At 33.0% G+C, this 63,459-nt stretch overlaps 6 protein-coding genes and 1 long non-coding RNA gene across 21 annotated transcripts; 4 read left to right on the top strand and 3 right to left on the bottom strand.

Moving 5' to 3' along the window:
* The first annotated feature begins 6,138 nt into the window (after positions 1-6,138).
* Positions 6,139-7,947, top strand: LOC140821313 (heat shock factor protein HSF24-like). 2 transcript variants are annotated; one of them, XM_073181780.1, is made up of 3 exons: positions 6,139-6,671; positions 7,174-7,854; positions 7,891-7,947. In XM_073181780.1, the coding sequence occupies exons 1-2, from the start codon at positions 6,468-6,470 to the stop codon at positions 7,807-7,809; spliced, it is 840 nt and encodes a 279-aa protein (XP_073037881.1). In that variant the 5' UTR covers positions 6,139-6,467; the 3' UTR covers positions 7,810-7,854; positions 7,891-7,947. The 2 variants fall into 2 exon arrangements, with proteins under 2 accessions (XP_073037881.1, XP_073037880.1); XM_073181779.1 differs by having other exon boundaries at positions 6,140-6,671; positions 7,174-7,947.
* A 1,520-nt stretch (positions 7,948-9,467) lies between these two features.
* Positions 9,468-12,870, top strand: LOC140821310 (pentatricopeptide repeat-containing protein At5g39350-like). The gene is made up of 2 exons (XM_073181775.1): positions 9,468-12,515; positions 12,591-12,870. Exon 1 carries the CDS (start codon positions 9,498-9,500, stop codon positions 12,423-12,425), a length of 2,928 nt encoding a protein of 975 aa, XP_073037876.1. The 5' UTR covers positions 9,468-9,497; the 3' UTR covers positions 12,426-12,515; positions 12,591-12,870.
* A 5,811-nt stretch (positions 12,871-18,681) lies between these two features.
* On the top strand, positions 18,682-19,729 carry LOC140821299 (uncharacterized). Its single transcript, XM_073181755.1, has 2 exons — positions 18,682-19,292; positions 19,517-19,729. Exons 1-2 carry the CDS (start codon positions 18,789-18,791, stop codon positions 19,529-19,531), a joined length of 519 nt encoding a protein of 172 aa, XP_073037856.1. The 5' UTR covers positions 18,682-18,788; the 3' UTR covers positions 19,532-19,729.
* Positions 19,730-20,727: 998 nt separating this feature from the next.
* Positions 20,728-24,327, bottom strand: LOC140821295 (B3 domain-containing protein Os01g0234100-like). 2 transcript variants are annotated; one of them, XM_073181748.1, is made up of 6 exons: positions 23,853-24,327; positions 23,659-23,763; positions 22,281-22,439; positions 21,977-22,183; positions 21,769-21,859; positions 20,728-21,634 (listed from the first exon to the last, which is right to left on the bottom strand). In XM_073181748.1, exons 1-6 carry the CDS (start codon positions 24,048-24,050, stop codon positions 20,892-20,894), a joined length of 1,503 nt encoding a protein of 500 aa, XP_073037849.1. In that variant the 5' UTR covers positions 24,051-24,327; the 3' UTR covers positions 20,728-20,891. The 2 variants fall into 2 exon arrangements, with proteins under 2 accessions (XP_073037849.1, XP_073037850.1); XM_073181749.1 differs by having other exon boundaries at positions 22,281-22,436; positions 23,853-24,326.
* A 4,380-nt stretch (positions 24,328-28,707) lies between these two features.
* On the bottom strand, positions 28,708-30,171 carry LOC140821296 (cyclin-dependent kinase inhibitor 7-like). 2 transcript variants are annotated; one of them, XM_073181751.1, is made up of 4 exons: positions 29,575-30,171; positions 29,402-29,475; positions 29,107-29,280; positions 28,708-28,987 (listed from the first exon to the last, which is right to left on the bottom strand). In XM_073181751.1, the coding sequence occupies exons 1-4, from the start codon at positions 29,797-29,799 to the stop codon at positions 28,909-28,911; spliced, it is 552 nt and encodes a 183-aa protein (XP_073037852.1). In that variant the 5' UTR covers positions 29,800-30,171; the 3' UTR covers positions 28,708-28,908. The 2 variants fall into 2 exon arrangements, with proteins under 2 accessions (XP_073037852.1, XP_073037851.1); XM_073181750.1 differs by having other exon boundaries at positions 29,402-29,481; positions 29,575-30,169.
* Positions 30,172-36,200: 6,029 nt separating this feature from the next.
* On the top strand, positions 36,201-44,829 carry LOC140821285 (uncharacterized). Of its 11 annotated transcripts, none has more exons than XM_073181733.1 (11): positions 36,201-36,340; positions 37,021-37,173; positions 37,364-37,689; positions 37,778-37,957; positions 38,056-38,253; positions 41,672-41,958; positions 42,694-42,929; positions 43,022-43,280; positions 43,663-43,842; positions 43,925-44,080; positions 44,354-44,829. In XM_073181733.1, the coding sequence occupies exons 6-11, from the start codon at positions 41,929-41,931 to the stop codon at positions 44,525-44,527; spliced, it is 1,035 nt and encodes a 344-aa protein (XP_073037834.1). In that variant the 5' UTR covers positions 36,201-36,340; positions 37,021-37,173; positions 37,364-37,689; positions 37,778-37,957; positions 38,056-38,253; positions 41,672-41,928; the 3' UTR covers positions 44,528-44,829. The 11 variants fall into 11 exon arrangements, with proteins under 11 accessions (XP_073037834.1, XP_073037833.1, XP_073037839.1 ...); XM_073181732.1 differs by having other exon boundaries at positions 37,351-37,689; XM_073181738.1 differs by having other exon boundaries at positions 37,277-37,673; positions 37,778-37,882.
* LOC140821286 (uncharacterized) lies at positions 41,990-53,172 on the bottom strand. Of its 2 annotated transcripts, none has more exons than XR_012115692.1 (3): positions 53,049-53,172; positions 46,669-46,746; positions 41,990-42,500 (listed from the first exon to the last, which is right to left on the bottom strand). It is a non-coding gene; the product is annotated as an uncharacterized lncRNA (long non-coding RNA). The 2 variants fall into 2 exon arrangements; XR_012115693.1 differs by lacking the exon at positions 41,990-42,500 and adding an exon at positions 45,805-46,435.
* Between the last annotated feature and the right edge of the window lie 10,287 nt (positions 53,173-63,459).

The following is a 63,459-nucleotide window of genomic DNA, read 5'->3' as shown; positions in this document are numbered from 1 at the left end:
ACAAAATGTTCCATTCGAATTTTAAAACAATATAAAATAATTTATATAAGAATATTAATTTCCTGTTTCAAAAAATATATATTTCCTTTACAATTTTTTATAAAATGTTTTAAATATAAATGTGGTGTGTACGTATATATTAGTTGAATGGACTATTCAAATCTATATCTGGCCTCATTATCTGCCATTAACGACTCGTAATTGCTTACATACGGAAAACTATATTTTCAACCATAAATTCATTATCGACAAAGAAAAAACTACATGAAAATTGTTAAGATTAAGACTTGTATTTAATTCAAACTCAAAAACTGGCTCAAGAGGAAAGATTGTCCAAGTCTATATATGCAACTCTTGTGTATTTTATCCAACTGATGTGGGACAACTAACACCACTCTCACGACCATGAAAGAATATTTAGAGCGCGAAATTTATAAATGACCCAATTATGGGCAGAATCGGTGTGGCCCAACTATGGGCATTGCAACACAAAGCGATGAAACCTGAGCTCTGATATCATGTTATAATTGAAACTTAAACCTAACTCAACCCTAAAACCTAGCTCAAATGAGATTTGTCCAAGTCAATATATATAAGTCTAATGTATTTTATCCAACCGATATGGAACAAGTAACAAAAATTATATTTTCAACACTTAATTTAAAATTAGCCTAGAAAAATTAAACCCGATGAACAATAGATATGCGGGGTTATGCAAGCAGATCACAACATTAAATCCAATAGATAATTATTTTTTTTAATTATGGTGATAATATTATAATCAACAAATTGATTAAAATTTAAAATATCATATGTATACAGGATAGATTGAATATAATGCCACCGTTGATATACATTTCAAGGAATACAAGGGTGATTATAAGCGTAAATTAGGTAATTTTATATGTAGTATATTGACCTCCCCTAGCTAGGTTAGTTGGGAACAATATCAGCTAGGTAGTCAAGCCCATTCAATGAGTGGCAATTAAATTTTTTTATAACTTTCTTTAACAAATTTAAAGTTTTAAAGGAAAAAAATTTAATGAGAATCTATTTGAAATTCAACTAACCTTGTATTGGAAAAACATGATGATGACTATGAGCTTATAATTTGAAGATATATTCATTGGTACAAGATATTTTGAATAATGTCCAAAAACAAATTTATGAGAGTTTATGCTCAAAGTGAACAATATCATATCGTTGTGGATATATATGATTTTCTATTGTATAACAAGTGATATCAAAGCTATGGTCGAGATCGAGTCATGTGTGTGGAATCATCGAATACTTAAACAAACGATGTAAGAACTCCCAGTAAATCCGTGATGTGATTGAAGTAGGCGATGCTCAAATTATTTTGCGTTAGGCATGTGCTCCCAACGCGGTGGAGAGAAGTGACCTCGATGATTGACATATTGGATTGAGAATAGGAGGATTGTTGGTAATTTAACCAAAGACTCACATTGAAAATATGTGAGAAAGATTATAAGTTGATATGATGAAACGAAATCCACATTGATATGATGTATTTTTTGGTAAAGTCAAAAAAAAAAAAAAAATCAATAAGATTTTAAGGCCAAAGGGCAAAGTGGACGTGACATACTATTGTGGAGTTATATGCATGACTTCCATGGTACAATAGGACCAACGAAAGACTCCTATGTCTATATAAGTATTTATAAATATTTTTACATTTCCTCATTAAAATTTCAAGAATTTAGCAAATTTTTTGAAATGTTTAAATTATATGGATCCGATAGTCGATGACTTATATCAATATTTTTATTATAAGTCATCTGACATCACGATTTCAAGTTTATAATAAAATTTTGAGTTTGAAATTTTATTGTAAGAAATATTTTTCCCTAACTAAAAATTACATCGGCTCGATAAAGCTTGAAAAGATGAGAATGAATTGGGATTCATTGCTCGCTTCATTTTATCCAAGATGGACTAAAGATCACAAAACTAATTAATTTAAGATAATGAAGAAGAGGCAAATGATGGGTTGAATTATTTTAATAAAAGGCGTGACAGATATAGAACCCGACTTTAGATTGGTAGGGTACACAAGTACATGGGGTTTTTTTTTAAAAATAATATATTTTTAAAACTTATTTATTAAAATATAACATAATCTAAAACATTATGAAAATATGACAATCCGGAGTTTGAAGTTCCGGATTTACTGTCCCGGTCAAAATCCGGGACAGACTGACACGGATTCTAAGAATCCGATTTAATCTTCTTTTTTTAAAAAAAACATCGGCGACGGTTTAACCAACCAAACCGTCGCTAATTGCGACGATTTAACCAACAACCGTCGTTAATTCCCAAAATTTTAAAAAAAATTTAAGAAATGTTCTTTCCTAAACAATAATAAAATAAATTTATTTCTCGAACAATATTTCATACTATTGAACCAAAAAATTTATTCTTGTTTGGGAATCTTAATTGTTTTGGAATTTAGAAGTTGCGGTAATTTTTTTTAAATTTAAAAAAATATTAAGAAATATTCTTTCCTAAACAATAATAAAATAACGTTATTTCCGAAACAATATTTCATACTATTGAATCAAAGAATTTATTATTGTTTGGGAATCTTAATTGTTTTGGGATTTAGAAGTTGCGGTAATTTTTTTTAACATTGTTGAAATTAAACAAATTAAGATTTTCACGTTCCTCTTAAAATATGAAAACAATTATTTATAGCAAGAAAAGAATTTACAATTTTTTAACATTTTTTAAACATTTCATTGTTAAGTTACGGTAATTTAAATAATTACATTATTTATACTAATGTCAGCAATTTAAAAATATTTATTTATAGTAATTAAATTTAGATAATAATAGTATTAATTGTGTACTAATTTTTGCATCCACGTTTAAACAAATTTTTAATTCAACATAGAATATAAATATATTATGATATTAATTATTTAACTAATCTTTTATATTGAGATTAATATTTGGAGTATTAGTATAATCAAAATATTTGTAGTTATTCATATTAGAAACATTATCAGAAATAATATACAAAAAAACAATTCAGTATAGAAAGAAAAAACAGTGATTCGAATTAGACTCGGCGTAATTCTCCCAAATTCTGATACTCAATACAATTCTCAAAAATCAAATTCCGAATTACTGAGACTCGACGCAATTCCCTCAAATTCTGTTATGCGACAGAAAACTATCAAATCAAATTAAGAATTCCGTTAAGCACACGATCGACGTAATTTATAAGGGAAAGAGAATCACTGAATTTTTGTAACAAAAAAAAAGACACGGACCGAAGAAAAAAAAACTGCTGAAGAAGAATACCGAAACCGAAAAGTTGAGCTGAAGGATGTGAGGAATTCGCCAAATACTCGGTAGCGACGGGTTTTTTTAAAACCGTCGCAAATAGCGACGGTTTATTAAACCGTCGCCGATTACCTTTTAAAAAAAAAATTATAATCGTATTCTTAGAATCCGTGTCAGTCTGTCTCGGATTCTGACCGAGACAGTGAATCAGCAACTTCAAACTCCGGATTGTCATATTTTCATAATATTTTAGAATATGTTATATTTTAATAAATAAGTTTTAAAAATATATTATTTTTAAAAAAAAACCCAAGTACAGGGGCGACTTTATCTACTGAGCACCAAACATGTAGTGTTAAACACGCTTTTATGGGATAATATAAACCGCGCGATGGAAGAAGCGTTTTCCAACCACGTTATGCTAAAAACACCAACTGGTCATTATATACAGGTCCTCTTTACACACAATATGTGCCTGTATATATATATATATATATATATATATACATATATGTATATATATATATATATATGTATGTATACTGTTTAAGTTGAATGGCCTCCCTATCAAGAAATCCAACTTTCAATTGGAAAGATTACGCACGGCAAGTAGGGGTTCCACTTCCACTACCGCTAGTAAATAAAGCAACCCTCGTGCGATAATATATTTTTTTAGTGAGAGGATGCACGCGTGTGATATGTGCAGATAGAATAAAGTTAAAAGTGGCAGGTGCTGTAAGATTTTGTTTCCAGACAATAATATTTCTTTAGGGCAACAAAGCCTTTTGTTACTGCAATGGCACTCGTAAGAGCTTTCGATTAAAAGGAACAGGCCAAGATTATTTATTCATAGCCCACATGAGAATGTGGGCTTCATATTTATAGCCCGCATAAGAAAAGTTCGGGTTTGCATTTGAAATCTCTGCCATTAAATGTCATATATAGCCAGTTAAACTACACAGGTAAACTCTTTGTGATAATTAAGCTCGTCTGAAAAAGTATTTTCATATATATGTAAATTTGAAATAGTCATATATATGTATAATTAAAAATAAAATTTAAAAAATCTATCAAGATATTATGTTGGGATGAATTCAAAATAGAGTAAATTTGATATAGAGTGGATTTTAAAAATATCAGAAATCCAAATAATCATATATGTACAACTATTAAGGTTATAACATTTTAATTTAATATACAATAAATTTGAAATTTACTTAATTTTTTTTCATCCAAGGGTTTCAAATATATAAAGATATTATATTGGGATATAAATTCATATCTGTGGCTAGAGTAAAAAGTCAACATAGGTGGATCAATATATCCATAATCAATCAGTCCACAAAGGAAAAGATCCATAATCAAATTTCAATGAAATTGTGTACAAATTTTATTTAATCGGTCAAAACGAATTAGGTTAATACATATGCGATGATGATTCGGCTTCTTGTAAGATGTCGGTGATGTCTAAAATCATGCAGAGAATTACTTCGATTAACTGGCATTAGGACAGTGCCTCTATTCCAGATCCGACGCCTGCAATACATCTAAGACCTAAATGTTCAGACATGCATGCATGCACCCCCAATAACCCCAAATGCATCGGGCCGTTAACAATACCCTCAAACAACCAACCGCAAATGTCCCTTGAGTGTCTTGTTTAGACATCTAAATTCTAGTTCGTGTCGATGATTTAAATCATTTAGCAAATGGAATGAATAGCTCGCGATCGGAGATCGGAAGGGTTGTAAGTTGCTCGGGAGTATCTAGCAGCGCCAGAAACAGGCTGCTTGTCTCAGGGTGTGACTTTCTTGTATACGTTTAATGTTTTCATACCAGTTTAGACAGTGGGACCGTAAAAATTGAATTTAAATTGCATTATTATTCTAGAATGTAAGGTCTGGTTCATATTTAGATGAAATATGATGTATTAGGTATGAAAATAGTAGTATTTATGTGTCGATTCACGTAAAAAATGAGTTTCATAAAATAATAAGAGTTTTTTTTTATACATATAGGTGTGTTTGGTTGGGTGGATTAAGTAAGGATAGATTAATAGTCAAATATTTATCGTTAAAATTTTAAGATGTTTTAATAATCATTTTGACCTGGTTTAAGATCTAATTTTATTAATCAAATAGTTATCCATAAAATTGGATCTTAAACCGGGTCAAAATGATTATTAAAATATCTTAAAATTTTAACGATAAATATTTAACTATTAATCTATCTTTATTAATCAATTCAACCAAACACATCCCTATTTGTGATGCCGACCAACTTGTTAAAAACATGTGTATCTTTCTTGACCGAGGGAATGGCGGCAATTCCCACACATGAAATGGAAAGGAAATCGAAATCGTTAGGTGCAAAAATCAAAATTCAACAACTTATATGTCACGTCGTACTTTACAAGCCCACCTTTTTTATTTTTATTTTTATTTTTATTTTTAAGTCTTCCTCATTCATTAATTACACCATCACTACTAAGATAAGGTTCTTCGAGAACAAGATTACCATATCACACGGTATTCTTATAGTATAATATTTATTATCTTTGTTTTTCTAGAATAAAATTGAGATTAGCGAAACAAAGTTTTCTTGGGTCAGTTTCATCACGCACCTTGAATGATAATATTTAATTCTTTAATAAAAATTATTTAACAAAAGGTTTTAATATTTCAATTTTCATAAAGGAAAATTAATTTTTCCAAAGAAAGTTCAGAAAAAATACGAAAATAGGATTTACGAATTAATTGTTAGATTGGTTGTCTGTTTGAAACGTTCGAAAAGGCGTACCAAAAATGGGTTTTGTTTCCATATGAATTAATTCTTAGATAGGTAGACTGTCCCATTGCCGGTGCCCATTTTTTCCTTTGTCTTCCATTATTTAAATTCCCCGCGACCAGGAATTCCCAGGCCCCAGATTTCTCCCAAGAAGTTATGGTTGATCTTCCCCTCTGTCGGGTCATCAGACCATCGCCTAAACAAGAAAAATTATTCGATGGGAACTGCTAAAATCTCGAAACACGATCTCGTTCGTTCTGGGTTTGGATTCTATTGCTGGGGCTGGGAATTCCTCACCGCCCTCTTGCTCTTTAGTTGCTGATTGATTCTTTCTTTTGTCTAGTGAGAGATTTTGGTCTTTTGAGTGATCGATGGCGCTGAGGTCGGTTCCGGCGCCGTTCTTGACGAAGACTTACGATTTGGTGGATGATCCGGAGACCAACGACGTGATATCGTGGAACGAGAGCGGGACGACGTTTGTTGTCTGGAAAACAGCGGAGTTTGCCAAGGATTTGCTGCCCAATTACTTCAAGCACAACAATTTCTCCAGCTTCGTTCGCCAGCTGAATACCTATGTAAGTTTCTTGATCATCAGATGTTTGCTGAATTAGCCTCTAACTTTTGCTCCTTTTCTTGCTGATTTCCGTCTTGGTTATATGAAAACTTATCGAAAAACTGTAATTTTGGTCAGTCTGTCAAATTTGGTAAACTAAGGTATCAAAGTTGAGTAATTGGTTTGATATCAAGTTGTCAACTATCAAATAAAGAATGGTTTATTTTTTTCCCTTGCTTTTTTCTCTAAAATAATTGGAGTTTTGACGTGCAAGTTTATGAGCTAAATAGTATTGTGCTTATAAATTTTTAATGTTTAATTTTATGTATGCTTCTTGCAATATAAAGATTTATTAACAGAGGGATTTTCAAGATTCTAGTTTTAACATTAAAAAAAATGATCCAGCTTATTGATTTTTATTTAAAAATATGTCGCCAATTAATTTGCCCAAAAATTGGTATCCATGGATTATTTTCTTTGATTTTGTGCCATCATATAGGCGTGATCGGAATTATTTCTTGCAGGGTTTTCGAAAAACTATTCCAGACAAATGGGAGTTCGCCAACGACAACTTCAAGCGAGGAAAAAGAGATCTCTTGACCGGAATCCACCGCCGTAAAATAGCTTCTTCACAAAACCCAGCCGGCGGGAAGGCCACAGCCGCCGAAAACCAAAATTCACCGGCGATCTCCGGCGAAGATTTAGGATCAACCTCTACTTCATCTCCGAACCCCAAGAATCCCAGCTCACTGGGGATACAGGCTTCGGCTCAGCTCGCGTCTGATTTATCGGACGAGAATGACAAGCTGAAAAAAGATAATCAGACGCTGAGTTCGGAGCTGACGCAGACCAAGAAACAGTGCGATGAATTGATTGCTTACTTGAATCAGCGGCTGAATGTCTCTCCGGATCAAATCCAACGCATTATGAAGCTCGGATGCGGGGCTGACGGTGGTGTCGTGGGTGATCCAGGTTTAGATAGTGTCGATTTTGACGAATATGAGAATAGTATGAAACTGTTTGGGGTAGTTTTGAAAAAGAAGAGGGGTCGTGACGATAATATTAATTTTTCAGGGCCCCAAATGAAAGAAATGAAAAGTAGGGCTCCTTGGTTTAGGATTTCGGCGTCACCTGAAAACAGCGGGAAAGTCTATAACTGACCACTCAATTAGTGCCACGTGGTATTTGGTAAATAGTTCTAGGTTGTGAGTTGTGACATTGGGTTGGGTAATAAAGTAAAGTTTACATGAGCAAAATGGGAGATGAAAACCAATGAATCTTCCATCTCTGTTGCTTAATATTTTGTTTTCTTTGTTTTTTCAATTTGGATTTTATTTTTTTATGATATTGTTAACATGTCTGATCGAACTTTTTTAGGCGATACAAACAAAAAAGTGAAATTGGAGATTTTAAAAATATTTTATTTTAAAATAGTTAAAAGTTTTATTTTTAATTATCACACAATAATTCAAGAGTTGTCTATCTGAAATTGAATTGATTATGTAGAATAATGTACAAGAGTAAATGATCAGTCAATATTACGCTGTAAAACATTAAAGTTGTACACTTTATTTTAATTATCTTCCAATCAAAATATTAAATTTTTTATTTTAGTTTATCAAATAAATAAAATAATTTGTAATTGATATAACATTTTGCCAAAATTTAAAATAAATAGTTGTCTAAAAAATATGCTTTAAAATGTATATTATTATGGTGAAACTAAAAAAGAACAGTAAAGTTAATTTTGTCTATTTTAATGCAAAAAGTCAAAACGAAATATATTTAACAATTTGTGGAGTGTATATATATATATATACTCAACGAAAATCCTCTTGTGGTCAAATTAATCGTAGTACCTAAAACCAGATAAAATAAATAACTCTTGTAAAAACTTGTGTGAAATGGTCTAACGAATCGTATTTTATGAGACATATTTCTTATTTGGGTCATCCATGAAATGTATTACTTATTATATGTTAAGAGTATTACTTTTTATTATGAATATAGATAGAGTTGACCTGTGTCATAGATAAAAATCTATTGTGAGACGGTCTCACGAATATTTATCTGTGAGACTTGTCAACCCTACCTATATTCACAATAAAAATTAATACCCTAGCATAAAAAGTAATATTTTTTCATGGATGACCCAAATAAGATATCAGTCTCACAAAATACGACCCGTGAGACCGTCTCACACAAGTTTAGCCGATAAATAATAAATTATGAAAATTTATGATATAAATATATAATAAATATTTTTTCAGACATACAATATATAAAAATATAGACAATATTTTTTTTAATTTGGGTCAGCTATCGGGTCCAACACGAACTAAACCGAACCCAAAAACTTCAAACACAAACCTGATTTGTTTCGAGATAAACTGTATCAAATTGATAAATCGTGTCAAATTTTGACACCCTTGCTTGAAATAAGAGATCTATTTATTGAGCTTTTGTTGAAGTTTAAGCATGCGAGCCCTTCTTTGTGCTTAAGGATTTTAATTGGGCATGAATGTTAATAGGCTAAACTTAATTTTGGTTTATTACCCATCACAATATTTTCAAAAAAAAAAAAAATTAAAATTACAGCAGAGGATTGACAATAATATTATTAGTGTATTTGATATTATTTAATGCTATTCACTCATTTTGACATCATCATCATCATCATCATCATCATCATCATCATCATTATTCTTAAATAATTTCTTATTAATAATAGTATTTTCTTAAAATTAAATCTTTTATATTTTGTTAATAATAATTAGCAAAAATATAATCTAAGCCATTCCCAAAAAAAGGTATTTCACTAAATGATGGAGATGGAGTTTCAGCTTTCATGGCGAACTTAACTGGTTCCTCACTGAGAAGCCATTTTCTCTACAACAGTTCAAATTTTGCCACCATTGTCCTTTCATTGTTTCCATGCTGCCAGAAGCGCCAAGATTTTAGGGCCTTGAACGCTTTATTAATTGTAAATGGATTGATTGAGCACCAATCTTTAATCAAACAATTTATTACCAAGTGTTGTCATCTGGGATTTCCGGATTTAGCTCTCTCAGCTTTCAAAACAATCGAAAAGCCGAGTCTTTCGCTGCAGAATCTGTTTCTTAGGAGTTTATGTGACAATGGTCTGTTCGGGAATGTGCTGAGTGTTTACGAAATGGGTCGAATTTCGGGAAGTCTTTCGGACAACTACACGTACCCTTTTGTGATCAAGGCATGCTCTGCGTTGAGTGACACTGGGCGTGGTGAATCGATGCATTGTCTCGTTACAAGGGATGGATTTGGGGAAAATCTTGTTGTGCAAACGAGCCTGGTTGATTTTTACTCCAAAGGTGGTGAAATGGATAACGCACGTAAGTTGGTCGATGAAATTTCTCAACCAGATGTGGTTACTTGGAACGCGTTGATTTCTGGATTTTCTTTTAATTCGTTTGACGATGAGGTTTTTCGGGTTTTTCATGAAATGAGATACATGGCAATGAGGCCTAACACTAGCACATTTGCTAGTTTGTTTCGGGTATGCTCGAAATTAGTAGCTTTCGATTTTGGAAAATCTCTTCATGGACTTGCTTATAAACTTGGATATGCAATGAGGGAGTCTTTAGTGCCTGCGCTGATTTCTACTTATGCTAATTGTCAGGACATGTTGGCTGCTAGAAATATTTTTGATACTTCGACATTCAAGAATGTTGTTGTTTGGAATGCTATAATATCTGCTTATACACGGAATAATAAACCAGAGGATGCTATTGCTTTGTTTCAGAGAATGTTACTCGATGATATTAAGCCTGATGTAGTGACTTTCGTGTCTCTTATTCCTTCTAGTGAGAATCTCGGGTGCGTTTGTTATGTCGAGTCGCTTCATGCTTATGCAATGAAATTTGGGTTCACTAAACAACTCTCTGTGGTCACGGCCCTTCTGTCAGTTTATGGAAAATTAGGAAATATTTATTCGGCTGAGTTACTTTTTTGTAACGTCAACCAAAGGAACCTCTTGTCGTGGAATTCCATGGTTTCAGCATATGCCAGCAACGGCCTTTGGAAGCATAGTTTGACTGCATTTCACGACATGCAGATGGATGGTTGTAAGCCAGACGCAATCTCGATTATTAGTATCCTCACTGTATGCTCTAAATTGGAGGCTATTTTGCTGGGAAAATCCGCACACGCTTTTAGCGTTAGAATGGGGATTGATTCGAATCTTAATGTGTGCAATTCATTGATGGGGTTTTATATTGAATGCCGTGAGTTGGCAGTTTCTTTTAGTATATTCGATAGAATGGCTCTCAAAAGTGTTGTTTCATGGAACACCATGATTTCTGGGTGTGTGGATAAAGGAGAACCAGAGAGATCACTGCTCCTATTGCATCATATGAGGTTACAAGGTGTTGAGTTTGATTTGGTTTCCTTAATAAGCATTCTTTCATATTGCAACGAGTTTCAAAATCTAATCTTGGGGTCGGCCATTCATAACTATGCTATCAGAACTGGATTTGCTGATGATATTTCCTTAGCTAATTCTCTTGTCACCATGTATATAAACTGTGGACAGCTTGGAGCAGGAAGGTTACTCTTCAATGACATGCCTAATAAAAGCGTGGTTTCTTGGAATGCTATTTTGACTGGCTATAGATATCATAACTCACCGAAGGAGACCTTGGAATCGTTTATTCATATGATAAAGAAAGGTCACAGACCAAATTATGTAACCTTGTTGAACGTGTTACCTGCTTGTTGTACAAATCTTGAAGGTAAATCTATCCATGCTTACATTTTAAGACTTCAAATCCCTCTAGAAACTAATCTTCTCACGTCTCTCATAATCATGTACGGTAAATTTGGAATTTTCGCTTCATGCTTGGCGCTGTTTCACGAGGGAGAGAAAGGGAGCATTTCCTCGTGGAATACTGTTCTATCTGCATACTTACTTTCAAAGAATGCCAGAGGGGCAGTTGCCTTCTTTCGTGATTTACTTCGGAACAACATTGAGCCTGATAATGTAACTATTCTGAACCTCATTTCAGCTTGTCGCCACCTGCAGAACTTACATATTTCAAACTCTATATTGGCTTTTGTGGTACAAAAGGGATTTGATAAAGATGTTGCTATTAGTAACGCGTTGATTGATCTATTCGGGAAATGTGGAAGCATCCCTTCTGCAAAAAAACTCTTTGATCTCTTGCCACAAAAGGACACAAAATCTTGGAATATAATGATTAATGTGTATGGTTTAAATGGGGATGGTGAATCTGCTTTGTCTCTTTACTCACAGATGAGGCTTCTAGGTTTGAAGCTGGATAAAGTGACCTACATGGGGATTTTATCAGCTTGCAGCCATTCTGGTTTAGTCCAACAAGGAAGGATGGTATTTAACTGTATGATTCAAGATGGTGTATTGCCATGTATGGAGCATTATGCGTGCATATTAGACCTCCTTGGTAGAAAGGGCTATTTGAAGGAGGCTCGGGATATTGTCCAAAATTTGCTTTGTAAGCCTTCGGAAAGTGTTTTTAAGTCCTTGTTAGGTGCTTGCTTGAGTCATGGAAATTATGAACTCGGAGAGGAATTTGGTAGGCTACTGCTAGAAACGAACTTGAAAGATCCTGGTGCATACGTGATTCTACACAATATCTACGCAGCATCAGGAAAATGGCTGGATGCTGACAATGTGAGGTTGACCATGGAACAGAATCAATTCCATAAACCACTCGGCTTCAGTCTCATTGATGTTAATGCTGGAATACTCGATGTGCAATCATAACATCCAAAAGGGTGGCAAACGAGCAGAGAGGACAAGAATTGATTGTCGCCTTTCTAAATGTTCCCACACAATTCAACGTCATAAGCATGGGTAGACTTGTTTGTTTTAGCCATTTTTCTTGTGTATCACCTTCTCAGTTCTCATCGACAAAATTTGAATCCATAGGTGTCTGCTGGCTAAATAATTAGTAAAAAAAAAGGCATTGAGTTCAGCTGCAACGGCACACGTGGGAAATGAACTGGGAACGAACCAACCTAGCAAAGTTAAAGCTCCATCCTGGCACAGCTTTAAGAGCACCATTCTGGCAAGTTTGATTGCCATGTCATTCATGATAATGTTTCTTGGTAGGGGTTGAGTTACCCTCCACGTATAATGACCACAATTGTAATAAAAATTCTTTTATTTGAGGTCAAGTATGGACTACATATATTTGAATTAATGATAAGCTTCAGATTGACACATGTTCTGTCATATAATATACTTCTTTTTTTCAAAAAGAAAAAGCAATATATTACTCTCGAGAATCGTTGAGTACAACTTCTTGAGTAATATATTACTCTGGATAATCGTTAAATACAACTTCTTGTAGCCTAGAAGGAAATCAGAATTCATCTTACACTATAAGCAATCGAAGCAGCGAATTTTGCCAATTTGTGAGCTGCCCGGTTAGCTTATTTCCACATATTTGAATTCCCACAAAATCGTGGTCCGAAAGAAGCTTTTTGATTTGAATAATCACCAAAACCTCAGGGCCAAAGAACTCAATGGTAGCATTCCCTACTATTGCTTCCAATGAATCTGAATACACTCGTACTAAGTTGTTTACAAAGATTCATTCCAGCTAGAATGATAATTAATTCACCCGTGAAAACCGAGCCAGGATTGCAAATAGACGAGCCGGCCATAGCCGCTACAGTCTGTCCCCGGCATCTCGAATGATACCACCTATCGATAAACAACCCTTGATAATATTGATTCCCCCGTCTACATCCAATTGAAAATTCCCCACCGGAGGTTTATTCCATTTTTAATACTGCCAAGATAAATCTTCCTTCTCCACATATTAAAAACAAGTACGTATTATTTTCTTTCCAAAATATCTCATTTCTGAATTCTTACTGAACTTAAACTAAACCCGAATCAAGCCGAGTCAAATCAACTAAAGCTCTCCCAGGTACTATCCGTTTATCAACAAGATTTAAACACGAGATCCTACTAAAATCAATTTTTTTACTACTCGATCGAATCAGTAAAGTGATAAATATTCGTGTATGTAGTGTTGAACATAATTATTGACGAGGGCAATTGAGTTTATATATTCGAGTACATTAAAAAAAAAATGAAGAACAACATCATACGACTTAAAATAATGGATTAATTCATGATCACCAGTTATCAGAATCTTATGAACGACGCACACCAAATTAGAAAATTCAAAAGCAAAAGATGCCGATCAAAAGCACACGTGAAGCTGCATTTTCCGAAAGTTGCTACCAGATTCTTCTACCACCTCTACAAATCCCTCACCAATTTCTCCAATTATCAGTCATCACTCGCCAAATTTTATAGACCATACAGAACAAAAACCGAAAATCGATGGCGTTGATGTGCTTCATCGAAGTGTTGAATACGAACCGTGAGATGTCCGCGGAGGAATTCAAGGCGTGGCTCCGAAGCTTTGATTTCGACGGAGACGGCCGTATCAGCCGCGAGGAGCTGAAGGAAGCCCTCCGCAGCCTGCACATGTGGTTCGGCTGGTGGAAGGCGCGTCAGGGAGTGATAGCCGTCGATTCCAATCGCAACGGCCAGATCGATGGCGCGAAGGAGATCGAGAGTCTGGTGATTTACGCGCAGAAGCAGTTGCACATGAAAATTTATGATGAGAACGACTATTACCGGTGATTCATGCACGCTTGTAACTGTAAAAACAAATGGCTTGTGCTGGATTTGAATGGTATTGTGTGTTATTTAATCGGCAGCATCATTTGAAATGGAAATGGATTTCAGGTTTTGTGTAAGACTCGAGTAAGATTGGAAATATGGATTTCATAGTTTGGACTTTTTTAAGCAAAAACTTGCGTGAGACGATTTCACGGGTCGTATTTTGTGAGATATATATCTTATTTGGGTCATCCATGAAAAAATACTACTTTTTATGCTAAGAACATTATTTTTTATTTTGAATATCGGTAGGGTTGATCTGTCTAACAGATAACTATTGATGAGACCGTCTCACAAAAAACTTATTCTATGATTTAAAATATTAGGAGTGATATACTTATCGTCAATTGATAATTGTGATAAAGCAACAAAATATAGTGACATTAAAACAAAAAGTAAGAGAAGAATATAAAAAAATAGAAAAATCATTAATTTTAGTCACGTATAGATCGATCTTTTCGTGATTAAAGATGTCAAAACGGTTTAATGTGATAGACTGATCTGAAATTATATCGTGTTACGAAATTATCAGCCTAACCCACTTAATTAATTTATGTGATGAGTCGGGTCTGACAGACTTTGCAGATTTTGTTATGTTGTGTTAGATTTGATATTGTGACAGATCTATTTGTGATATTTGTTTTTTATATTGTAAACTTTTTGTTTAGTCTGTTAATTTTTTTTTTAGTTATGGTGTTTCCGATGAAGGATTGACTTAACGTCAAAATGACTCTTACACATGTAATATCACGTCAATGCATAAGCTAAAATTTTCAAACATTTTAAAAAATATCAGATAAAGGTTTATTATTTTATTTTTTAGTAGATAAAACATTTATTTAACTTATTAATTACTAAAAGGTAAAATAGAAAACCTACCTTTACCGACCATGGGCACTGCACGACATATTCTTTATATATTTATATATCCACAAAGATGAAGATAAGAAGGAACCCAAGAAAGAAAATTCGTTGGCACGTTAAAATTAGGGTTTTTCGAAATATTCGAGTTGGTGAATGTTTGATTAACGGTCAAAAGAGTAATTTCTCATATCAATATTTATTCGAGTGAATGGGTCGCATTATATTTTTTCAATATGATTTACCTAACTAACATAGTTTACAGAATATTGTGTTATTAACGCAACAATTTATATATATATGTGTGTGTAATCAAGATATATTTATTTATGTATAAAAAAAAACTAATTGAATTACGATACTTTGATGGGGCCGTTGGATATATCAGCGGCACACATTCAAAAAAGAAAAGAATTTAACTGGAAAAAAAAATCTAAGAAAATAAATTAATTAATAAAAATGTAAGTAAATAAGTCTTCTGAGTAAAATAATTAATTAATATTTATATTAATGATGATTTATAACAAAATTAAGAATATGTGGGGGTTATGCATGTTTTATTATTTTAGAGATTATTAAAATATCAACAACAAAATATCTTACAAATTTGTGTACATTTTATGAGTCTCTACTGACAAACAGCTTGCAGCGTTTGCTTTTAATATCTATTGTCGTAGTTGGGACCATTTAGAAATTTCAACATTATTAAATGATCAGTTAAAATATTATTTTTGTAGTTCATAACATATAATTGATAAATGATAAATTAGTGAGTGTATGATCGAATGTGTGAAACTGATAACTTAAGAATGATATATTTGTTTCTGGATCAAAGTTTTCAGGTAAAGTCATTTAACGTCTCTTTTTCTTTTATGAATGAAAAGATTTCACTAGAAAATTTTAATTATATAATCACTTGTACATATAACATCATTTTAACTGACGTCTCACTCTCAGTTACAGAAACACGATTTGTTAATATTATAAACCAGAACATACATAAACGGAAAATATTTAACTAAAATTTTAAATTAAATCGAGTTCAATACAATATGTACTACTTTGATATATCTTTAGCATACTGGCATTTATTTCATAAATGATTGATTATGTATAAGCGTATCAGCCTATTTTCGACGAGAAGTTATGTTTACAAACATTGGCAATGAATCTTTATCAAACCATACTCGTGGTACTTGACTTGATCAATGTGTATTGTCACATGGAAGCTACCAAATATCGAACATATATAATATAATCGTTTGGTTCGTAAAATAAGAAAAAAAATTACAAAATATTCAACATATATAATATAATCGTTAATATTCAACATATATAATATAATCGTTTGGTTCGTAAAATAATATTTCACAGAATGATCAGGTGTTGAGAGTTGAATGAAAATAATCCATAAAAAATAATGTCCGAATCTCGTTTTTTTCTTTTTTCTTTTTTAAAAAATAGGAATCTCGTATATTTTTAATGTTTGTTAATTTTTTTTTCAAAAATAATAATGTATAGATGCACATTAATAACGTGGACGATGGATAAGCTGTTACGGACAGCTAAGTGAGTGGTAACAGGTAAATACAAAAAGTCAAATGTTGCGGTCAACTGAGGCAATAATCCAGCTTTTAAAAGTTCTGTTTTACCAGTCACACGCACTCTCTAATTTTTACTTAAAAAGTACACACAACAATGACATCTCAACTCTCAAAAGACACCACAATTCAATGTCTTTTTAAATTAATTTTTCAGAATAATGGGGATATTTTTAACTTTAGATGCATGTCTGATAAAAGAAAACATTGTCGTTTGGTTTGTGACATGAAATAACAAATATTTATATCATAGAGACACAAAAACGTATATGAGATGATGTCATGAGTCAATTTTGTAGGATGAATCTCCGATCCAACTTGAATGTCAGGAAATATATTATTTTTTTATGTCCAAAGTAACATTTTCGTTAGCTATGTTATAGAAAAATATTAAATAATATATGTTGATCATTTAAATGAAAATTATTATTTTTTATTTCAAAAGTATTACACTTCATTACAAATGTGGATCAAGTTCATTCATCTCACATAGATATAGATAATATAATGATTTGTGGATCTAATCGATTATACAAATTGAGTCAAATGTTGAATGTGGTGAATTATATGTAATCAATAAACATCTCATCCTTCACATCAAACCGTGTATATTTATTAAATGTTAAGAGGTGCTTTTAAATTATCATACGAAAATCAAGCTACGATTTTCATCATAATTTTCCAGCAATCTCTTCTATGTCATTAAAACATATAAATTATATTTTTATTCCTTAACTTTCACGTATTTCATTTTTGTAATGTTATCTATCAATTTATAATCTCAGTCCATCTAATATGTACTTATATTTCAATTCATGTCATTTTTCACTTGAATACTGACATGACATCGACACGTCATAAATTTTTGGTGACATATAATCATTTTCAAATACAACATAAGCACCGTAATCGATATCGCCTGAAAGATTCGCTTACATCACTCCTGAATCACAGAAATAACTAAAATAGGATACAATTTAGTTGATTAATATCATAAGCTAACCGATAATAACATCATTTTTAAAAAAAAATTAAAAGAACATAGACAAAAAAAAAAAAAAAAACTTTTCCCGATGTAAATAGCACAAAGAAAGCCAATAACATTTAATTGCACATAAATTGATGTTAAAATAATTGAAACAAACTTTGCCAAAAACACTGGTCAAAGTATGTCACCATCCACCTATTCAGAAAGCCAATGAACCATAAATAAAAATTCAAAAAGAAACAACTGTAGTTGGTTGCATTTGCCAGCAAAGGGAAACTGTGACTCCCCTCCAAATCTGGTACTTGGCATCTTTTTATTTCGATCATACGTCAATTCATTCATCATTTAATCATCTGTCCTTATAATTTAATGATGTCATCACTTCTACTGCACACAAATATTATATATATATCATCTGATGCACCCGTGATCTCCTTATTTCTTCCATTCTTATCAATATTATCAACAAAAATGTGAATCTTCCTCCACTTTGTCACAATATATATATATATATATATATATATATATACAAAGTCCGAAGCAAGCTAGGGGAATTAATTCTATCCAAGCTTTGGTGATAAGATTCTTCAATGAATGCCAAATGACCATGTTTTGACAAAACCAATCACATCTCCAATCTAGACAACGTACATGTCCGCTTATTCCATTAAACCTTGGATTTCCTCATTCTTTTGACCATAATCACATCATTTGGATTCAACCCAACAAAACTAATCAAAACACGTTTTCTTGTGGCCAAGATTTTGACACATATATAGAATAATAAACGACAAAGATTGTACCAGAAAGAAAAGGTCCCCCTCATCTGAGATAAACACAAAACATCTACTGGTACACTGCAACAGTGGTAAAGGGACCCCCTGAGAAAAATTTATTAGAGAGAGAGTGGAGATTTCAATTCTTTTGCTATTTGAATTCCAACCTCGTGCTTTTGTTTGGGAGCTCCATGGCATGTTGGAGATGTACAACCAAAACTCAGAGCACCACAAAGGGATTAATAATCCTCCTCCAACGAGCCCAAGAATCTCCTTCTCCAATGATTTTCTTGAATCATCATCCCATTCTCAATCCCATTCTCGCTCCCAATCCCACATGATCAGGCCTGCTGCCGCTGCTGCATACAGGGATGCGCCTGTTTCCTCGGATTTCGAGTTCTCTGTGAGTAATCACTCGATGATGAGTGCTGATGAGCTCTTCTTCAAGGGGAGGCTGCTTCCGTTCAAGGAGAACTGCGGCGGCGGCAACAAGACGACCACGCTCAGGGATGAGCTTCAGAACGAAGAAAACGATGAAGATTTCTCGCTGAGGCCGCCGAAGAATCCGACGAGGTGGAAGGGTTTTCTTGGGCTTAAGAAATCTCACGTTGGTTTCAAGAAAACTTCTGATAAGGCTGAAGGGTCCGTTGAAAAGAGGCTTGGTTTGCATGAAGATGAACACTGCAGCAATAATTCACAGGTTGTATTTAGAAACAAGTTTCAGAAAACGTAACTGTATTTTTAGTCTTATTTTCCAAAGAAAACATTTTTGTTACTGCAAATATCGAGTTACAAGTAATTATATGAGAACAAAATTGGGATTTTGGGTGAATTTATGAAGAAATGTGAGAAATTGTTTCTTTCTTTCTTTTTCTTTTTAATTCTGATCCAGATTCTGTTTCTTTTTTTTTTTGTTGGTTTCAGGATTCAGATGAATGAGTGAATAAATTAGCAAAGTGACATGCATTGGAGCAACGGAGGATTAAAGTTTTTTCTAACTTTGGAAATGTAGATGGAAATTTTTTTGGTGGTTGAATTAATTTAGTATGTGGTCTCTCTTTTTATAATGTAATTTGCTTCACTTTCCATCTGCTTAATCTTGTCGAGGTGAATCGCATACAAAAATCTCTTTAACATTTCGTATATATATATTGATCCCTTTTTGTCAAATTAATTTGTTATTTAATAATATTTTCATATAATTTATAGTTTTGGAAAAACAATCAATGGAATTAAGCAATACCAAACTTTGATTTCTCATAATTGAATGAATCTGCAATTTTGAAATAATGGATAAGTCAACAGTCAACACGGCAATATCACAGAGAACTAATGCGTGTGCAGAGCCAAATAATTAATAAAATAAAATAAAATAATACTAAAATAAAAGGGAAAAAATTATGATCTGCAGAAAGTGCAAATGGGTTATGAAATTTTTTTACACAAAAATTAGGAGTAAGGACATTTTTTTAAAAAAAATTAAATAAATGAGGAGTAGGGACATTTTAAAAGTACCGTCTTTTTTTCCTTAAAAAAAAGTACCGTCTGTTTCACTCGTCATTCTTTGTACTCCTTTGATCCAACTATCTCTATTCTCTATTATTCTAACGGTAATTTTGTTAGTACGATGCTTAAAATAAATGTTAATCCATCTTCATGTATCTAATACAACCTTAAATTATTATTATTTTATTATTAAATATGAAACTCGTGGAAAATAAAATAAATTATAGGTTGTATTTGAATGAAAATTTTTGATTGAGAGAGAAACTTTCATTGTAATCATCTTTGAAAATTCTTAATTTAGAGTAGATAAGCAATTCATCAAATTTAGTCACCATTCAAAAATATCATGATAAAGTCAAAACTCAATGTCAATGGCATTGGTTTGTCAATGTAGGATTGTATAAACACATAATCCCACATTATATATCAAAATCAAATGAATGTTGAATAATCCTATTATTTTTCTCTTTTATTATTTTTCTCTTTTTGGTTTCTCAAAAATAATATTTTCTCTCAAAATAAAACAGGTATTTTATTTATTTTAAATTTCCTTTTTAAAGATATATTTCCGCCCACTTTCATCTCTTCTAATATAATCATAAATATAACATTTTAAAATAAGTTAAACGAAGGAAAAAGAAATTATATTTCTACAAACTCCAGAAAAACAAAACCAAAATAAACCTAATATCTCTTTTTTTTTTTTGGTAAATATCCCCAAATATCTTCTAGCATGTTAAATGATAAGACACTCCATTTCACCCTTTTTTCCCCATCAATATCGAAGAGAATATTACCATTTAGCGTTAGCCTCGTCTTGAAAATTCATGTCATAGCTCTCGGCTTTAGTCTTTAGAGAGACTATTTCACCATCATATTTAGCAGATAGCTCTTCAAGTTCCACAAGCTTTTCTTCAAGATTTTGAATATCAACTTCAATGCGACAACGATTTGTCTTAACATCCAGATACCTTTTTGTCTCAAAGGCATCTTCCGAGTCGAAGGAGAGACTTTGCAGTCGACGAAGACGAACCCGTAAGAACCCGACTTCTAATCCCAAAAGTTCAAAAGACTTCAAAGATTTTTCCCACACTTCAAATTCTTTTTTTGGGGTGGTGAGTTTACAAGCTCGTATAGCATCAGCAATGTTGACAGCTTCGAAAATCATACCAGCCGCTAACTTGCTGGAGAGCCCTGGGAGGAGATGGTCATGAAGGAACATGTTCTTGCTGCAGCATAGCGCGTAGTATTTTAGACGAATATTTTCTGGGAGCTCAGGGTCGATGCACGCTCCATTTATCATGATGTGAAATCCCTCAAAACCTTGAACATCTTTCAAACGCAAAGAAAATCCTGAGAACTTGGAATCCTCCAAAACTTCCGAGGCAACCTCATCACTATCGATTCCTGAATGTTCCTCTGGCTGTCCAAGTTGTGGCATTGATGAGCCTTCCTTCTGATTCAATTTCTTGAAAACCACCAATGGAAGAGATCTTGGTCGCCTTTTCTGCTTGCCATGCGCATCCAGTTTTCCCTCTGCGCAGTAGTTTCAGAATTAAAACTGGTAAAGATTACGTGCCCATGAAGCCAAACACCTCCAAATGCCACAAAAAACTTAGAATATATATTTTAATCGAACAGGAACAAGAAATAGACAGCGCAAAACTAACCTGCGTCACTTCGCTTAGTTTGGTATTCCAAAGTAAGAAGGCTAAGTGCACCATCTACCTCAGTCAAATCATTTGCTCTTATAATGTACACCTACAGAATCGGCACATAATATTAGATGAACAAATTTTCCACAGGTGAATCACCCCTAAAAGGTGTGGCAGTTACACTAAATGCGTATTTTCAGCAGACATGTGACATGATTGTCACCTTAAATCTGCAAGGTTCGACTAATTGGAAGATCAGAACGTCCCCTTCTAGCAATTTGTTCCCAGCTACAAACTTCCTCCATCCGGCGCTTAGTCCAGTCTTATGTGCGATGTATTTTATTCCAAACTCGTCACCGGTTTCATTCTCAAGATTAACTGTAGCATCATCAGCTGGTAAATGTAGCCTGCAAAAGGGCACGGGAAGACCCTGCGGACAAATGGAAATTGCGGGGGCGTTAAAAACTTAACCTACACATCCAGTCAAGAAAATGTCAGAAGGGATGATAACATAAAAAATTAAATACCATCCAGAAACAACTCCCGACATGTGATCTAACTAAGACTTTCAAAAAGCTAGGCTGATCATTGCCCAAACTCAAATGAACCTCCTCTGCTCGAATCATGGTGGGTGACTTAAATGGAACAGACTGCATCAATGTTCCTCCATCGTCAGGTGTCCCCTGCTAATGCATTTTTAAATCCATATGTTAATTGCAAATATCACTGAAACAATAGATTGTTATCCATCTGACGATTTTTCAAAGAATATCAATCCATGATAAATGTTCTAAACAGGAAACATTTAATCTATGACCTTTGGCATACGGGCTGACTAATGTCTCAATCTTCAGATGCGTTACACCATAAGGGAGAAAGTGATAGAAGCTGGAACATTTTCAAGAACAAACAGCTCATGATATCTTTTGTGATACCCCTTTTCCACTATCAGTTTGTAGGAAGGATATGATGAGGTTTATAAAAGGATACAATGGATTTCTCCAACAACATGTAGTAATTAGTATCGTAAAGCCGAGATAGTTAAGAAGAATAGTTCCCAGAGGAATTCAGTGTAAAGTCTTTTACGGACAGACTGGTAGGACAAGGGACTGATATCCTTGATTGTAGTCTTTTACCTATCTCATATCCATAGGCCCGTTCAATTGTGACTCTACATATTGAGCTCTGCTAACAATTAAATTGCATACATATTCGTTTTAAAGTAATACAAGTTGGTAGAAAAGTTCATTTTTATTTTGTTATTTAGTCAGTCACACTTCTCCTGCAACTGAAGGCCAGGTTATTACACTGACCCATGACTTTCAAGAAACCTGTCAAAGCTATCACTACAGTCCATAATAAAGTAGAACCAGCATGAAACAAATACTAAAAACTCACTTCTGAGTGCGTACAAGTTTGAAAAAATAACCAAGGTAGATAGATGCACATCCAAACACAATTATGTCTATACTACAGGGAAAAAGGTCACATCGTGGCCCTTCAATGCAGGCCCCAATCATGTTATGTCATGCAAAATTGAAGTTCAATGTTTTGGATTACCATGCACCGAGATTATATTGAAGTAACAGTGAACAAAAATCATCTTAATAAGTAAGAACTGGTCAAGAAAGTTGTCACTGGACAGGAAGGAATACATAAATGAAGAGTTTTTTCCCCTGACTCCTTATTTTTGGAGCCACGATGGACTCAAACCAATTCGGAATCAAGTCGGATCATCTCTTGATTCACAGAACTCAAATTCAATGCCTTGCTGGATGTAAACCAAACTCTTTGGCACTCAAACACCAAAAGGAAGGCGTGCATACTGTTTGTGTAACCAAACTGAAAAAAATAATAAAAATAAAATCTCTGATTGAAGAAACGAAACAATAAATGATGTCTCACAAATTTAGATTTGGGAAAAGACTGCTTCTTCTTCCTCTTCTTGCTCGAGATGAACAGCGAAAACTCGTCAATCAACTGCTCCTTAGGCTTCCGCTTCCTCTTACCCTAGCAACAACAAACCAGATCTGATATAAGCTCAGCAATCCCACCCACAAAACCATCAAATTCACGAATTTCAGGCCAAGAAAGCTCACAGTGACAAGCACAGGGCAAGCAGCAGTAGTTGGAGAAACCTCCAGAGCCGTCGAATTCTCCTTCGTTGAACCATCCTCCAATGCAGGATTCATCTGGGTTTCCTCCATTTGATCACCCGTTTCAACTGATTCCTGCTTCATCACCAGTTCTTCCCTGCCCATGTTCTCTTGATTTTGGTGAACTATTTTCAGCCTCATTTCCCAAAAATCAAGCCAGTCTATAGAACCTTTGCATCAACAAGATTCTGTCTTTACGCCAGAGAGGAAAAGATTTAAGGAAAACAGCGACTGGGTATTAGAGAAAAACTGAAGAAAAATCAAAAGAATTTTAGAAATCTGATTCAGGGATGGTTTTACGGGCTGGCGTGCGAACAACGAAAGCTAAAGCCGCTTCAGTTTCCGGGTTTTTTTTTCTGACGGGACGAGAAATACAAAATTGGCCCGATTTTTAGAAACCTGTCAGATAAATTTCCATAATTTGGTGTTTATACTCATTAAAAAAAAAAAACCACTGTGTGAAAATTTGTAGAAAATTTTGAAATGTAATATATATTATATTTTACTTGCAATACTATTGAACTAATGTGATTTTGGCAAAAAAATTAAAAAAAAAAGACATGTAGCAATGATAACATGTTTCCATCTGTCTTTAATGGGGTCTCCCATTGGATTGGACCATAGACCGATTGACTATTATATAATTATTAACTCAAATTAAAATGGTTGGATATTTATCAGTTATTTTAAATTTTACACAAGTTTTACAAAATAACGATATCACTTATTTTGGATAAAGAGTAGTTTTTACAATGAATTAATATTATCTATTATTAGATAATCATCCAATTTTTTTAGGATTTATCTAATGGTGTTTTAGGTTTTCGATATCTATTGGTGGTGATTCATACATACAATCTATGGAAATCGAACATGTAGTATTAACTTTGATATCAATTATATGATGAATGACTTGTTATTTTATCAAAATATATAGTTGGTGGTAGGTGACTGTTTAAACATCATGTTTCAATCTCTCTCTTAATAAAGTCAATTGATCTCAAACACAATAACACAAGCTAAATATATGCAATTAGCAAGCAAGAACATTGATAGGATTGTATGTTTTGATGTAAAGAAAAAACCTGCAGCGAATCAAATGATCAGCTTTGTACAAACATCGGTTAGAAAGCTAAGAAATCAGACGAGACACTACTGAACCGAATGATATGTTCAACCAACCTTTGATTTTTTTTAAAAAAAGGACAAAAACATTCAATATGGTCCCAAAAGAAAATAAAAGAACTAAATAAAACGGTATGAATATATCAAGAAGATCAAATTTTTCGTTGGAAGAAGCTAACATAAAAAGAAGAATCCCAGAAGAACAGAGGAGTTATAATCATCGAGAACACAAAAAATGACCAATAAGTATTATCTAAGAATGCACTATATAGTTGTCGGATCACCGTAGATGTTCAATTTCTCAAGCAGAGAAGAATTCATATTCGTGTAATCCATGTTCGCACTTCACCTCCATGTTAGCTTTTTCAAACAAATTGTTTGAGACAGATTCCAGTCGATTTACACCGTAAGCAAGATCATTCAATGACTAATGTATACAAAAGAATAATAGTAGCTTAGCTTTAGCTAAGATTCCTGTTTTACATAGTAGAAACAAGCATATTAATAAAGAACAAAGAATATGCAGTACTTGAGTTTTGTCGGAATAAGGAGAAGATGATAATTTCATAAACCATCGAAGCGAAGACTTTATCTAAAGATTTTTTTAAAAAAAATGTTTGTTGTGATGAAGTTTGATAAGCTTGATTTCTAAAGGAGGCCGTGGAATAATGACTACTCTTTATACATAAATATAATACAATTTCAAAATTTTTTCATTAATGATTTAAATGTATAGGGTTTAATTTATAGAGCTTGAGTTTTGTGAACAATAATAATCATTACGTGGCTGGTTTCCATGAACTCACATAATTTAATTATTTAACGAAAGAAATATTTTTTAAAAATATTCACAATTAAAGGTAATATTCTTAGCATAAAATATAATATTTTTTCATGGATGACCCAAATAAGAAATCTGTCTCGCAAAATACGATCGTGAAACCGTCTCACACAAGTTTTTGCTTAAGAAAAAACATCATGAGCTTTGATATAAGGTAAGTTAGAAAAAATTGATAAGAAAACGGAGAGATGCATGAAAATTATAATCCAAAACAATCAAAACATGAAATAAAAAGTGATTATAACAGTAAAATTTCGGATTATATTTTGAATCTCCAAGAATAATTAATGACCCTTATAATTCAATCGATGATCGATGAAATAAGAAAGCAGTATAATTTCAGATTTTTTCTGGAAATTTTCACGTTTTTTAAACACCATAGGAAATATGATTTTAGTTGTCTATCAAAGCTCACATTTAATACAAGCAGAATTTAAAATTTTGGAAGTGAAATTTAAATTTATAAAAAAAATACGTAAATCAAAATAGAAAGAATAATTCAAATATTGTGTCTTTACGGCTACTTGACTATTCAAGTTTCAACTTTTAGCCATTTAAGCATCAATCTATCATTATGTAGGAAATTCGTATAATGGAAATAAAATAATTGTTAAAAAAAAGGAAAAATATCATAGTATTAAATAATTATAAGAGTTGACGAAGATTTATAAAATTAAATCTATATTTTTAATAATAATTATGTGTAACATTTTGAAGGAAAAAAAATTACTTGAGAGTTGAGAGGGGTCAATCACCGACCTACGGCTCCTCATATAGTTGCATTTGTGTTTTGAAATTTTGTGACTACTGAATTACTTTGTCCGTAAGGTCGATCGAGTATGCTTTGATTCGGTTTTTAATAAAAATTCGAGCAAAATAAAATTTATCGATTTTATTAAATAAATCAAATAATAAATTAACAAAGCAAACTAAGAAATTTTTTTTCGGTTAAATTTAGTTTGGAGTATCGATTTTAACTTTAGAAAATTTTAAAATAATATTTGATTATTGTCAAACACAATTTAAATTATCTAATTTTTCTTTTTCAATATATGAACAAAAGATTAAAACATTTAATAAAATAATACACAACATTAAATTTTTAATAAGTTTATTCAATTTTTTTGTAAACATGAAAATTCCACCTAAGAATATATAAATTTTAGATATATAAAATTTGTTTTGAGAAAAGTAGAAACTAATAAAATTAAATTAAAAATAGTCCAACTCGATAATGCCGGTAATATTCAACTAAAATCAAATACTACTAGAAGTCTGAAATAATAAAATTTTATTTTAAAATAATTTTCTTAAAAATAATAATAACTAATATCAATTATAATCCCAGAGTTCGTAACATTTTTTCTGGGGTAGTTTTGTTGGTTATGTTCCCAAAAATAGTCCATTCAAAAAACTAGAATGGTGTTCGCTTTCTTTCGGGCTTTCTGAGCCTTGTGTGTGTAATTATTTTTGTTATCCTTATGTGATACTTATTGAATATTTAGAATTCGATTCCAGCAAGTATCATTAGTCCAGATACATGTTTGAAAATTGCCCTGAATATGAAATCATGAAGAAGAGTATTAGAAGGGGGCTGGGAGGGTGTCCCGATGTAATCCTTCTGACGCTCAAGTAAGAGACTGAGAATATAAAGAGGAGCAGCTAAGAGTGCTGGTGAAAAATAATATAGTGAATCATCGAGTAGACACCCAAACATTATATATTGCCTTGGGGGAAAAGAAAAGAAGACATTATATATTTGTTAGTTTGCAAATTCCATGTAAAAAGTTGTTTCACGAAGTTAAAAATTGGAGTATCAAATTGACTTGGTTACTCTAACGTCTTTCGAATACATGCATGCATCCATATGCATTTAGTAATTAGAGGGGATTCTTTCTTCTTCTTTCTTCCCTCGCTCTCTTTAGTATGTTTGACAAGGGGAAAACATATAACGTGCAAATGCACGCTATACGGCACATTTATCATCACAATTTATTGAAATATCAACAATATTAAGGTATCCAAGGATTCGAATTGTAATTTTATTTGTTTTAATTTCATAACCAGCTCGAATAGGATCATAGAACAAATATATAAGGAGCTCGCATGTTTTTGTTATGTGAACATTAATTATAGACTAACTAAAACTATAGTATTTAGGAATACATATGAATGATATTAGAGATGCAAATTCTTTGAGACGTCAAAGATATTCAGTACTTTTATATTAAACTATTTCGTAAGATGCCCATAATATTGTTCTAAATTCACTTAGATTGTATATATTTGGACGTCGTCAAGATCTGAATTGAATGAACCAATTTGAAGAATGAATTTGAAACTATAGATATTTTGAATGAATTTCAAATCCACTGTATATAAACTTGGATGTAATAATATTCAATATGGATCTGAAATTCACCGGCATGTAAAACAATGAGTACTCATGATGATTTGAGATTACACAATCCAAACGCAGTTAAAATCTTTGGGACTTGGGAGGATGACCCTTTACATTATTTTTGATTGTATGCATATATATTTGACAACAAAATCTGAAGAGTCATTTTAACTTCCGCGCTTTTCCTGTGTACTGGGTTTAAAGAAAGAGAGGTTGAAAAAAGGTTGAGAAATTATTCAACCCATCTATTAAGCATACAGAAAGACAAATCTAAATGTGTTAATAGTCACTGAACGAAATATCGAAGGATAGGAGAAATTGAAGCAATGGCTTAACTGAGATTACGATATTTAATTACTAGTAAGAATTACGACTGGGTTTGTAGAAGAATTGTGCCCAGATAGAAGGAAAAGTGAAATGAAATCCCCACAAAAATAAAATTGGATAATACTGAAGTTTTTATTCAACGGGTTTTCTTCTTAGTTTGATCAGAATATACATGCTAAAAACAAGAAACGAGAAAGAAATTTAAAATCCCCCATAAAATGTAAGGTAACTAGCTAGATTAGTGGAAACAGTACGCACTAACACTGGATTCGATAAGCTCGGACGAAAGAATTGATTAGCTTTCTTCATGGTTGAGTTTGTTGGATTTGAACCCACTCTAAGCGACCCTCCAATGGCTCGTCCTTCACTACATCGTAGTTGTACCTGCAGCAACAGTGTTTGAATTCGTATGGTTCAGTAAGAAGACTTTCACCGTGTGAGAGAGAGGGGAGAGGGGAAGGGTGGGGTTGCCAGGGTGGGATGGGAGAGGGGGTGTTGTTTACTTGTCAGTGAATCGTTTCTGCAGATTCTTCTCAGCGGAGGAGAAGAATTCTTCGAAATCATCTTCAGATGGCATTTTCTCGCCAGTGAGACGGCGGCGAGGATTCGATTCGTTCGGCCTGGCCGTCGTCTCCATCTCGCCAGACTCTACTTGAATGTCGCTTGAGGTCACGCTCCTAAAAAATAAATAATCAAATTCTCTTGTCGGGTAATTTGAATTTTGAAATGAAGAGACGAGTTGAGAAAAATCATGACGTTTATCTTGTTCATTATTATTATTTATTTTTATTTTTTTACCTCTCTCTCCGATTCAACGTATCGCCATTTGAGGTCCCTAAAAACTGATCCACGGTTACCGCATTCTCCTCCCCCTGTACCTGAAAAAAGAAATTCAAAAAAAAAAAACCTATACTAATTTTGAAGGAGAATTATCTGATCGATTTTGACAGAGAATGGCTGCGAGAATTCACCATCGCCAGATCACTCGATGATCCATTGCTTGAGCAGAAAGACCCCAAAACACCATACGAACCCGAACTCTCGCATGTCGAACTGGGGAAATTCACCGGCGTTTTATCAGCCAAAGGCCGCGTTTTGAGTTGAACCGATGATGACGGGAGGTCCTCCAAATATTCTAACCTCAATTTCCTCTTCTTCCCCCACGCCACCAACTCCGCCGCCTTGTTCATGTCCATCACATCACTCAATAATCCCTCGCGTTTCCTCGAATAGACTAACAAATTTGGAAATGGATATGCCGACCACAAGCCTTGTTTCTAAAATTAGCTAGGCGTAAACTCGATCGAGCAAGTTGATTGACCTGAAATTCCTCTCGATCTTCCTCGATTCTGCAAGTACGAGAATTATGCGCAGGGAGAATTATCTGGTTTTTGCAGGGCTTTCTGCGCTAGAGAGCATGAGGGGGTGATGATGATGATGGAGATGGTTCTGAAGAGTACAAAGAATTCTGTTGGAACGGTTCGGATTGGATTCTTTCTTGAATACTCCGTTAATAGTAACGATCGTTTACTCCCGTTCAGTGCTGATCCATCCACCGATTGACACGTGTGCACAATTATTTATATATTTCTTGAATTCTTTCCCTTGTGTACAAGTGCTCACAAAAAATACTCAAGAGATAAAAAAAAAAAAAAAACACACACACACACACATATATATATATATGCACACACAAATTTGTTATGAATTCATCACATTTTTATAGATGAGTGTTACTTAATCGGTAATGTATAAAAATTACTTGTATATATTACACACACATATGTGTATATATATTAGGGGTGCAAACGAACCGAATCGAGCCGAATAATACTAAAAAAGTCAGGCTCGAATTCGGCTCGAAATAGGTATATTCGAGTTCGAGCTCGATTCGAAGTTCGATAATTTCAAATATTTGGGCTCGAGCTCGGCTCGAAATGAAGTTCGAGTTCGAGTTCGGCTCGAAATATTCGAATATATTCGTGAATTATTCGAATTATTGCTCGGATATTAAGGTTTGAAAGCTCGAAATGCTCGAAATATTCGAAATGTATATATATATATATAATTATATTATATTAATAAAATATTAAGGCTCGCGAACTATTCGCGAGCTATCGAACAAAATAATTTGGGCTCGAGTTCGGCTCGAAAAAAAGTTCGAACGCGTTCGAGTTCGGCTCAAATTCGATAAGTTCGAATACGAATCGAATATTTATCGAGCCGGCTCGAAAAACTCGCGAACATGTTCGGTTCGTTTGCAGCCCTAATATATATATAGTTATGTATGTAGGCTCTACTCTTTTAGTCTGCTTTTCTGAAAAGATAAAAAAAGGAGCAAGAATTAAAGGCAAGGCATGGAAATGATCGTGGAAATTATATGCACTTTAGCGTTTTTTCTGAATGGCGAAACAAGAATGAAACAACACAAAACTAAAACCAACCTTTTCTTCTTTTTACTCTCCTTTTTATAATCCCATCTTCAAACTAAGATCTGGAATCATACCAAAAAAAGTAAAACCTAAAATATCGTCCCAAATAAAACTTTATTGTTGGTTCAAAGGCGGAACCGACGGACCCAATCTCGAAAATTACGTGATCATCTTTTTGTTTAATTTGAGCAAAATTAATATCACAAGATATGATCTTTCAGCAAATCGGGGGAATACTGCAAAAGAAAGATTAACATGCATTAGCATCAAGCCTCTATGGTTATATATATATATATATACACACACACACACACAAAAAGAGTATTTTAAAATTTTTGAATTCGATTTCTTGAAAAGAAAATGGCAGTCGTCAAGTGAAGATATTGCTAACCAACCAATCAACTCACACATGATAGAAGTCGCATCGTTATCTTGACACGACTAATCTATACAGAGGCAACCATCAATTTTCTTCCAAATATACCCTTACATCTCATAAAATCGTGAATTTCACCACACAAATTTTAGCATTTTTGAAAAGTTCAGGGCATGCATGCCTATTTATAGCCAAATGAACCCAACAAGAGCCGACCAAATATCATATTTAGATTAATCACATGCATATATTAAAATGTACATAAATATATATTTTAATGAATCTGAAACATAAGGAATTTTAAAGTTTACAACCTTCCAAAATAAAAACTTCGTTTTTCACTCATTTATACCATTTCACCGGAATTTCCAAGTCCGCCGCCGTCGATAATAGAAGGAATATTCATAAAAATGAAGACAAAAAAGGTTTGTGGATGATTTTGGCCTTGCTAAGCACATGGCACATCTAATACAAAGATTTTGATATCATATCAAGTAGTCCTTGACTTGAAAAAGATCGATTAGTATTAGAGCATGAATATGGAGTGGTCCAAATTATTCGCCTTAATCAAGAAATCAATGCCATTTTGTGGTTGCATGAATGCTATCAACCACCTCCAAGGTCCCCCCACTACACTCCATTTCAATATAAATCGCAGCCTAAACATGATGATATATTGAATGTCACACATTTTTAGAAAAATCCAAGTTCTGAATTGATAAACTATATTATTACGAGAAAATTCTAGGTCATGTCGTATATTTTTCATTTTTAGTCACAGTCTCAATCCATTAATTTGTATTTTTTTCGATTTTTCACTTTTTCACATGTCCACTTCACATTTAACTCGTCAGTAATATTTGACACCACATCAATAATTTTCGGTGACTAGCTCGCCATCATTTTCCAGTGTCATGTCACACTTTATAAACATATATAAACAAGGCCGGTTTCATAGAAAACTCACTTGGTTAGTAACAAGAATTGACTGGCTCGAGCACGTCACCGGACCGAATCGGGTTTTTGGGTTCTCAATTTCAGTTTTCATTCATGGTCGCACAAAAGATAGGTGAAAAGAAATATGTGACTGGGGCTCAATGCATGGTCATTAAAAGACTTAGGAGATGACATCTTTGGATTCCAAAATTTGTCCCCCATCCTTCGTTTATTAACTGGAAAGCGATTGCTTTGGCCGCGTCTCCACTGTTGTACAATAATGGGCTTTCGATTACACCAAACTCTTTTTTCTCGAGTATCTTTTTTCTTCTATTGCTTGATTTATTTCATTGTAGTCATCTTCTTGTCTCCTAGCAATTAATTAAAACCATTGTCGACGAAATCGTATCCTGTTCCTGATTTAATTTACAGTTTCAGCTGTTGGTTTTCACCCTTTTGGAATTGTCACTCAGCGCCATTAATGTTCTTTGAATTAATCTGATCAACTGTGCCTAAATTGTAAGCTCACATATAATAGTAGATAGTCCGATTTCGATTACTAAATAATTCATAGTATTTTTCAGGCGATTGTTATAACTGAGTTTCGAATTTGATACTTCGTTTTTAATTGAGACCTTGATGCCTATGGGAACTTGATGAAAACCAAATTATTATATTCAGAGGACGTTGACACAATTTTAGCAAAACAATAGGAGAAATTTTAAAAGGTTTTTTTTTGGGAGTAGGTCTCTTCTGAGACGAGCTCACGAATCTTTATTTGTGAGACGAATCAACCTTACCGATATTCACGATAAAAATTAGGCAAAAACTTGTGTGAGACGGTCTCACGGGTCATATTTGTGAGAAAGATCTCTTATTTGGGTCATCCATGAAAAAGTATTACTTTTTATGCTAAGAGTATTACTTTTTATTGTGAATATTTGTAACATTGACCTGTCTCACAAATTAAGATCCGTGAGACGGTCTCACATGAGAACCACTCTAAAAAGTAATACTCTTAACATAAAAATTAATATTTTTTCATGGATGACCCAAATAAAAGATCTGTTTCACAAAATACGACCCGTGAGGCTGTCTCACACAAGTTTTTGTCTTTGTTTGGATGAATTATTTGATTGGGTGAATTCTTTGTTTGGATGAATTATTTGATTGGGTGAATATATAGATTGGTTTTGGAGAAAGCTTGGATTTTTGGATTTCAAATCACAGAAGTTAAAATCCGTTGCAATATCTAATGCAAAATTTTACTTTAGATATATTACATACAATTAAAATTTTGCTCATACTAAAATCATCCAAACGAACTATAATGGATTTAAAACCAAGGATCTCGATTTCAAATGATTCACTACAAATGCAACCTAGAACGTGAGCTTAAATTGAAGAATTTAAAATGAATTACCTAAATTCACCACGTTCTTTCGGATGCTTTTGAATTCAATGGATTTGGATTTGAAATTTCTTCGCACCCGTTTTAAACTTTTTTATGTATTAAAATAATGGAAATTTAATTCTGCCGAAATCCATCCATTAAATATCTTTTCCAATACAAACCACTTAATTTAAACTCAATCAGGAGGAAAATTTATAAAAAAAATAATTAATATTTTATGAGGCTATTATTTTTTTAAATGGACCAAATGAGTGTCTTTGTATGGAGCCTGCTGGTCATTGCAGGGCGTCTTTCTTCTTGTTTTATTCTTCGGACAAAGAAAATATAAAAGACCTTTGATTCGATCCATGCATGGAATGTCAATGGGTCCAATTGAAACTATCCATATTTATACTGTATACATCACATCACCTGATATAGCTTATATTTTCCAGTTTTTGTAGTCCACTCCTACAAAATTTCAAATCAAATGAAAGAAATTGATCTTACAAAACAAAACTTCATTGATACTAAAAAGAAAACTTTATTGAAATCAGTGTTGCGGATTAGGGTTTTTTGGTTATGGAGATTAGTGTGTGCTCTTTTAATTTTTTTTTTCCTTCAAAAAATTAGGATTAGAGGTATTTAGAATAATAACATTGACCGAAATTGTGTCCATTTAAATTAAATCTATCAATCCAAATACAAACTTATAGATTTATCGAAAACGGATACTATAACGCAATAGAGGCTCGGCCAATTACAGAAGGCACAAAGACGAAGTCCTGCTTTGATACGATTAATTTAGACTACCCTGAGTATCTATCAAGATCCAATGACCGAAATTGTTCCGTTCATGTGGCCTCTAAAATTTTGCATATGGACCTCCACATTTCCAAAACAATACAGATCATCTAAAAAGTAGCATGAACTCAACCACAAGAATATATGAGACGGTGGACCTCATCATTTCTAGGGATGAGACAATGAAGCGAGTTTGGATAAACACGGATCTGCCCCGCCTCACTTTAGACCCGTCCCACCGGAAAATCCGACAAGTACAATCTAGGTTGGACCCGCTAAAAATTCTATGCCTTTAAAATTAAGTCATTATACAAAAAAAAATTTTAAAAAATTAATAAATCATTAAATTTACTTTCCAAATTTATATTAATTATATATATGTACAAACAAAATATTATCACAAGTTAAAATCTATCAATTTAAATTCAATTAAAAATAAAATAAAACTTATAATTATATTTCTTTTATTTTAACATATCATTATAAAATAAAATTATTTCAATCTTAAAACAACATGATCTAAAATTAGGGATTAAAATACCATTGAATCCCGGGACTTGCTTGACCGGGTCTAAACATGCCCATTCTAGACGAGTTCACCGACTCATTGTCTTCTCCGATCATTTTCCTGATAAGATTCCACAAGATAGAGATGTCAATTTCCTTCGAACCTCGATGAATAATCAATTACCCAACCCAAATAGAGAAGAGTATGAATTAGATTTTTATCTAATTAAATTAAATAAATGAGTAATTGTGTATGAAGATTTTCGGATATGTGGATGAAAGCGGGTCTTAAAAAATCCTACCCATACCGACCCAAAGGTCCAATTAAATTAATATATATATGATTTTTCCGGATATAATGTTAATTTTAATATGCTTTTGTTGAATGAAATTAGTTGAATGAAAAAAAAAATTTAGTATAGTGTTGATACTATTTTTGTTGGATAATGATATTAGGACAAATTGTTTCTAATGTTTTTTATATTTTTTCAATAATGTTTAATTTACCAATTTTTATATTTTTTTCTTATTATTTTCAACAATGTAGTAAATATCAACAGTTTACTCGAAATAATTCAAATGTGAGAAAATTCAATTATTGGTGGTAATATAATATTTGAGTTGAATATCTATAGTCAAAACTCATATGTATATGAGAATGTTGATGAAATTAAATATCTGATGGGATGTGCATAAGGATAATGATAATAATACAAATGAATATAATAAATAGAGATGAAAACAGAAGATATGAAATAATATCCAAAGCCGAGCCTTTTCCAACCACCATAAGACTAGCACAAAGGCGTGTAGCACTTTATGGCCATATATGGGCTGCAAGATTTCCAACAGGGCTAAGCAAACGGTACCCATGTCCAGGCCCACAAACAAGCCCACAAGCAAGATAGAAAATGCAAAAAGCGGCTTTATCATAATTTTCGATCCGTATTAATTTATATTTTTAACCATAATTGCTGCAATCTGTGCCATTAGCGCGTTTTATCACACAAACAAACGACACTGTGGACTGGGAAACGAAACTAGCTTCATCACGCAGCGGATAGAGGTGAGAGGCGAGGCGGAATGGTTGCGGGCACTCCGATTCAGTTTCAACCCCGTTTATTCTCCACCTTCCTCGGAGACCGCCGGCGAGGCGAGGCGAGGCGGAATGGTTGCGGGCACTCCGATTCAGTTTCAACCCCGTTTATTCTCCACCTTCCTCGGAGACCGCCGCTATCTTCCATTGATTTATGCTGCTTCAGTTCATCGGCTCCTCCGTTTCAACCCAGGTTTGCTCGATATACGTTCTAGTTTCAAGCCGAATTTGATCAATTATTTATGTTGGCTGGTGGATTGCCTGGGGTTGGAACCTTGGAATGGATTCTTGAGTTGAATGTTAACCTTGTGTCTGGATGGATGTTTTGAGTAGATAGAAAACTGTATTAAATTTGAAACAGAAGCTGTGAGCGGGAGGAGAGCAAGGTGGTAGAAATCGACATAAGTTATCCCTCGGAGTGAATTAACTTGTCCCTTGATTCATTGGTTCCCCCTTAAGCCTGAATCTGGTGTATAAACTAGTTAAGCTTTAATAAATATTTGAGCTAATGAATTTAGCTGGAAGGAATCGCTGGATTAGTTTAAAATTTATTTGATTAAAAGTCAATTACGGATGGAGGTATCACACTAAAATACATGGTTTTTTCAATCATACAGTGAGAAGGAGTAAGAAATTGTCTGTCTTCAAGTGGACATTTTATTTGAGATAAGAGGCTTACAGAATGCCATATGGTGCAAATTGCACTGGATAATGAGCTATGACCAGCACATTCTATGGTAGAAATCACAAAGTGATTCAGTTAGCTGTCCTATCCAATGGGCGATTTTGTCATTGCAGCTTGATGACTTGTTTGCTGCATTTGTATTTCTAATTTGCCTTTAGTATGACTAAGATTTTTAATTTTATTACTAGGGAATCACTTTAAAGCATTTGGGGCAATCACTTTATCTTGATTGTCACAGAATGAACTGAGCCGGATGAGATTAGATGTCTCAGTGCTTGACGACCTTGTTCAGGAGTACTGTATTTACAGGGATATTGTGGATTCTGGTCCCATAACCGCTGGTAAAAGGCTTAATTCTTTTCAATTTTTGTTATGGTTAGAGTTCTTGGATGTTTTCAACTATTAAATTTCATTTTCATTTGATTTCATGAACTTGCCCAAAAGGAATGCAAGTTATCACTGGAACCTCAACTGTAGAGATCAATTAGAGCCTGATTGTACATCTCATTATTGTTCAGTGGTTTCTGACAGTGATATGTCAGTGAATAATGCTCATGTGGAGGGTTCTTCAGAAACTAGAATAGATATGCTGGGCATGCCAAATGCATACATGGAAGAATGATATTGCTCCAACTTAATCACTCTGAACAAAGACTTCAGCACCAGTGGAACATGTCAATCACATGACGGCAAAATTGTGCAAAGAAACAGAAGTACAGGAACTGGGGAAAGGAGCAAGCACAGGAGATGGAGAGGGAGAAATGAGAATCAAGAATTATAACTGGAAGTTGCAAACATGACCTTAGTGTCACTAAATCTCTTGGCGACGCAAAAATGCTAGGTGATTACAGAAGTAGGTACTGATTTTGTGTCATGGTCGGTGATTACGGAAGTAGGTGCTGATTTTATTAATATGTACTTGAGTTTTGTGACCTTGTTCCACAGGATTTGAATACGTCGTCCTTGGTGGACACTTTGAGCAAGAGAGCAGACAAGTATGAGATTTTCCTGGGCATAAAGGAATTAGCTAGCAAGGGAATGGCAGTGGAGGTTGTTGAACATATAAATTATTTGGATCCAGAATTTTGTACTGAGAACCCTTTGTTGTTATTCCAACTGATACAGGTTGATTTATGTTTTGCATCTCTTCTGTTGAAAGATTTAAAAAAACACCTTTCCTATAAGATAGAAAGAAATCAATCTGAATTTTATTCTGAATGCAGGTTGAATTCCTGAAGCTTGTCCGCAATGGTGAGCATCATAGTGCACTTAAGGTTGCCTCATCCCATTTGGGTCCTTTGACCACTAAAGATCTGAGTTTGCTTAAGCCCTTGAAAGAGGCATTGTTGACTTTTCTGACACTGAATGAAGAAGCAACCCTTGGCAACTTGCGCTTAGATGCCCTTGCAACTTCACTTCAGGTTTTACATGTTCATGACCCTATACTAAATTTTTTGTATTTTTTCGTTATATTTCTATGTCAAGTATCTTGGAGTTTCCTGGAATAATTTATTTGCTTTCAAATAGAATAAACATTGTCGTCAAAGAGCTTTAGAAATGGAAATTAATCTGTATGATTATTGCAAAATTGATTATTCAGTTGGAGGGTTCTGCTTTCATTCAGTAAAGTAGGATAATTAGTTCATGGAGATGGATTTCTACCATTAATCATATCTCATTACGTTTGTTAGCCACATTGTCATGCATATCTGATCGTCCATTGTTTGTATGGATGCTAGCATGCTGAGTCAACAACCAGTAAGCATTGTATTTTGGGGATGGTAAGAGTGTAAAAAGGGTGCTCCGAAGTCCTCTATAATATATTTCTGGAAATGATTAATTTGTCATTAGCTCTTCTTTTATTCTTTGGAGACGTTGGCAATTAATGTGTTGTGAAAAGGTTGCTGTTGGTAGGCGTCTAGGCACTGAAGAACCCCAGCTTATGAAAATTACAAGGACTACACTACACTCGCATAGCGAATGGTTCAAGCTTCCAAATGTGTAAAGACCAGTTTATGGGACTTTTATGGATCAGTTCCCTAAAAGAACTCGGCAGTCCTCTGCTTGGAGATGGTACTTGCACCCAAGGATCTTCACAAGTTATGATATCCTCTGGTAGTATTAGGAGTCACGAAGATGGTAACGGTTCTAATCACATCTCGTCCACTGATATTGGATGCGATGAAAATGCTATACTGAAAGTTATGGTGAGTCACAGTCTTCATTTTTTAAAAAAAATCTTCACATGTGGATCAATTTTTATAAATCATAGACTAGTAAGAGATGTCGAGTGTAGAATGATGGATGAATATTACCCGCGATATCATTCTCAATCCAAACGGCCTCGACTTCTCAGCCTCGTAGCTCCAAAACTACTCGAGTAGTTTTTAACATTTGTGCTAGTGTCAGCCGCGTTAGCAAATTCATTTCATATTATTCCGTTTGGTACATATCCTCTTTCAATATGTATACATGCATATATATAGAAGAGTGGTATATCATACATGTGTCATTGATCCGCATATATATTGTATGAGATGGAATACATTTCAGAGCATAGTTATTGTCGAGGTATCCATCATCGTAAAGATTCGAATACCTTATTGGATATTGAATCCCGAAAATACCATATTGGATATATTTAATCCAAGCAAGGATTTGGTTATGATGAATATTCAGGTTTTTCATGATTGGAATAAGATATTCGTCTTACAAAATTAAATCATGACAAAGTTTCGCAAGAATTTTGTGCGAGTCGATAAGGTGAATATGATCTAAATTAAATTCATCAGACCTAACCAAATGAATTTCGAAGGTATAATTAATTAATCCAACCAAATCCCTATCTTTTGACAGAAATAAATTTGAAAATTTTGAATGTCTGTTTTATATCAATAATTAACAATATACAAGGTGGCCCAAAGAGTGGCTGATTTAATCATCATTCCACTTTTATGGATTCCAAAAAGATGCTTATTTTTCTTTTTTTATAAAAAGGTCCTTGTAGTTCTTCTAAAAAAAGGCGTTTGTGTGTATATATATGTGTAGTTTTTTTAGAAAATGATTCTTCACTTTTCATTTTAATATTTTTTAGAAGTTACAAACACTTTTAGAGAATTTCATAGTAAAATTTCTCCATATGAAAATGGATGTGTCGTCAATTCAAAGCAAAAGCATTCAATAATTAAAGCACGAATATTTCTCATGAATGCTGTTTTTCCCACCTGTTCTACCACTTTGCCTTTTGCACCAAATTGTGATTCTATATTTACTAGAATGAGTTGCAAAGCATATTTACTATTGAGGAGGTCATATACCTATTACTATGTTAAAGTTGAGACATGAATTGGTCCCTGATATGATTATCTTACATTATTCTGATTAAGTATTTATAATAGTAAACAATTTGTGTGAGACGATCTCACGGATCATATTTGTGATTAAATAAAGATAGATTAATAGTCAAATATTTATCGTTAAAATTTTAAGTTGTTTTAATAATCATTTTGACTCGGTTTAAGATTCAATTTTATGGATAACTATTTGATTAATAAAATTTGATCTTAAACCGGGTCAAAATGATTATTAAAACATCTTAAAATTTTAACGATAAATATGTGACTATTAATCTATCTTTATTTAATCCCCTCAACCAAACACACCCAAGAGTATTATTTTTTATTATGAATATCGGTAGGGTTGACCCGTCTCACAGATAAAGATTCATTAGACCGTCTTACAAAACACATATTCTAAATGAAAAACATGAATTGGTCTCTGATACGATTTTCTTACATTATTCTTATTAAGTATTTATAATTATCATATTACCTCTACTTTTTTTAATTTAATTTGTAACAACTATTCTTATTCTACAACCTAGTAAAAAAGATTGATGAAACAAATACAAATTTAGAAACAAAACGACATCATACAGACACGTGTCCCATCCCACGTAACCTAGTAAGATGATGTGGGTGGTCAGGTGGGGATGATGTGGTAATTTTTGTAGTAGGATTGCATAAACGTAATGTAGACGTCAAGCACTGCATCAGGCCCATCCAACGGTCAATATTAATCGGCAAATTTAATGTGCATCAACAATTTCAAGAAGATTTATTTATTTATTTTTGCTTATTTTGAGAAGTAACTTGAACTCGGCCTTAATTAATAGATGATAGTTGAAAAAGTAGAGATCTGTACTCTAAAATCATTCTTGGAATTTGAAAATATGATATTTAAATTCACACATAATTTTTCAATGACATATGTTAATAGTTGACATATATAACTATATTTTCCTAAACTTAGGTAAGAAAATTATATTAGTAAAAAATAAGAATAAATATAACTAACGTATAAAATGTATTATATATTTAGGACAATCGAAAATGAAGAGTAATATGTATGAGATATTTTGGAACAAAGAAAGTAATTTGTAAAATAATTTATTATATAATAATGCGCTGTTTATTCTAAAAAAAAACAATAAACAAGAACAAGTATATTTGCCACACGCGTAGTGGGTTGTTGGTGTAAATAGCATCAGCCACTCAGCTTTTACGCGCTGCCATGCCTTAAATTATGTGTTTTATTTAGTTGTTCGTTTCAAGAAAATTATTAGATTACAGTAGTTTGTACTGATTAAGAATTATTTCTGTTAAAGTTTGAATTTTTTTTCCTTTGGAAGAATAAAGTTCGATTTTTGAGCACATCAAAACTCTACAATTACTTGTTTATTCAACCCTCTACACCTCTAGCTAGAATAATTAATAACTTGAATTTTATACTTGCAAGAAAGAAACAATTTCTTGTTGTAGTATATTTTATACTTGCTAGAAAGAATCAATTTCTTGTAGTAGTATGAAAAGCCTGGCAAAAAAGGCCGAGGCAAGAGAGAAGAGGGAAGAGTACCCAGCCCCCCAGCTGTACCCATCAACGTCTTTGTGCTTAACGAGGAGCTTTGGTTGTTTTTCTCCACGGCTTACTACATTGCGCAATTTCTTACAGCTAATGTGGTACATTATATTACACACACAAATATTACAGTCGGGTAAAGAACCTTCTTTGATTTTATTTCATTCTTGCGAGGTATAATGGCCGAAGACATCTGTCTCTTCACCAAGGTGAGTTTTTTCTTTTCTTTTCTTGCGTTTCTTCTTTGCTTGGTTTAGTTAATAAGTTTTTTCTTAGTTGTATGGGTTTGAGTCTTTTAAGTTTGAAGTAGTGGGGTTGCTCCTCACGTCAAGAATTCAGTTTTTTTTTCTTTTGGGAGGGAGGGGTGGAGGTTTAGAGGTTAGATTATGTATATTATGTTCTGGGAATTCTGGAATCTGATTGGAGTTTGGATTTGTATATTTCTGGGTTGGGAACTTTGGGATGAGTTTTGAGGTGCATGGGGTGTCCTTTTGAAAAAGTTGCGATATCCGCATCTATGTCTTATTTGAATGCATGAGAGAAGCTGAGGTTTGGGTTTTTGCTCCCTGTAAAATGTGGTGTTTTTTAGCTGTACTCGTGTTCAATATTATTTGCTATCTTCGGCAGTTGGCCACTTGTTTCTCTTCTTGAGATGGCTTTGCAAGCTACTTTCCTCTTCTCTTTTGTGTTTCAAATGTCTTGCTGTTGTTTTCCATTTTCCCTTATATCTTGGTAGACATCTTTACAACTGCTGAAATTTTTGAAATTCCATTGATCAGAAAGGAGGAAAAAGTTGTGAAATTGTGATGTAGATTCTAGTACTATGTTCTGAGATAAATAAATAAATATATACACATATATTAGAAAGATATAATCTTGTAAGACACGAATTAAATAAACTCTTACTTTGACAGTGATAAATGTTTTCCCTTTGCAATCAACAGGGCAAAATAACTGTAAAATCTCCGAAGAAATCCCCAGCTTCATTAAGGATGATTGTCTTAGTTTTTGCCGTGGTGTGTGGTGTTTATATATGCTCGGTCTGTCTAAAGCAAACCAATTTTCTTAGCCAAACAAAATTCCTAAACATCAAAATTAATACGAGGCATTGCCATACAAACGGCATCGATAGATCCCAAACTCCACCGTTGTACTACCCAAATCCCACCACCTTTAGCAGGTAATTGTGATACCTGTGTTTGATTCAAAATTTGCAATTTCCCATAGCCCATAGGATTTGGTTTTAAATGCATGCTCTTTTATGTATACTAGGGCTGAATGTGCCTGTAATCCGGTGCGACTATTCACTATTCTGTCAATGCAAAGATCTGGGAGTGGATGGTTTGAGACTCTATTGAATAGCCATACTAATGTAAGTTCCAATGGAGAGATATTCTCAGTTAAGGAGAGAAGAAGTAATATTTCTTCAATTTTGATGACTCTGGATCATGTTTACAATTTGGACTGGCTTACTAGTGCTTCCAAGAATCATTGCTCGGCTGCCGTTGGCTTCAAGTGGATGCTTAATCAGGTAAAATATCACATACATTTTTCTTACCGATTTATTTTTTTCATCTAGCCATTCTATTTTGTTACGCAACTTATTGTAGTATTACCCGGAGTGGTCGTGATTAGCACCAATCTCATATTACTCGAATCGAAATCCGTTCCTCAGTCTCAGTTGCTTATTTAATAGTTCCCATCACAAGTATAACCATTGAGAAGCTATAATTGCCCCTGATCGTCTATAAGTCTGCCTAAATGGGATGGCGGTAGGATCATGGTGTTTGAGTTGTTGTATAACTGAAAGAATTTTAATTATCCAGTTACTATTGATTGTGGCTTTTGACATAAGAGTAGGTGCTCAGTCCTTAAAAAACAAACACCAATCATTTTCATTATTTCTAATTCAGGGATTGATGGAATACCATAAAGAAATCCTTGAATATTTCAATGATAGAGGTGTTTCAGTAATATTTCTCTTCCGAAGAAATTTACTTCGTAGGATGGTCTCAGTGCTAGCAAATTCTTACGATAGATATGCTAAACTCCTGAACGGTACGCACAAGTCCCATGTGCACACACACGAAGAGGTAATGATTTCCTTCTTCATCCTCTTGTATAACCAACTGCACCGTTGTATGAAGATCTAATATTTTTGCATGCTTAATGCAGGCGGAGACTCTATCTACATACAAACCTGTAATCAACTCAACATCACTGGTAATGGATTTGAAACTCATGGAGAAGATGGTCTTGGAAGCATTGGATTATTTCACCAACACCAGGCACATTGTTCTCTACTATGAAGATCTCATAAAGAATCGAACTGTGAGTGCTTTTCAGCTTTTGATCAAAATATTTAACATGTTAAAAAGCACTGTTTCATGTTCGACCTCGATGGTCATAGGTTTAAGAAATCAGTCCGGTGATTCTGGGTAAAAGAATTTGGAAAATAGAATGGAAATTTGGGTTCAAATTCAATAACTGCAGCAAAATTCTTGGACATTGTCCTCAATTGATCCAAACTTAGATATAGACGGTTCATTTATCCAGTGGGATAAAATAATTCATCGTTCTTCATTGTGGCATGTTATTTTTCAGAAACTAGGGGATATTCTAGATTTTCTTGGGTTACCGAAAATGGAGTTAACTAGTCGGCAAGTGAAGATACACAAAGGATCATTGTCCGAGCACATGAAGAACTGGGATGATGTTAACAAGACTCTAAGTGGAACCAAATACGGAAGCTTCCTAAATAGTGACTACGCTGATTAGTGCATTTTAGTAAGATACATAAGTTGAATCTTGCTGGCCCTGATATACTTTTATGATGGATCGATCAATGCAACGTTGATCTTCACCTTTTTAGTTCTCTAATTCAAATTTCTTGCTGACCGGGTCATTCTTTTTCATCTTTCGCTGGCCCAATGCTTCTTTTTTGGTTGGTTGCCTTTTGTAAGCATCCGAGGATTTGTATAGCTGTGTAACATTTTGTATAGGCTTGTCAAGGAGAATGTGATGTATTTTTTGGCTTCTGATTTTTATTTATTCGCATTCACTGGTACGACATTGCGGTCTATGTTGCTTTATCTACTCTGTGGTTCGGGTTTGCTATGGTTTGGCTGATACACTACTCACTTCAAAATTCCATGGAAAGGAAAAAATCATTTGCTGGGTAAAGCATTTTAAGCTATATATAAACTTCTGGATATAAACTCAAGTTTGGTTCTGTCCCATTAAGCTCATAAGGCTTAAGAGGTGGATATGGTATTATTTTGTTTGTCTTTAGCACTTCAATCACAACAAACCATTTTCCTTTTACTCCCCATGTAGGATGAACGTGGGTCACTTCATCTAATTGTTAAATCTCACACAGGGAGTAACATTCCCAATATAGCATAAAATTCGCCTCTCCTCCAAGATATTTGGTATATACATACTTCACCACAAAGCTGTTTTGTGCTAGATATTACAAGAACCCTGATGCCTCCAGAGATCTCATTCGACCCAAGACTTTGGATTCAACTAGGAGTTGAGCATTATTCAACTCCAGAGTTTGAACATGTGTTTTCTGTTTTAATACAATATTATTAGACTAAAACTATTTTAGACTCAGTGAGCAATGAATACAATGTAATGTTTACTCTTTTTTTATTACATTGGGGGAGAGGTATAGTGTAGTGGTTTAAACCTCTCTCCGGGGAGAGACGTGACATCAAATTTATGCAAAAGATGTTTGTACTCATTTTTGCACACAGAAGGGCTGGAGTTTGGCAGGCTTTTATCTGGCCTTGTATATGGAATCTCTAATTTTCTTCTTAAGAACCACAACCACCTCGATCGTTTCATTGACTGGAGTGGTGTATTTTCGCTGATAGCAGTGGTATGTTTTCACCAACTTCACGTTTAACTAAATGTGCTTAACCACAGAGGAGACTACAACACACAAGAAGAAAAGAAAGGAAAAGAAAGAAAAATAACCTTCGAAACTGGTTACGACCTTTTGATCTAATATCTTGTGAACCGAGATTCTAAAGCAGCGCTAGCTAAAAGTTACATCTGAATAATGATGGTGCAAATCAAATCATTTAAATTGTACCGAACCAAAATGTCACAAATCAATTGGCCACACTCGAACTTGTGTCACAAGGGCAAATGGTTCCATTAGGTGAGAGATTGCTTCAGTTGAATAAAATCTGAATGTGATGATTTGACGGCAAATGTAAAGAACAAGTCTATTGTTAATTCAAATCAACCTTTGTTGCACATAAACAAGTCGTGAAGAACCAATTTCACTAAATTCCACAGCGACAAACAAAAGATGCAGTAAATCTGAAAATTTTAGTTTCTGAAAAGGACACTTTGAGCATATGGGCGTGCATGTTTCACATAAATACTCAAGATCATGCCTATGTACACACGTAACGCCATTTTATTTAGGAAAACTAAAACCCAAGCTATGAATCTAAACAGATATAACTCAGACTGAAGCATTCCCGATAATTAAGAAAGGAATAGTCTGATGTAATGTGTACAGCCCATTAAAGAATCTCCAACCAATTTGGACCTACCTTGACGGTGTTGGTTATAAAAATACCTCGAGAACGTAGGGAGTTCAGCATCCTGCATTACTGAGTGTATTGTCTTCTCTACCGTTTAGCCACAACCTCTCAGATTCAATGGCTGCATCAAAGCTGACCTTCTTAATCCTCATAATAGTACTATATATCCCGAAAAATATAGCATGCAGAGGGAAGAAACTTGGAGTTTAAGGACGAGAATAAATTTACTCCAACTCACAAAGATTTCACAAGAAGACTCCAGAAAGTTGGATAAACATGGTAAAATATTATCCAAGGACTACTCTGGTTTCACAGCATATAATAACAAGGCAAAGTTTAGTTCAACAACGATACCGTTACCACCAAGCCAAGCACCAGCTGTGACTCAGCCACCATCTCCAGGAAATGTAGACAGCTTCAGGCCCACAGCACCTGATCACAGCCCAGGAATTGGACATTCTTTACGAAAAATATAGGCTTAGAAAATTTGTGTCGTAAGTGCTGTGAATAGATATGCATGCATGTATATATTTTTTCTCATGCATTTGCTACCGCTTTCATTATCTTTCAGTTTGGATTATCTGTATTTCACCACCATGCATAAGCAAGTGCAAAGCGAAATTCATCTTTTCTAATTCAGATGGACATCAGATAGATATTGTTCATGTTCTACTATTTTACCAATGTATTTACTTCAGCTGTGACTAAGGTTCAGTTTGCGTTAGATTTGACCCCATTAGACATGAAATCACTAATTTTTCTTTCTTATTAAGTGTTTTGGAGGATTTCAAATAAATTTTGTAATAACCCAAACAATATAAATGTAGAATGTTATGCCAGAACTGAAGAAGTAGATCCTCGGTTTTATTGAATAATTAACTTTCAGTGCCAGGCTGGGCCTTAAAACTTGACAAAAAGCAAGAAAAGGTGTTAAAACTGAACAATAACAGTCAAATGAACTGATAACCTCAACTGTCATGATCTTGTCCGAAGAATGTAATAAATCCCTGATGAGCGGACAGTATAAAATATCAGCATCGTATTTAAGGCATCATCATCGTAATTTATTATTCTCGTGAACATCATAAAAGACATGAACACTGATAAAGGATCAAACATGAATCCAATAATTTATTTACCAAAATCAGATCAAAATCAACATCTATTCAATGCAAACTAATATCCACAAAATGTGAAGTTTGTTAAGTAAATAAACTCCATCATCTGAATGATGAAATGCTACTTGATATTAAGTCCAGGATCTGGTACGATAAGATTTAGGACATTTGCATGAGAAAATTGTTTCCTTTTGAAGGGAAACACATCATCTGAAGGAAAATTCTCCACACTCCAAAGTTAAAATTATTTTTCCTAGGAACTTGAATTTAATCCGTGCAGTAAATTCTCAATAAAAGCATTTGGTGAAAAGTAAAAGCCCGTGAATTTGGAATCCTGCCTGGTAGCATATTTTCACATTTGACGAGACGCCATATTCCGTTCATGTTTTTAAAACAGCTCAAACCATTTTTGCCACTTCATGCATTTTGTTCTCCCTTCAACAACACATCTATAAATTTTAGCCACAGTGAATGTAAGAAGGTAAAGAAAAGAGAAAAAGAAAATCAAACGATGCATAATAAAATTCAAAATCATTAAGATTCAAAAAAGGCACAGGAAGATCCGCTGTCTTGCCCGCAAGGGTCACTATCAAGTAACATTCTTTTAATTTGCACTAGGGGTACTGGTGTATTATATGGTTTACGATAATATTAAACTATTAACCATGATAGTGGTTTACAGGTTGACACAGTAGAGAAACAGATGGTCTCTCTTCTCTAAATATAGTATGGCTTCTTTCATTTCCACGGTCCAGTGGGCCAACTCAGGGAGATGGTTCCAAAACCCAAGGAACCAACCATGTTATGTCCTTTTTGAGGAATCTGTTTCTCAATTCCATGTTGGTGTAGAGTCAAAGAAAATGGAGGGTTGAGGTATCACCGTTTAAAGATCATCATTTGCTTCCTTTAACTTCTTTGAAATTCAACACCAAACAGTAACAAAGTAGCACATTTGACATAGTGCAACGGGCACTCAGGTTTGATGGCTCTGAAGTTTTGGTAAAATATTAATAGTTTCCATAATCGCAAATTTTGGTTATGACGAGATATTTGGTCAAACAACATTGGTCAAACTAAACCATCCTAGGAATAAAATAACAGTTTACTTTTCCCCTGGAGTTATTGAAACAAAGATTCTCAGGTTAATTACTATTCAACAAACATAAGCATACATGTCTGCCACCATTAGTGCCCTTAAATTGAATTACCATTATTGTTCCCATGCTGTATTTTTAGCACAATTAAGTCCAAAATAACATCTTCATACAAGTTTCATCATAAAAATGCAACAACATACATTTTCAGAAAAAGTTGTCCTGCAACAGATGACAGAAAAACTGCATCTTGAGATACTTTACCTACTTTTATAAAGGATGGTTTGCTTCAGTTTACGATTATCAGCATATGAACACAAATCACCGACAGAACCATTGATCTGTAAAAGCCCGACTATTCAGATTTTGGAGTTCCATTTATGCAAGATCATGAATAAACATACATGGACCAAACAACAAATACAAGTCAAAGTTTAACCACCAAATAGCATGGTATAACAGGAATAAACAAGGCCATTTTCTATGGTTATTAACAAAGTTTAATATTAGGAAACAGACACTTCATCACGGAGCAATTATATTGTGAATCGTGCATGTAGCATTAGAAAGTCTAGAAAATCACAAAAAATTGATGGTATAGCTCAAAGTGCTATTATATTATCATTGTTAATCTGAACTTATCAATTTAAAAGCTGAAAATTGCCATGAATAAAATTAAGCATAAAGCACAATACAGATGTGTTTGCTTGATTTTGTTGACCAAAATAACTTAAAGCTTTGCATATGAGCCGTCCACATAAAGGAGAAGACACGGCAAAGTGGCAAGTACACAGAATCCAAGCCTTTTTCAACCACATTTCCTGTTTTAAGCCCAATTGGGTCTCTTCTGGTATTTTATTAATCCAAGAAATCTAGATTTCCTGATCTTATTTACCAAAAAATATCATTCAACCACCACCTCAAATGTATAAAGAATAAAGCAACACTTGAACACAATGAAAGGCCGTTATATTCCAAGGTCTCAAGCTATAAACCTCATTTTATAAGACCTTACCAAAAATTTATAAATCATTTACCAGTGCATATAGATCTTTTTCCCTAATCGGCGGCGATATGATATTTATTTCATGCATGCACAGACAAATAATGACTTCTTTTAGTTATCTGTAGAAACATGTTCCATATTTAAAAATGTTCTAGGAGAAAGTTTCAAAACCAGACAGTGACAGTGAACAAAAGAGAGAAAAGAATAAGAAACCCAAGTGACCTGTTGGAGGAAATGAAGGCTATTAAATTTTAGCTGAAAAAGGATTGAAGAGCAAAACCACTCATGCACTTCAATTTTTTCGACAATCACACAAAATCACCACCTGTATGTTGCATGTGAATTAACCATGTGAAGCTCCTATCATATCATGATAACATAGAAAATAGTTCATAATTTTGACCTAATTAGAGCCAATTCCTAGCACTGGCCTCAAGTTTAACTTGTGAACAGTTGAAAGTGTTCAACTTAGATACAAGAATTCAACTCTTCTTCATCTTCTTTGGCAGTCAAAGTTTTCCTTCAGGGGTTCAAGAAAAGTGATGAAAGATAAGACATAAATGATGAAAGCAGGTTAAAACTCTTTCAATTGAAAAGACACTTAACATGCAGAGAAACATCTAATTTTTATGAGATTGAAGTCCACAAAAGGTTAAACGATTAATGAGATGTATGAATGAATATATATATATATATAAGATAAAAATGAACCATGTTCGATCACGCTCTATTACCTATTTAAATGACTAAATCGTTTAAGAGATGAAAACTTAAACCGATAAAGGCGGGAAGTATTAAGAATTGATTGCCTTTAACAAGGAACACCGAAAAATATTAGAAGGTAAATTGAAAAGGTCAAGAATTATGAACCACACGTAGTAGGTCAACACTTAATGAATACAATTTATAATGGTAAAGATTATTACATGAGTAAACCCCCAAGATTATAAATACTACATAAGTTGTGAGTTGGAAATATTGTGTTTCAGAGCAAAATATCATCTTCCTGTCTTCTCGAAAAACAATAACAGCAAACACAGTCTCAAACAGAAACAAAGAATCATCATCCTTTTTCTTTCAATGGCTTGCATCCAGTATCTCCATATGTTCATATTTTTTATTGCATGTCTTGCCTGCCCAGAAATTCAGTTTACCGAGGGAAGGCAACTAAAAGATCTGATGAAGAATGAGTTTGGTGCTAACAAAAACCAGGAAGGGCTGCAAACTCATGCAACAAAACCCATCAACAGTAAGCAAATCCCAGAGAGAAAAAAGTGCAATCCACGTGTCACTGAACATAGACAAATTCTCCCACCAATGACACCATATCACAGTAATGAATTTGGCAGTTCAGATAAATCTCATTCGGATGATTTTCGACCCACAGCACCTGGAAATAGTCCAGGAGTCGGGCACTCTTTTACAGGAAAAAAGGACAGTGTGCAAGCAAAGGTGAAAAGTTATGAATCAGGTGTGAGACACAATGTCGCAGGAAGCACCGACAATTTTCGACCCACGGGACCAGGCCACAGTCCAGGGGTTGGTCATTATTACCAAAACATGAACAAGTGACCATGGGTTTAAAGAAATGTCCACATGCATGAATATTTATGGTATCTTGTAAATATTTTGTATTACCCAACCAAACCAAGGGCTCTATTTCCTTTGTCTTGTATGTTGAAATTTGTCACAGGTGAATTATGTACTTATGTGTACCTAAATAACTACTATATATCTATTGCAAGAAAATAAATGTAGCCTTTCTCTTCTCTCCATGCACATTTATCAGCCAGCCATGCATACGTGCCTCTGTGCATTTACTTTGTATGCAAACAACTAGACAATATGCACACATATAATCCTATGCTTAACTGCAATTAAGAAGCAGCATACAACTAGGCAAGATGAACTATGTATAAATATATGCTACGCCAATCGGTTAAATTAAACCCATCCAAGATATTTTGAAAAGCTATGGAAATTTCTGCTGCATATCAATAAGCTTTTGATTCTAAGAGAAAAGCTAGCAAACATCTCAGTCCTCCTTACCTACACCTATCACTACACATGATAACTGAAAACTCTTAGCACCTCAGGAATTATTCAAGCAATATTTGACTTAGATGTTTGACTAAATTTATTTTAAATGACTTAGTAACTCTTAAATTGAGGAGATGTTTTTGGAGTTCATAAGTTGTATTAAAAAGTAAGTTGTTAAAATGTTTGGATACAATAAGATAACATAACTTTTTTTTAACGGTTGCAAACAAATATTTTGGACATATTTTAGTACAATTAACATTGAATTTTGGGAGGACATAATTGGAATGTAATAAATTTGTGGGGATATTTTGATCATTTAAAATATTAAAATAAGTTAAGAATATCCATTTTTTTAAAAAAAATGATTTTTATAAGCTCTTTTTAAAAAACATTTTTTCAGAGCTAATAAAAACTCTCAAAAAGCATATAAGCTCAACCAAGTTTCCTCTTAATTTCAATATCTACATGCAGACCTTCTCAATGTAAGAGAGTCTCTCAAAAATCACAAGACCAAACATAAATACAAAAAAGAAAAAAGAAAATCGACTCCATGCTTTGAAGTGAAAACTATTTGCAAGCCATTATTTCACTTCAGTTGAGTAGTAAACTGAAACAGGAGTAGTATGAAAAAGAGTGGAGACAGTTCATTCACGAAAGTAATCATGAAGATTTATTCAACATTATGGCTCTTTTTCTTTTCCTCTTGTAACCAAATCTAAAAAATGACGACAAATTTGATGGGTTCGTACCTTAAGCAAATTTTTTTAAAAAAAACTAAGAATAGTCAAAACACGAGTGTCTTGATACTGAAAAAATTCTTCTTAAGTTACAGTCACATCCCCCAGATCCTCACTGCAAAAGTGATTGAACCATTAAAATAAAAAGATTCTGTTTTCCACTTTGTGGGATCTGAGTTTTATCGACAAAAAAAAATATTCTGTCCAAGAAACACAATAATTAAATTCAACAATTGAAAATCACCATATTGCGGTAAGAGAATTCATTATTAAACATCAAGATAAACTGTCAAACGTCAATGTTAGATATCTCACTTCAGTTAGATTAAGTTTTTTATACTTGTATATATGAATTTGGATAATTGTTCTCACTCAGCTAGCTTTTGGGTAGAGTTGAACACAAGTCCATAATCAACAAATTTTAAAGAGAGATAAAAGCAAAACCTGGGATAGCATTCCCAAATGGGGCAAGAACAATCCCCAACCCTAGGATCGAAAAAACAAAAGCAACCAGCCTGTCAACCACTCCAATAAGCCTTTTTTTATTTAAAAAAGCCAACTTTTCAATACGAAGAGCCAATTAACAGCTTTGTGCACTAACATATAGGTCGATATCACACGCACATGCAAGCCATAAATTTCGAATTTAACGATATTTTTTTTACAAATCCATTGGCCTTGAAAACTAAATTCAACAAAATTATACAATAGATACAGGATAAATCGATCGTCTCACCTTGGAAACTGAGTCCGAATTTGTTGAACGAAACCTTTGAAAAGTCTTTTTTTTTTATTTTGAATTTAATTGTCTATCCTCGGTCCTCCATTGCTTTGGTAAGAAAGGTCCACACCCGTCCCTTCTATGCGAGGAGATTCTGCAGTAATTTTGACTGGTACTAGTTAATTACAAATTAAATATTGCCAGCCGCAAACGTGCGAATCTTGAAGAATCTCGTCCTTTTGTTCGAGTTGTCCTGTGGATTCCTCAAACGCTTTAGGGTGATCATCATGTTGAGGTATGTATTTTTCAAATAAATTCAAACCCAAATGCCCAAATTTTTAGGTTACGGTTAGTCTATTATGGTTTCTTAAGTAAAACTAGATATGACTTGATGTTATCGTGGTGAATCGGGTGAGGTAGGCCGGGGCAATCCACGGGATTTAATAAGAGTTTTTTTAGGAAAAATGAGCAAGGAATATGGCTTCAACTTATAATCTGCAGATAAGGGAAAGAACTCGTGAATAGCTATCGGAGGGGTGTCTGACGTGGCCATTCCGATGCTTAAGTCAGCAGGTTGAATGTCTAAATCCTCTTAAATGAAATACTTACCTTCTATTTATAGAAAAAAAATGGTACGTACCTTGTTTTCATGCATACATGTCACTTGTAATCTTAGATGTTGACTTCCTATCACGCTGTCTTACTTTTCCATCATGTCACATCAGTAAGATCTTGTCAGCAACGCTTATCGAGGTAAGATTTTACCTACCATCGCACTCGAGTGAGATGCGCTTCTCGAGGTAGCTCAGGTAGAAATTTCCCGAGAACCTGCATGAAAACCCGGGCTCCTGTTTGCCCGGGGAGAAAATGTCTTGGGCGTCTCCTTGCCCGGCTGCTGAAGAAAGCATTCTGCACATTGACTCTGATTTTGGCTATTCATTTAATATCTCGGGTCATCCATGACTCGTACTCTTATAAATGTATCATGGCTCATGCTCTCTTAGGTTTAAATTTTGTGAGTGGTGTAGCTACCCAGAATAATGCCGCGACTTTTTTTTAAGAATAAGAAGTCCTTTTTCGCCCGTTGAATCAACCAGTGACTACTACTGTGAATGACTGCTCTATTTGAGAATGGTCGCGTAATTTATGTTGATTGGAACTATAGAATGGCAAGAATCTCATCGGAAAGAAAGTCGCCGGAGTAATTTTAATTATTCAATATTTTTGTTTACTATATTTAACTTTTTTGTTCACGATCAAAGTACGTATTGGTATTTTAGGCTTACAGCATTATCATTATATTAGACGCTATATGCATGATCGTATTTTTTTATGAATGGTGTACCTTACTAAATAAAGTAGAGTATTTACATTTAATATTGAAATACTTTTCTTGTATTATAGTAAATAGTGTCCTTCTGAACGTGTTGCGTGCTTAAACGAGTTGGAATAGTTATTCAAACGTGATTTTTTAAATTTTCAAATTAATTTTTTTTTTAATTTTTTTGGTTAGGAATGATATAATACCCTAAAAATTATTTAAAATATAGATAAATATATGATTGAATTTTAAAATGTAGATAAATATATGACTAAAAGATTTAAAAAGAAATGTCGTTTAAGGACAATTAAAAAAAATCATCAATAAAGCTGTATAATGAGGGTATAATTATAATTTTAAATAAAGTTTGACCAAATAAATTAGAAGTTAGTCATAGAGTGGGATAAGGAATGTGGAATTTTCATTCGAGGAAATGGATCAAATTAATTATGTCAAAATTGCCTCAAGTTATAGGATCCAGTGTCAAATTAAGTCATCTTACAAGATCAATTTTACAATTTTCTCGGATTCTTGGTCTCCAACTTGCCCATTTTTCTATATTTTTAGGCCGCGTAAGCATCTTCAACACCATGGCCAACTGAGCGAGCAATTCCAACACGGTCTCCGGCCAAAAAGAACTAAAACCAAAAGGAAAAGGGAAAGAAAAAAAAACAAGTTAGTGCACGGAAACCATATTATAAATAAGTATGGCACAAAAAGCTAAAACAACGCAATTTACAAGACTAATTTTGTAACTTTTTTCTTAGAAAGAAAGCATCTCAGATTTAGTCTACAGTGGAGAACAAAAGGGAAATCAACATTTTTGCTCTTATAATTTGCACGTTTTTTTTCATTTTTTTTTTTCTTTTTATCGATTAATTCACGATTTAGTCCACTACATTGCACTATTTTTTTTTTTAATTTTAACCTTCTTTCACTGGAGTGCGGACATGGTATATATCAGACACGTCAACAATGTCTAGGGCTAGCTATATCATAATTTTTCATTGTCACGACAATATTTCGATGAACATTAATTTGAATCTTGAAAATTTCAGTATTATTTGAATGGTTTTTTGTAATTTTATATCTTACAAATTAAATAAATAACAAAGGAAAAAAATAAATAAATTACATGATCCGACTTGAGAATATTTTGAACAATACTTAATAAGTAATAAAGTCTTAAAATGAAATGTCGACCCAACTTTAAGAGTTTATTTAGATTAATATTGAAATTTGAGTAGATATATAATCGTTGAATAATTAAATAAAGAAATATGATGCCAAAAATACATAAATATATGATTAAATGCCAGAAATTTGATGGTGCTACTATATCTCTACGATCAATTACCAAAATCTGACTAATTTCATATAAGATTCACATTCACATAAAAATGATGTGTGATCAAATATGGGTATTTTTATATTATTTTTTCCAGTGGTGGTAACGCCAGTGTAGGGTGTTAGGACCCTTAAATGCAAGTGTGGGTGATCGGATTAATGGCGGCCGCTCATTGTACTAATCATTACATAATATTAGTGTCGGGAGAGAATCTGCTGCATGTCGAAATTAGAATCAAAATGCATTATTTTCGTCCTTTCAAAATACAATAATAAATAAATAAATGCATTAATATTCGGTATTTCTTTATTTCGACAGAAGAGGTATTCATGCGTAATTTGTATTCCACTCGTTTCCATAATTATTTATAATTCTTTACCGGGTTTGAATTTTTGATCAGATACAAATATCAAATAATCTAAAAAAAAAGGCGCATGTCAAAGTTTAGGGTCTAGAAATTCCTATTATTAGTTAATTACTATGCATCTTTTCTAAAGAAAAATTACATTTGTGGTCTTGAAATTTGTACTTTTTAATTTTTGATTATGTTAACATTGAATTTGTATCTTTAGTCATATAACTTGTATGTTTTTTTTTCATTTTTTGACCGGAGTCCATCATATACCAAAAATAACGGCTCGTTGATGTTGATATGGATTTTTGAAAGGAAAATTAATCACACATATGTTATGATTTTTTTTATAATATTATGTGACATTTGGGATTTGTTCATTTTCTTTTAGTTTATTTATGGTTGGAAAATTAGTATCATGAAATATGCAATTTTCATTCAAAAAATCCATGTCAGCATTTGCAGCCACCGCCGCATAAACAATTTTCGATGAACATGCTGGAATATGGTAAAAAAAAAACTAGTAATGAAAAAGAACACATTATATTAAAAATACATATTCGCCATTAACATGATAAAAAACAGAAAAAGTACATATTACATGACTAAAAATGTAATTTTCTCATTTTTTTTTTAGATAGAAAAGGATTTGGGTCATTGTTTAACCACGTTGAACTAAATTTCTTTGTCGAAACCAAAATCTCGGAATCTTTATGTATGCACGTGCATGTGTAATGAACGAACCACGATAAGGGTGACTCAAGAATTTCGATCGAGATCAGATATATAAACTAACAATTTTTGTGGTATGAAAGTTATAATCTTGCTAATTTTAACTGGATTACCTAATGAATGTATAGTGTTTAGTTATTCGAATTCTTAAAGTATATTTCAAGAAAAGCTTGCATGAAATTCTCACATATGGAGGAATCTTTCCTAGGTGTTCGAGGGACCTGACCACATGCATTCTCCGAGCTTTTTCACTATAAATACATGGCTGAATCAAGCCCTAAAACTCAATATTTCTTCTCCTTTCTGAAGATAACTTACACACCCTAATTCCTTTAACAAAATCCTCTAAGTTTCCAATACATGTTACTTAGCTTGTTGTATATATTTCACATATATGGCCAAATCATTTACTTGTCTGATATTCATTCTTTTCGTCCTATCAAACAAAATTTTTCATATCGAAGGACGATTTGTATCCCCAATAATGAATTTGAAAGGTGGCAGTACCAGCAATGGCAATAATGTTGTAAACCTTAAACAACGTGGGTTGCGTTGGTTGAAACTGGATGAAGGGCACATGGATTCTTTCCGACATACTACCCCTGGGAATAGTCCCGGTATTGGTCATTCTAAGCATGACTAAGAAACCTTGCATCATCGATGGTGGATGATTTGTTTGGATTGCATTTATAGTTTAGTTTATTTCATGTCCATGCAATATATATTTGTGTTTTCGTTGATTTCATCTACTGTATTTTATGTAATTTGAATTGATTGTTTTCTTGAACATGTAATTTGAATTGATTTCTGTGTAGTATCTTTGTGGATTTAACTTCAGATAATATATATTCTCTGGTTCTTCTTAGTTTTTATACCCATGCATGCATTAATATATACCACGTTTATTCGAATAATGTTGTTTTTTAAATAAGTAGAGTATGATCAAAGAATTTACATGCACAATTTGGCAACATTTTATTGTGTTTATACACACACATACAGTGGCCGAACCAATTTTTCATTTCTACTCGAACTAGAATTTTTTAAATCATGATTGAGTTAATATTGACAAATGGAGCCCACGAGCTACCGCAAAATAAGACAAAATTTATGTATAAAAAATATCGAAAATAAACAAGCCGCCCTATATGCATGTGTGTGTGTGGATATATATATATATATATATATATATATATATATATATATATATATATATATATATATATATATATATATATATATATATATATATATATATATATATTTGTGTGTGTGTGTGTGTGTGCCGGCCGGAACCTAACTACACTCATTCAATATATAACGACGCGAGAACATTAAAAATTCAATACGTCGTGGAGACCATTCGCACCATCTATTTTGTATTGCATCACATGCATGCATGCTATTTAAATAAATAACATAAAATTGATTCAGATTTTTGTCATAATTTTATACAGGTAAATTTATTAATTATTTTATACCACAAACTAATTAGATAACCTTCTTGTTAATGCCCTCCATTTATTATGAAGGGCATTATTCAAAAAGAACTTAAAAAGGATCTTAATGAGAGATTTTTAATTCAGAATATATATTAATAACTGCAAAAATTAATTTAAACAAAGGATACCATTGATTTGTTGAATTTATTTCCATATATGTAAACAAACCGTTCAATTTCCTTTTTACGTGTTCCTAAATGTAAGTACTCTAGCCATTTGTCGAATTGAGTTGAAATTTATATATGATTTTAAAATGATTTTTATATTAAATTTGAAGACATTTCATGTCAATTATTAAAGTGCATAGGCCAAATAGTTTTTATTATCTATGCTAAATATGATAATATATTAATATATGGTAGTATGAAATAAGAAAAATTACAGTTTTAGTTATATATATCTTTCTCTTTTCGAATTTTTTTTTAAACAGTCTCTTTAAGATTTTGCTATTCTATTCATTTTCGGATGTCGCGTCGTCGTGCTACATAAGTATTATTGGTTAACAAAAGATTATAATTGAAAAATACATAATTAACTTATATAGTTATATTTGATACGAAGAAGATCAAAACCGTCGAGAAAAAAATAATGTATAACCAATATTGTAATTTACTCAATAGAATACATTCAATGCATTATGCTATCGTACAAAATGATACAATCACTACTAATCCAAAAATTGTCATATATACACCATTTTATTTTATGAACACCATGAATTTTAAAGATAATAGAAAAATTATCTTTATTAAACATTATAATTAATTATTAGAAAATCTTATAAAAATTATCTCTAAAGTTTTCAATTTTATTATAGTAGCCGCAGTTTTTTTATTTAAAAAATGAAATTAAAACAAAAAAATTTATATGAAAGTGAGAGAAAACTGCAATTTTCATCATTTATGTATGTCTCTTTGCAATTTAGATCTCCAGTGTTATCAAATTCCGATCATGGTTTGCAATATTTGTTTTTTATATATATAATTTTAGTATTTTTGGTGTGACGTTGACATCTAACGTGCTCAGTATCATGTTAACACTATCTGACGTCGCAAGATCGATTCTCGTGTGGAGCATATTCTCACTGGAATATATTGGGGTATGCTCAGGGGTTCGTGTTTTCATCTCCCTCGGATCTTTGCCTACTCATGCACCAGCACATACATCGATTTATCTTTCTGTTTGGGTCAAGAAGTTTTTAACTTATATAAAGGAGTTTACCACTGGCGCGCGGTAGATATTTTTTTTAAAAAAAAAATTAATAATTAAAAGAAGCTGTCACGCAATAAAATTTGGTTAAATTTGCATTTGTCTAAAAATAATAATTAAAAGAAGCTGTCACGCAATAAAATTTGGTTAACTTTGCATTTTTTACTAGTCTATGAGTCACACACACTAAATTGGTCCACCATTTTTTTGGTTGGCCACTCTATTCAGCTCCCGAAACTCCGGAGACCACCTTTCGGTAGCTTTTTCTTTTTTCAGTTGATTACTTAATTCACTCTTTTTCTTTTCTTAGGGACGGCAATGAAACATGTTTGAGATGAATTTGGTCAATTTAAGATCCCACCTCGCCGAGAAAAATTTAGACCCAAAGAGTCATGTCTCGCCTCGTCTCATTTTTAGACCCGCCCCACCTCAAAATTCTGTGAGTTCAATTCGAGTTGAACTCGCAAATCTGTTAAAAAGTATATATGTTTTTAATTTTAGCAAACACACAATAAAAGTTCAAAAAAATTGATAAATTCATCAAGATTACATCCAAACTATAAATTTTAATAATAAATTAGCAATAAAAGACTATAAAATTGTGGATTAAGGTTAGAGATTATTACATTCATTATTTAATAGACTATATATTGTGGTGCATGCCCGAGTTGGGTAATAGGTTTTAATGGACTCATCTCGAGCCAGCTTCTAGATCCATTGATCGAGTTTAGACCTGTTTATGAGGATTTGACCCGTCTCACCACCCATTTTGACCAGGTTTAGACACACCCCCGCACTAGGCGGGTTTAACGGGGTGAGAAATATATTAAACAGACACAAATGTTTGCCAATTTACTATCCAATAATTCAGGATGTACTTATGTCATAATTGAATTAAACTTGTGAAATTGTATGATATTAACAAAAATTATGGAGAATTGCATTTTGTCTTGGATGTTTCTCTTTTCGTGATTCTAGTCTTCTATGTTATCAAATTTTAGTTTTAGTCTATTATATTTGTTTTGCTTTTCAATTTTAGTACTTTTTTCGATATGAAGCTAATGTGACACTGATATGATGTTACGTGTAGTGTCGCATCAATACTTCTGATGAAAAATGACCGAATCGTCAAAAATTAGTAGATGCGCGAGTAAGACTAAAATTTGATAATATGGATAACAAAATAAGCGAATAAGCAAACATACATGTCCAAAAATATAGTTTCCTAAAAATTATATCCTAAAAAGTCCTTAAACTATCCGATCTCTCTATTACACAAAAGAACTCTTGTTCTTACGTAATTAAAGCTCCATTCAAGGTTCTTTGAGATACCGTCAAGTACAATATGAGTCTGCCATCAGAAGTAACTTTTGCTCAATTGCAACTATTTTTACACGTTCACAAATGGAAACAGAAGCTCATTCAAACCCCAATCCACACATGTTGAGGAGATTATATTCTATTTTGTGAAAATCGTGTTTACAGAAGAATCGATCTATTTGTCTATACTCTCAAATATAAGTAAAATTTGATCTTTCCCGAGTAAAAATTTTCTACTAGAATTAAGTTCTCTGCGATATGGAATTCATGAAGTCTCTATTATTTGGAAGATTATTATTCTCTCTGGACCACTAAATTCTCAACCTTCGAAAAATTTATATGAAATTCAATTACAACTTTATTTCTGAGTTATTTTTCTAACATGCAACACACATTAAAGAGATCTAGAAAGAAGGGAAATATATTATAAAGACCCATCCCGGTTGGCTGTACAGTAGGTATTGTCGTCCTAACATAGCAGGATTCAAGACAAAATCAATGGAACGGTCCAAATTGTAATACAACAGTATCAGTATTCATTCATATAATAAGTAGTAGGAAGGCGCATGCAATGGGCAAGTGGGTACAAAACTCACAAAATAATTCAACTTTATGTATATAATGTAATACAATATAGTTTAAAATGTCGTTAAAGGTGATGCTGCCAACATTTATAAATTTATGATTGTATTTTAGCATTGTTTGGTGTAATAGACGGACATCAATTGATTACACATATTTGTTATATCCAATGTTTGACTCAAGTTCTACGAAATATTAAAATTATGACTTATTATCTTATTCATATATACGAATTTATTGTCAATATTTTATATATCATTCATCGTTGTATTTCGAGAGCAGAACGAGACCAAACAAATTAGAATAATAAGTTGGAAAAAGTGCATAGGAAAAATAGTTGTTATTAATAAATATCATTATATATTGGTGTCCCTTGAGTTCTTGAAAAGCAGTCTTTGTTTAATTAAGGCTATAAAGATTCCTATATATGTGAGCGTGTGTGTTCAAACGATCCAATTACCTTGGAAAAGATTCTTGTTCAAAAGATTTACATTTTATTTTCTTTTTTCAGCTAGAAAAATTTACCTTTTTAAATTATACAACAATATTAATATTTCATTCATTGCTTTAACTATTATACACTGCCATAAAAAATATAAAGTTCAAAAAAGCTTACATTATATTATTAATCTTGGAAAAAAAATTAGTGAAAAGTAATTGAGATCAAGAAAAGAGCCAAAATGATAGGACCATTTAATTACACACACACACACCCACACACACACACACACACATATATATATATATATATATATATATATATATATATATATATATATATATATATATATATGTATATGTATGTGTGCGCTCGCTTTATCTAAAATGTTATATAATAGATAATAACTATGCAATTTAAATATTTTAAATCATGCACACGTTATGTTTCAATCGTTATCTTAATAGACGCAAATACTGCTCCCCAACTATTTTCACCCCATACACAATCTGTGGTACATCATGTTTTAATTGTTATCTGACAATTATTCCTCTGAATAATATATCTGTAAGTGTATCTGTGTGTGCGTATGTGTGAAATTTATTTGAAAAGTGACCCAAGTAGTTCGAAGAGTATGGAATGGTAGTTAAGTTAGTTTATAATACTTTATTTCAACCCTAGCTAGCTAGGGTTGTTCAAAATGATAAGCTAGTGTCATATAATATATACATATATGTATGTATGTATGTATAGCTACTTTTTTTAATTTCGAAAAGTCCACATAGAGACAGATATATGTGTGTGTGTGTGTGTATGTATAGCTACTTTTTTTAATTTCGAAAAGTCCACATGGAGACAGACATCGGGGGCTATTTTTTTATTTCAAGAGAGAGTGACAAGCTGAAGCATGCGATGATGGAGTCCGGAATTATTCTTTCGGTCGTCCATAGAAATCACGCTTCTTTGATTTTTATATTTGAATAATAGTTCCACTAAATTAATTAAATATTATGAACTTTTGTCTGCAAAATAAAAAAGGGCCATTTTTTTTATGTCATTTATAGTCTCTAGTCGTTCCAAAAATATTTCTACATTTTCTGAAGTTATATGTGTTTTTTTTGGATGAAATTCAGTAATAAATATTAAAATTTTGAAATAAATATATATTTTTCAGAATTAAATATTTTAGACCTAATAGTAATATATGATTTCTGAGTATTCAAATATGTGTAATAAATTTTGAAATTAATTACACATTTTTTCGAATGAAAATATGGTACAAAACCTTGAAAAATCTGGTATTAATATATAATATTTGAGTATTAAATATTCCAGATCTTACATTAATACATGATTTTTTTGATTTTTCAAACATGTATAACAAATTTTGGTATTAATGACATATGTTTTTTTCATATGAAAATTAGTACAAAATATTAAATATGTGGTACTAATATATGATATTTCATTATAAAATCTTCAGATCGAATAATAACATGTAATATTTTGAGTACACGAACAAGAGTAGTAAGTGTTGATATTAATATACTTTTTTCCAATTTTATACTTATAACTTTTTTTATGAGATCTAAAACAACTTGTTGTGTTATAACATGTATGT

This window comes from Primulina eburnea, unplaced genomic scaffold (assembly GCF_022965805.1).
Source record: "Primulina eburnea isolate SZY01 unplaced genomic scaffold, ASM2296580v1 ctg507_ERROPOS390280, whole genome shotgun sequence".
NCBI lineage: Eukaryota > Viridiplantae > Streptophyta > Magnoliopsida > Lamiales > Gesneriaceae > Primulina > Primulina eburnea.
The sequence above is the reverse complement of the archived record's forward strand: the minus strand, read 5'-3'. Positions and strand labels throughout refer to the sequence as shown.

What these genes read in the sequence shown, in the direction of transcription:
- LOC140821313 (XM_073181780.1), top strand. Translation starts at nt 6,468, where the DNA reads ATGGCGCTGAGGTCGGTTCCGGCGCCGTTCTTGACGAAGACTTACGAT. An exon ending in TTCGCCAGCTGAATACCTAT is followed by an intron (nt 6,672 to 7,173) that starts GTAAGTTTCTTG and finishes TATTTCTTGCAG; the next exon opens with GGTTTTCGAAAAACTATTCC.
- LOC140821310 (XM_073181775.1), top strand. Translation starts at nt 9,498, where the DNA reads ATGGCGAACTTAACTGGTTCCTCACTGAGAAGCCATTTTCTCTACAAC.
- LOC140821299 (XM_073181755.1), top strand. Translation starts at nt 18,789, where the DNA reads ATGTTGGAGATGTACAACCAAAACTCAGAGCACCACAAAGGGATTAAT.
- LOC140821295 (XM_073181748.1), bottom strand. Translation starts at nt 24,050, where the DNA reads ATGAGGCTGAAAATAGTTCACCAAAATCAAGAGAACATGGGCAGGGAA. An exon ending in TCGAACCTTGCAGATTTAAG is followed by an intron (nt 21,860 to 21,976) that starts GTGACAATCATG and finishes CCGATTCTGTAG; the next exon opens with GTGTACATTATAAGAGCAAA. An exon ending in AACTAAGCGAAGTGACGCAG is followed by an intron (nt 21,635 to 21,768) that starts GTTAGTTTTGCG and finishes ACTACTGCGCAG; the next exon opens with AGGGAAAACTGGATGCGCAT.
- LOC140821296 (XM_073181750.1), bottom strand. Translation starts at nt 29,799, where the DNA reads ATGGACATGAACAAGGCGGCGGAGTTGGTGGCGTGGGGGAAGAAGAGG. An exon ending in CATCGAGTGATCTGGCGATG is followed by an intron (nt 29,482 to 29,574) that starts GTGAATTCTCGC and finishes TTCTTTTTTCAG; the next exon opens with GTACAGGGGGAGGAGAATGC. An exon ending in CAGAAACGATTCACTGACAA is followed by an intron (nt 28,988 to 29,106) that starts GTAAACAACACC and finishes CTGTTGCTGCAG; the next exon opens with GTACAACTACGATGTAGTGA.
- LOC140821285 (XM_073181733.1), top strand. Translation starts at nt 41,929, where the DNA reads ATGGCCGAAGACATCTGTCTCTTCACCAAG. An exon ending in ACATCTGTCTCTTCACCAAG is followed by an intron (nt 41,959 to 42,693) that starts GTGAGTTTTTTC and finishes TGCAATCAACAG; the next exon opens with GGCAAAATAACTGTAAAATC. An exon ending in ATCTCATAAAGAATCGAACT is followed by an intron (nt 44,081 to 44,353) that starts GTGAGTGCTTTT and finishes GTTATTTTTCAG; the next exon opens with AAACTAGGGGATATTCTAGA.